This window comes from Nothobranchius furzeri, chromosome 3 (assembly GCF_043380555.1).
Source record: "Nothobranchius furzeri strain GRZ-AD chromosome 3, NfurGRZ-RIMD1, whole genome shotgun sequence".
Lineage (NCBI taxonomy): Eukaryota > Metazoa > Chordata > Actinopteri > Cyprinodontiformes > Nothobranchiidae > Nothobranchius > Nothobranchius furzeri.
The window spans coordinates 48,393,738-48,464,226 of record NC_091743.1 but is presented as its reverse complement, the minus strand read 5'-3'; the positions used below and the strand labels follow the sequence as shown (position 1 = coordinate 48,464,226).

Genomic DNA, 70,489 nt, shown 5'->3' with positions numbered 1-70,489 from the left:
ATATTGTTTAAGCTGTCATGTACAATAACCGATTTGTGTCATTTTAAATTCGGTAGAGATTAGGAATCCTGCGAAGGAGGAAGAGGTTCCTACCATAAACCGTAGGCGAGGAGCCATCAAGCAGGCAAAGATCCACTTCATAAAGAACCACGAGTTCATTGCCACATTCTTCAGACAACCGACTTTCTGCTCTGTGTGCAGAGAGTTTGTCTGGTGAGTTCAGTTTTCACTTTAGTCCTTTAAACACATCTTCAACCAAGCAGAATACCTTCACCACTGCATAAATAGGTACAGTCAGTTTGAAGTCTAATCATTCAGAAGCATGTCAAACTAAATTGTACTCATTGAACTTGTTCAAGACAAAACCATTTTTAAAATGATTATTTCTGATTATAATCATCACTCTTGAGTTTTTCATGCAGGCTGAACATGAAAATAGTCTCCTACACCTATCTCCTGCATTAGCTTCTGACAGAAAATAGATGGTGAAACTTTAGGATTAGAAAAGCCTGACAGATCCACGTCACTCTGTCACTTAATGTTCATGGACTCACCCATCTTCTCTCGTGACAGGGAAGGCTGTTGTTGGTTTAGCGTCCAGGAAAGTTGAGAACATCTCTGCTAGTAGAAGTTGACCATTAGCGTTAGCAACTCCACCACACAGCAGAACTCCTTCAGGCTTGTGTTATTTGTGGAGATAAAACATCAGTGTTGCAGAGCAAACGGAGTCAGTGGTAGAATTGTGTTGCTGTTATCCAATCGGAGGCGAAATATCCAAATATCAGGAAATAAGAGTCCAAATCCTGCTGTCTGATGCGCAGCTCTGATGTAGCTCACTTCTAGTTCCTGAAACAAGTGCATCAGTGCTTTTTTTTACCCAGAGTATGAATTACAGGGTAGTGATGCACCGATGTGAAATTGTTTGGCAGATACCGATATCCAATATTAAGATCAGTGTTATGGGCGATAACCGATATTTGCCGATACCGATATACTGACATTAATGCTTCTAAAATCAGCAGATTTTCTATAAAATGAAAATTATTAAAGCTGAATTTACATTATTATGTACACACACAACACACACATTTACGGTTCTGGGATGATTTCATTCACTGCTCACATGACTAAACAATCACACATCACCCCCCTCACCCTCTGAAACAGGCAAGCAAATGGAGACGAGATGGAGAAAACATTGGTTGTTAATATCAGCCTGGTTTTATTTATCGAACCGATACCGATATGTCAAAAAATGACTAACATCGGCCGATACCGATATTGATGCCGATATATTGTCCATCCCTATTACAGGGCATTCATTCCTACTAGAGACCATCCATCCACTATCTGTATCCGCTTGTCCATGCAGGGTCGTGGAAGCGTGGTGCCTATCTCCAGCAGTCAGCAGGCAAACATCCTCACACCAGATGTTGCTTTTATGTTCGTGTTCCATATTCAACTTGTAAACGAGTGAACTGCATCTTTAAACTGTGAATCTTCTCATACAAATTACCAATTGGAAGATGCAGAAGTGTCTTTTTCAATTAACACATTTGTATTCAGTTTTTAACAATATAAAACAAAAAATTCAGTTTTTACAATGTCCACCTTTGTTTTCATTTCAAACATATGGATATAGCTCTGCTTTTCTTAAATAATTAAAAGTAGAATATTTGTTTTTCAGCTACCATAAATAATCCATCACTTGGTTAGCATGTGAAAAACAACAGCAAACAAATGCCCATTAGCTACAGATGGCTGCACAATTTTGTACTTCAGTGCAGATTTTTAGCTCAATTATAAAAGAACGTTTGCTACGACACACTGACTCACAAATCAGCATGCTGTACATGCTGGTGTGCAAGTGATTAATTCGTATGTTACTCACATGATCCACAAAAATCCCAAACTGACTCGTTTCTGCCTTTTGTCTCCCACAGGGGACTCAACAAGCAAGGCTATAAATGCCGACGTAAGTGTGCTAAAGCAAAAATAGCAGCCAATGTATGAAAGTTAGAGCTTTAATCGTGAATACAAATATTTTTGACATATGCTCAGATAGTTAATTGGTGTAAATAATTCTCTAAGAACTCTGTTTTCTTTCACAGAATGCAACGCAGCCATCCATAAGAAATGCATAGACAAAATCATAGGCAGATGTACTGGTACCGCTGCCAACAGTCGGGATACGATGGTATGTAACACACACACACGCGCTTGTGTGAGCCGTCTCCATATGTCTCACATTTATTGTGTGTTTAGTTGTGTTGGTTCAGAGTTGCTTTTCTCACTCCCCCTCCTTTTCTTTTCTAATATTTTTTTAGCATTTTTTTCAAACACATCATTATTGCATTACAGAGTTTAACACTTAACACCTACGTACTCCACTTATTATAAACCAGCTTTATTTATAGACAGAAATTAGAAGTGTACATTTCTTTTCTTAGACAATAAAAATCTAAATACATAAATGTAGTAAAATTAAAGTTAAACCAATTAGCAGAGTTTAATGCAGCTCAAAGCATTTGTTGTATGTGTTATTCATGCATTATGAATAAAGACAAAATAAATATTTAAATCTGTCAGTTGGTTAACCCTCCCACTGTCCTAACGGGTGTGACCCCATGAGGAAAGTTGACCATTGAGCAGGGTTGATGGTTTATCCCTTGGGTCCATGTGGCAGGAGTGAGGAGTGAGCACCACCTCACCCCTGCCCCGTGGACCTCAAGGGATAAATTATCAATCCTGCTCAATGGTCAACTTTCCTCGCGGGATCACCCATAAAGACAGCGGGAGGGTTAAACATGAAAATTTAAGGATTAGTTTCATAAAACTTAAAAACATGCATTTTTCATTCATTTGTGTTATAAAAAGTAGTTGAAAATCTAGTTAGACTTCAGTTTCCCTGTTTAAGTCAATAATTGTGATCACTGCCCTGGTTTCTATTGTGTTGCTCAAGCCAGTGCCTCACTGGGCTGTGACTGTTGGTGAAAAACTCCAATCGGCAGCAATGGAGGGTCCAAAATAACTCCAGATGTTAGCAGATCTCTCGTGTGAATCACTGGACCTGGTTCTTGTGTTGCTGCGTTTAAAACATGTTGAAAAAATTAGCAAAACAAATTTTCTTTCAAATTACAAAGTAATTGTTGTAGTCTAAAACCCTTATCAGTTTAGTTTCTGTGAGTCCAGCATGTGGGAAATGTTAGGCTAGAGAGGGGTTTGGGACCAAATAGCAAATAAAATATGGATAAAACTACCCGAGACACTTGAGCGGTTGTTCATTTCTATCTAACTGATGCTCTGCAGACTTCTGTCCAGTGTTCCTTTCTATTAAATCAAATCCTTTAGATGTTGTGTTTAATTGCAAACCCTGCAAGTGTTGATCTTCAGTGTTTGTTTAGCTCACAAACAATAATTATGGCCAAACATGCAGCTTCCAGCGGGTTGCCCAGTGGGTTTGTGGGCTAGTATGGAGTTTAAATGATGTGTAGATGCCACTCAACATGCGCTGGTGTTGGGGTTAATCCACTCTGTTGGATCAAAGACGCTGACTTTCAAATGTTTCATCAGTCCACTTACTGGAAAGATTCGTCCCATCAAGGAATCGGCATTCTAACCTTTATCTCCCTAGCGGGGAATACAGAAGTCCAACTGACCCAGATGAAAGCTGCATAGACGTAATTAAACATGACCAGTTTTTTATTATTAAACTAGAAACAGACACGGGAAAAATAACCTTTCTATCACCTCTGAGGACTAAACCTGAGTGAGAACACAAAGCCCCAAACAACAATGGTGGACACGTAGCATGTACAGCTCATGAAGAGAACCGCGGTGATGTTTTTACTCCCAACAGTTCCAAAAAGAGCGGTTTAAAATCGACATGCCCCATCGTTTCAAGACCAACAACTACATGAGTCCCACCTTCTGCGACCACTGTGGGAGTCTGCTGTGGGGTCTCGTCAAGCAAGGCCTGAAGTGTGCAGGTACCTTACAGATCAGACCAAACAGCAGCTAATGTGTGTGTTTCTGTGACCGACAGACATGCTTTTTTCTGTCTGTAGATTGTGCCATGAACGTTCACCACAAATGTCAAGATAAAGTCGCTAACCTTTGTGGCATCAATCAGAAACTACTCGCTGAAGCACTAACACAAGTCAGTCAGGTGAGTTTCTGGACACACCACGGAGCGTCTTGTCTAATCAGATGTCTTCAGCTGTTCAAACTCACAGCAAAGTAAAGTGGAGTACTTCTAAATGAGCTGTCTGAACTCCTGTAGCGCCCAGTTAAATATCCTGAAGACATTCAGAGGTCTGGTTAATTAAATCTGTTGCATTAGTTGGCATGTTTATCTGCCTTATTCAGGTGTTTACACTGTTTTTGTATCTTTCATGCTCATTTACTCTCATGAAATTGCACTGACATTATTTTAGAAGGTATTTGTCTAAAGCAGTGGTTCCCAATCTGGCGTATGCCCAAATTTGTCCGTGCTGAGGTTGTGAGGTTACCAAGATAATTGTTGTAAAAATGACATTTATAAACTCACAATAATACCCCCAGTAGTATAATCACAGCTCTGTATGTCTGTATGAAGTTTTTAGTAATCACTTTGAATGTGTGGAATCCGGCAGAAGTTGTGGTTGGGGGTCCTGGCTTATCTTGGACACCGGCAAGGGGGTCCCCAAGGAAAGAAGGTTGGGGGCCACTGGTCTAAAGAGATGTTTAAAGTATACATTACAATAATTTACTTGGTGTTAGATGTTTAATAAGGAGCTGAAATATTAACATCATTGTGACTTGAGCTGCATATTGCTGAATGTACCCTTGTTTATTAATACCGTAGTGTGAACCTCCTCCCTGGTCCAAGGTGTTTAGGAACTGGTTCGTTTACTTGTTGGTTCTTTAGTCTCAAGGCTGCAGAAAAGAATATTTGGGGATTTTCACATTATTGTTAAAGTCAAAATAATCAGATAAAATATGTTTGCTGCAGTTAAATCTGAAACTGGCGCTCTGAAAGAATTCAAGTTAAACTTATTTAAGTGTTGCTTCCTGTTTTGTCCCCTGGTGTTCAGAAATCCTCCACCCGTCGCTCCGACCCTAGCCTCTCTAACCTCCCTAACTTGTCTGATATTGGAATATACGATGAAGTGAATAAACTGGCTGGACTTGACATCACCGGTTAGTGAACGTTCGTGTGTTTGCTTTACAAGATAGTCATCAGAGCAAATACTCATATGTTTGGGTATTTTGTTTAGATGGTTCTCCCTACGGCCAACTGTGGGAAGGCTCCACCCCTCGACCACAGTCTCGTCTCACCCACCTGACCCGTATCAACGTGGACCACTTCATCTTCCATAAGGTGTTAGGAAAAGGCAGCTTTGGGAAGGTACCAGCCAGCTCGACACTTAAACCAGCTTTTTTAAACTATGAGGTTGATTAGCAACGTTTCTCATGCTTTCTTGTAGGTCCTCCTGGCAGAGCTGAAGGGTCATGGAGAGTATTTTGCCATAAAAGCTCTAAAGAAAGATGTTGTGCTGATGGATGATGATGTAGAGTGCACTATGATAGAGAAGAGAGTCTTGGCTTTGGCCTGGGACAACCCCTTCCTCACCCATCTTTACTCCACTTTCCAGACAAAGGTACGCCGCCTCTGTGCCTTTATTTGAAATGCACTTCACAGCACTGATGAAATGAAGTTCTAGATGCTAAAGATGAAACTTATCCACAGGAGCACCTGTTCTTTGTGATGGAGTATCTGAATGGAGGTGATTTGATGTTTCATATTCAGGAGAAAGGACGCTTTGAGCTTTACAGATCCACGTAAGTCTGAGCTCTCAGCATCAGTTCAACTATTTAGGTGGGATTTTGTTCAAAGGGAGATCATGCTTACTGGTTTTGAGTCGCGGTGTGTTTGGTACATAATGTACTGAATGCCAGATGGACTAAAGGCTGGCTGGTTTCCATTCGCTCCTGTTCAGTAGCAGACAGGCCTTGTAAAGAGTGGAAAACTCAGCGTCTGTGTACTGTTGTGTGTTCACGGGGAGGTATCGGTTACTAACACCCACCTCTCATCACACCATTGGAATCCCTCCAGAAATAACAATAGCAAGCTGCTAAACGAAAGTGTGAAAACGTCCAAAACTCTAGCTCTATAAACAAGTGAAGTCTTTAAGTCACACGTTCTTAAAGCTTTCTCAGTAGCTGCCGCTGGAAAAGTCACAAATCAAGTTTACATAAATCAAATTAAAGAGTCATGGTCCTGGGCTAGGATTCACAGAGAATTATTCTTTTGATGCATTTAAAGCCTTTGTTTAGTGGTTTCTAGATGATTGGAGCAGCTCTCCACTTAGTAAACAGTGAAATCTGATCTCACATTAACAACAGCTAAAGTTAATCACAGTCTGTATTTATCCTGCTTCGTTTAGCCTCCAGGAGAAAGACCAGTAGTTTAATTATCTTATCATGAATGCAACAAGCTCTCCCAAATGTTCATTTTTCCTCAGAATTTTGACTTCAGCTCATAGCTGTCTACACTAGGTGTTTCTCTTTATCTGCATTCCTGGTCCGTTACAGCGATTAGTTAGCCTATATGTGTTGTCAGCGGAAATGAAGTGAGCAGAAAATAAATGCAGGCCAGCAGAAACGCCACAAATCAGCCCTACGTCTGAGATTAGAACAAATAACCGTGTTGATTCTAGACGATACAACAAACAGCCACGCCTCTCTGTCCACACTTTAGCTTCTCTGTTTGCTTCTGGATTGTTGAAAGTACAATTATATGCTATTAGTTGTTTGTACCTTTAAAGTGAAGCAAATAATCACGGTATTTAAAGTAAGGCGTTTTTCTCTTTGTGTATTTTTATCATCCTTTGATAAACTAGATGTATTGATGCATCAGTGGAGTCCTTCAAATGTATAAATTTGGCAACGTCTTGTTTAAGTTGAACCAGACGGGACCGTCTCAGCTTTTTTTGTGTTTGTCTGTTGTCTGTATGTTTTTGTGCATAAAAAAGCTTTTAGGTTCCTTTCCCATCATTATCTTTTTTTTTCACTGACACGTTTTACACTGTTGTGTGAAATACCGTAATTCTGCAACGGTTTGTGCCAAAAGAATATGGTAAACCTCGTTCCGTTGTTGGAGAGTCAGTCTCTCACTCACCCACAAACAGGACGTTCGTGGCAGAGACAGATGGCCAAAGTCATTTTAATATCGGCTGTAGCTAGCCTGGCAAGCCAGACTAAATAAATGTATTATTTAGTCTGGCAACGCTCCGTTGACGGCTCTCGGTTGTGGGGCGGGTTCTACCGTTGTCTTTCAAATGATTTCCTCATTCCACTGGACAATGAATGTGACATACTCTTGTTTCACGCTGTTGCATCATCCCACCCACCAGGCATATAGAGTGCCCTGATTGGCCCACAAAGCGGATAAAGCTCTGTGATTTGTTCACTAAGCAGATAGAGCACTATGATTGGCCCACCATTATGGACCAATCACAGCTCTTTATGTGTTTGAAACCCCTCTAGAGATCTGTGATTGGCCAGCCAGAATGCTGTTGGGGCTGCAGAGGTTCCAGTGGAGCGTTCCTAGACCAAACTTTCCAAAGCAAGAATTTGGTCTAGGTCACTACGCTAGGCTGTAGCAGCACTATGTAAGGAAAAGAAAACGGGGAAATAACCTAAATGTGCAGCTCTGTACTTTGGGCTCGGCTCTGCCACCCCCTCGCTCCTGCCGCTGCAACATAGAAAAACCCCGGAGGTCTAAAATCGTTGATGCATCAAATCCTGTGTCAGTAAGGAGTGCTACAAACAACTGCAGCTTTGACAATCACGTTATGGCGTTGTTTTAACTCACAATATTGGATTAAAAAAACGATAGATCATTCAGCCCTACAACTTATTATCAGACATTTTCTGCATGTTTTTAAGGTAAAACCGTTCAGCTGTTTTTTTTTTTACAACACATCCTTCTTTGTTGGTAACAGTCATATGTTTAATATTCCTGCCTGTAACATCAGGTGCGTATGTTGCCTTTAAAACTTTCCATGCACCTGTTGCTGCACATCCTTCAGACGTTCTGAGTCACGTTTTCAGAAGTTAGGTATCAGTTTATGACAATGCGTGTCTGGTTTTGTTAATTGAAGTGATGTGTGTTGCTGTCCGAGCTGTCACGGTTAAACGGAGAGCTGTCATCTCTGATCATGCAGCGCTTTTCCCTCGGCTGAGACTAAACCCAAGAGCTTCAGACCTCTTAAGATGACTCCTTAAGATAGTAAATACTGCTAACCTCACACAAAATGTTATCCATCCCACATCACTGCTGGCTTAGCTGAAGCCAAGCTACTTCTGCTATATAATATCTATTTTTATGTTGCATTTTATGATTTTTAGGGTGTTTTGTGTACATTTTTATTGTTTTATTCACATGTGAGCACACCTATGTGTTTGAGCAACTGGATGTTTACCATCAATAATAAGTGAGACATACTGAGCAGCTTGATGCAGACAGCTTATTTGGTCATTGTCGGTGATTCTTTTCAGGTGAGCAAACACAAGTTTGGTGGGACTAAGAGTGGCTCTGTTTGCTTCAGGCTACAGTTGTTTCTGCTAATACAAAGCAAGAGAAGCAGGCCAGCGATGGGCTAGTCTCTCAGCATACAGAAGGTTTTGGGTTTCACATTATGAGAGTGTTAGTCACATGTCTTATACTCCATACAAATGTTCTGCTCAATAATTCAGGTGTACACTGAAACAGGTTTGCCGTGACACCAGTGTTCAGCTGTCAGCGGCGTAGTGAGATGGCCTCTGAGATAGTTGCAGCTTCCCATTAGAGCTGAGGGACTGATGTCTCTCCCATCTGTTTCTGCAGGTTCTACTCCGCTGAGATCATTTGTGGTCTTCAGTTCTTGCATTCCAAAGGCATCATCTACAGGTCAGGAAAAATGTTCTCAACCTCACGTCCTACACTTAAAAACACTGCTCTCTTTACTACCCAGATGGTCATTTAGATTGTTATTTTAGCACCACAGCTTTAAGCTGCAGGTTCAGTGTGTAAAAAAACAAAAACTCACTTAGGTAATCCCACACAAATGTTTTTTCAGAAAGTTTAAATACCATTGTGTGGTACAGCAGTCACGGGAAAAGGCTGTTAAGAAAACTGAGACACAGTTCAAGCATCTGAAGATAAAAATGAACCCGTGCATCCACATTTTCACAAATGACATGACAAATACTTGATTTCATAAGCTTTCATTACTAAAAATGCACTTTTATTTTAGACATAAACCTAAATAATCATCGGTAGTTTAATGAGCAGCACCCCCTTGCCTTTTAGTTCATAATGGGGGTGCAGAGTAACAAGCGGTCAGCTGACCGTAGCGAGCGCTCAGGCACATAGGGAGAGGACAGGTCTGACAAATTCTAATTCTAATTCAAAAATATTTTATTAATCCCAGAGGGAAATTGATTGCTGTAGTAGCTCAGAATGATAATAATAATCAAGTCATCAAAGAGTTGTTGTATATTACAATGGCTGTTGACAAGAAGGATCTCCAGTAGCGGTCAGTGTTGCAGCCAAACTGAAGAAGCCTCTGACTGAAGACACTCTTCCGTTGTCGGACAGTCTTGTGAAGAGAATGCTCAGGGTTGTCCATCATTTTCTTGATTCTCTGGAGAATCCTTCTTTGCATTATCTCCTCCAGTGGTTCCACAGTCGTCCCCAGAACAGAACCAGCCTTTGTTATTAGGCTGTAGAGCCTTTTCAGGTCCCTGCTTCTGATGCTGCTACCCCAACAGACGATGGCTGAAGAGATTACACTCTCAGCAACAGACTTGTAGAAGATCTGCAGCATCTTGCTACAGACATTGAAGGACCTAAGCGTCCTCAAGAAGTGCAGTCTGCTGTGTCCCTTCTTGTAAACGGCTTCGCTGTTCTTTCTCCAGTCCAGTCTGTTGTCCAGGTGAACTCCAAGGTATTTGTATTCCTCAACCACCTCCACTTCTTCTCCCATGATGGAAACAGTGTTTGACTCCACCCTGTTTCTTCTGAAGTCTAAAATCATCTCCTTTGTTGTGCTCCTATGATGGTGCCAGACCATTCAATGCTTTATATACAAAAGCAGGATCTTAAATTGTACCCTAAAAGCCACATGTAGCCAATGGCGATGCTCCAAAACCGGGGTCACATGGCTACGTCTGCCTGTGTTGGTCCAAAATCTTTTATATCCTTTTACATTGTTTTGTTTCCAGAGACCTGAAGCTAGACAATGTGATGCTGGATTATGAGGGGCACATAAAGATAGCTGACTTTGGTATGTGCAAGGAGAATGTGTTTGGAGAGAATCGCGCCACAACTTTCTGTGGTACCCCTGACTACATTGCTCCAGAGGTACAGCACTGCTCTCAGACAATTCTGCTGATATATTTATATCGTCCTGACACATCTTTTGAAACCTTGTGTGTGAACTCAGATCCTGCTCGGACAGAAATACTCCTTCTCAGTGGACTGGTGGTCGTTTGGGGTCTTGTTGTATGAGATGCTGGTCGGACAGTCGCCTTTTCACGGCGATGACGAGGATGAGTTGTTTGAGTCCATTCGAATGGACACTCCTCATTATCCCCGCTGGATCAACAAAGATACTAAGGACTTGCTCGAGCGGGTCTGTACCTAATATTTCAGATTTAGTCCTCCAACACGATAAAGCATTGAGTTAATTCAAAAAGTGTCACATGATTTAATATTTAAATAAACATAATACGTTTGCACATTTCTCTAAACAACAACACACTCATTTTGCTCCACACAAAATGTTCAGTTTGCTCTTTATTTCCTGTTTTATTGTTGAAACACGAGTATTTTATGTTGGATTACATTTACCTAAACCATAATAAAAACATTTGATCTTTCAAACTTTTCTGCAGCTGTTTGAGAGAGACCCCACACAGAGGCTAGGAGTAGTGGGTAATATCCAATCACACGACTTCTTTAAGGTCATTAACTGGGAAGCCCTGGAGAGGAGGGAGATTGAACCACCCTTCAAACCCAAAGTGGTACGCTCCATTTCTGTTAAACTATAGATAATGTGTTGTCTTCACTTATGTTTTACCATTTTAGCTGAGTTTTGTGTGACCTTGTTTACAGAAAGCACCAAATGACTGCAGCAACTTTGATCGGGAGTTCCTCAGTGAGAAGCCGCGGCTTTCCCACAGCGACAAGAACTTCATAGATTCCATGGACCAGTCTGCGTTTGCTGGTTTCTCCTTCATAAACCCCAAGATGGAGCAGCTTTTAGAAAAGTGATTATTTAACAACTCAGGAGACTCTCCTGTTGTTCATGGAACGGTTCACTTTACTCACAAACGAGATGCTCTTGAGTCAGTATTTATGTATGTTTGTTTTCTTTTGGAGCATAAGCTTTTCACCTGTGGTACACATAGAAACTGGTCGTCGTACTGTATATATGGATGCTGTACTGGTGGGCATGCTTATTAATGTACCAGGCGTTAAAAGCCTGTGTGAGTAACAATATAATGATAGGAAGCTGAAAATCCTTACAGGTCACATGACATCACCACTTCCATCTGCACGCATTTTTCTTTTTGACATGCAGCTCAATCAAGCTGGGGATGGATCGTTATGAAGGGGAAAGCGTAAACCATACGTATATTTACATCAAATCTAGATGAAGTGTGTAGATGAGGTGACTGCATGTATATGACACGAAACAACTTTAAAATATAGAGGAATTTAGAATCTTGTGCTTAGCTTGATAAATTAACAAAACAGTGTTACAATCAAATCTAAATACCAGCAGCTGCACTCTGCTGTATAGACAGACCCTACAGAGTTCGTGCTAGTTACATGACTGGGTCATCATTAAATGATGTATAGATGTATATTGTTGTACGTGTATATTGGTTCACTAAGATGTACTTTTTAAAAATCATCTCCATATTTTTCATCTGATTAAAGAAACCCATCAACTCTCAAGCCTGCCAGGATTTTTGTGTATGTAATATTTTGAAAATAGAACGCTATTAGAGATTGTGTTACAGCTCCCGAAAAGAGAAAAGCCATGCATCCATCTGACAGACAAGGTTTGCCATGGCAGTGCAACCAGCTGATTGGCTGCTTCGGATGTCCATGCCCACGCCCCTCTGTCACCATTGGTCTGGCTTTGTGCAGCCTGTCATGATCATGAGTGGAAGCAGCATAAAAGGCTGTTTGGTGCAACTCCAAAGAGATGAGACTGATCAGAGAGATCTTCTTGATAGCTCCTGCCTGTGTGGCAGCTGGTGAGGCCTTTTGGAGGCTGGTTTTAAAGTGCAAAATACTCGTATCTCCCACAGTGTGTCCAAACCTCCTCCTTATGTTGCGATCCCACAAACCAGGTCATAACAGATATATACAAAATTATCTTTATAGATTTCTAATTAGCTACTTTTTATTAATTATTTTAGCTTTGTAACATTTTTAAACCACAGTTTTAATTTTTACTTTTCTTCCTAAAAGTCTAACTAATGGAATAGATCTTTTTGCCTTCATGGGTCTTTCAAAGATTGTTTTTTCTTTTTGCGCTGCCTGCTTCGCAAGACACACTGAGGAAAATCAGGACATGAAAATGATCTACAGCAGATGCATAAATGCCTGCAGGTCTTGTGTTGGGGAACAAGAAACCAAACAGGACTTGAGAGATTCATCATATTGTCTGACAAGATTTCCACTAATAGCTATCAGAATTTACCTGCGGGAGCTCAAATTCCATCTTACGTATTAAACCTTGAAACATTTGAATTTTACAAAATGATGAGAATAATGTATTTTTGGCTGTTGGTATTAAAAGGTGTAAAGTTACAGTAGTTCTACAAATCCTAAACAATGCTGGTTCTTGTCTTGATTTTAGGGTATTTTTATGCCTGGATGATTTATAAATCAAAGGATTTAACTCAACAAGCAAGAGCAATCCTTTGCAAAGGGCAAGGCATTGCATAAAAATGAGTGAGAAATCCTCAAAAGTTCAAACTTAATACATTTAAAAAAAACAATGAAAAAAATTACAGTTTAAAAAATTGCAAGAAAGCAACAAACTATTGGATGGTAACCCTAGGAACCCTGGCGGTCTGATCCTCGGCTACAGAAGCTATCTCCCGGTACACGTCACCTTTCTGGTGGGGAAAGAGCCGGAGTTTGTGTGTGAGGTTCCAGCTAAATACAGTCATACCCACCTCGACGCATGGCTCTTACTCCGAAACCAGTTTCCTTGAAAGGAGTTGGACTTTCTACCACTCTGGAGTTGTTTCCAGTGAGAGGCGTCAAGCCAGGGTGGGCATACTTGTTGCCCTCCATCTTGGTGACTGTGCGTTGGAGTTTACCCCAGTGAACAAGAGGGTATCCTCCCTCTGCCTTTGTGTGGGGGGACGGGTCCTGACTGTGGTATGTGTTTATCCACCAAAATGCAGATGCGACTACCCACCCTTTTTGGAGTCCTTGGAGGGGGTGCCGAAAAGCGCTCTTTCTGGTGACTCCCTCGTTCTAGGGGACTGTAACGCTCACATGGGCAATAACAGTGAGAGAGAGAGGTGTGTTTGGGAGGAACCCTGGTCTGAATCTAAGCAGTGTTTTTTTTTTTTTACATTTTTTTATTTGACTTCTGTGCTTGTCATGGATTGTCCATAATGAACATCATGTTCAGGCATAAAGTTGTCCATATTTGCTCTTGGCACCAGGATACCTTAGGCCGCAGCTCAATGATCAACTTTGTTGTTGTTTCATCTGATCTGCAGCCGCATGTCTTGGACACTCGGATGAAGAAAGGGGCAGAGCTGTCAACTGACCACTACCTGGTGGTGAGTTGGCTTCAATGATGGGGGAGGATGCCAGTCAGACCTGGCAGACCTAAACATATAGTGAGGGTCTGCTGGGAACATCTATCAGTCTTCTGTGAGAAGGAGCTACAATTTCCACCTTAGAACAAAGTTTGCAAGCATCCTGGAGAGGCGGGATACATTGAGTCCAAGTGGGCCATGTTCCCTGACTCCATTGTCAAGGTAACTGACCACAGCTGTGACCGCAGGGTCATTGGTGCCTGTCGTGGATCAGTAGGTGACCTCCTCAATCCCACCAACACATCTTCCAGTGAGGAAGCTTAATCTGGGCTCTTTGGGGTGAGCATTCAATCTCTGGGGCTGAAGTCACAAAGGTGGTCAAAAAGCTCCTTAATGGCAAGGACCCATGGGTGAAAGATCTGCCTGGACTTCCTTAAGAATCTGGATGTTGTAGGCCTGTGTTGGTTGACGCTGCTCTGCAATATCGCATGGACATCGGGGGCATAGATTGTCAGACCAGGGCAGTGGTCCCCCTATTTAAAAAGGGGGACCACGGGGTGTGTTCTAACTACAGGAGGATCACACTCCTGAGCCATAGTAAGGCCTATTCAGGGATTCTGGAGAAGAGGGTCCATTGGATTGTAAAACCTCAGAATGGAGGAGGAGTAATGTGGTTTTTGTCCTGGCCATGGAACACTGGACCAGCTCTATACACTTAGGGGGGTCCTGCAGGGTGCTTGGGAGTTCACCCAACTAATCTGCATGTGCTTTGGAGAAGGCGTTTGATTGTGTCCCTTTGGGGGACCTGTGGGGGGTACTCTGAGAGTATGGGGTACCACCAAACCCCTTGTTATGGGCGGTTAGGTCCCTGTACAACAGTGTCAGAGCTTGGTCCGCATTGTCAACAGTAAGTCGGAATCATTCTTGGTGACAGTTGGACTCCGCAAAAGCTGCCCTTTGTCACCGATTCTGTTCATAACTTTTATGGACAGGATTTCTAGGCAGAGCCAAGGTGTTGGGGAGATCCGTTTTGATGGTGTAATAATCAGGTCTTTGCCATTTGCATAGGATGTGGTCCTATTGGCTTCATCAGAGCATGATCTCCAGCTTTCACTGGAGCGGTTTGCAACCGAGTGTGGAGCAGCTGGAATGATAATCACTTCTACATCCGAGACCATGGTCTTGAGTTGGAAAAGGGTAGAATGCCTACACTGGTTCAGGGATGAGGTCCTGCTGCAAGTGGAGGAGTTTAAGTATATCGAGGTCTTGTTCACGAGATCGAGACCAATTGGTGGATTGGTGCTGCATCTTCAGTGATGCAGCCGTTGTACTGGTCTGTGGTGGTGAAGCTGAGCCGGAAGGCAAAGCTCTCAATTTAAAGGTTGATGCATTTCACCCTCTTCAATGGTCACAAGCTTTTGGTAGTGACTGAAAGAATTAGATCGTGGATACAAATTACTTTTCTCTGCAGGGTGTCTAGGCTCTCCGGACTAGGTCATCCAGGAGGGGCTCGGAGCAGATTTGCTGATCCTCCATATCGAGAGGAGCCAGTTGAGGTGGCTCATGCATCTGGTCAGGATGCCTCCTGGACCTTTCCCTGGTGAGGTTTTCCGGACATGTCCAACCAGGAGGTGACCCAAGGGAAGACCAAGGACACGTTGGAAGGGACTATGTTTCTCAACTGGCCAGGGATTGCCGTGGGATCACCCCAGAGGAGCTGGCCCAAGTGGCTGGGGAGAGGGACGTCTGGACCTCTGTGCTCAGGCTACTGCCCCCTGTGGCCCGATCCCAGATAAGTGGATTAAAATAGATGGATGGATGGCGCACACACACACACACACACACACACACACACACACACACACACACACACACACACACACACACACACACACACACACACACACACACACACACACACACACACACACACACACACACACACACACACACATTTATTTATTTAATTATTTTTTTCTAATCATGAATGGAGACTTCTGCCCCATCATTAATTTGAATTTGCAAATTAACCACATTGAATATCCGACTTGGTAACACCCAAAGAAGAGCAATTTAAACTTGCTAGTTTTAAGAAAACAACTCTTTCAGCTTCAAAATGATTACGGTTTAAAATCATCGTCGTCGCCGTCTTCCTCCATTTAACCGGGTCCGGGTCACGGGGGCAGCATCCCAACTAGCTCCAGACCGTCCTCTCCCCAGCCACCTCCAACAGTTCCTCCGGCAGGACCCCAAGGCGTTCCCGGACCAGATTGGAGATGTAACCTCTCCAACATGTCCTGGGTCGACCCGGGGGCCTCCTGTCGGCAGGAGATGCCTGAAACACCTCCCCAGGGAGGCGTCCAGGAGGCATCCTGACCAGATGCCCAAACCACCTCAACTGACTCCTTTCAATCCGGAGGAGCGGCATCACTGCAGACGTTGAACCAATCCGCCTGTCGATCTCCCGATCCCTCCTACCCTCACTCGTGAACAAGACCCCGAGATACTTAAACTCCTCCACTTGAGGTAGGACCTCTCCCCCAACCCGGAGTTGGCAATTCACCCTTTCCCGGCAGTTTAAAATCTGTTTTGTTCATTTTAACTCACACCAGGTAAAATTCTAACAAGTAATATTGCTCATGGTTTCACATACACTTCAGTAACTACAGATGTAACTTCATTTTCAATAACATTTGTAAATTATTAGAGATCAGTTTGATTTTTTGGTTAAATATTATTTTAACATTGTTATTTAGAAATAACTTTTAGTAAATGTACCTGTACTCAGTGATTCTCAGAACAAACAAACACATTTGAGGAGATGTGTGAAAAGAGGATGCTGGGGAGCTCCATCTTGGAAAACCCCTCCCACCCACTCCACAGTGGAGGCCATGGACAGCTTCTTCTGAGGCAGACAGAGACATCCCAGAACGCTACCGTAGGTCATTCATCCCCTCTAAAGTAAGAGTGTGTAACTCCTCAGTTTAACTGGTACTGGCATTATCCTGTTAAGCAATAACATCAATGCAATATTCAGTATGTGTGCAACACTTGTGCAATAGCTTCCTTTTTATTTGTTGTTTTCAGTGGTTGAAGGTTACAATGATAGTTTACTCGCAGGCGTAGGGGACCCTGGTCCTCGAGGGCTGGTATCCTGCATGTCTTTGCTCCAACACTTCTGATTCAGTGGTTAATTCACCTGTTCTGCAGCTCATCAGGCTCTGCAGAAGCCTGCACCTGCTGATTGAAATCAGGTGTGATGATGCAGGGTTGAAACTTTAAAATATGCTGGATAGCGGCCCTCGATGAACCAGGGTTCCCCACTAGTTTACTGCCTTTGCGTGTTTGCCTGTAATCGTATTATTTTCTTCTTCCTTTTTTCTAAGTGTGTGTGCTGCTGTAGCAAGTGAATCACCCCACTGTAGGATCAATGGTCTATTCCAGGGCTATTCAGTTCCGAGCCTCGAAGGCCGGGCGGTATCCAGCATGTTTTTATTTTAACTCTGCTTCAACACACCTGATTTCAATCAGCAGATGATTAACAGGCTTCTGCAGAGCCTGATGAGCTGCTGCACAGGTGACTCGACCACTGAATCTAGTGTGTTGGAGCAAAGAAACCACTAAAACGTGCTGGATACCTGCCCTCGAGGCCCGAACTTGAATAGACCTGGTCTACTCTATTCAACTATTTTACTAGGTGAAGTGCGCCATCTGGCGGTGATCACGTGGACAATGTATTACGTCACCACGCACCGTGCGTCTGTCCAATGTGTACGGAAGTACTCAGACTTCACTGCTAAACTACGTGCCTCTCAGGGCTAAAGGGCTGTTGTTTTCAATAGTTATACCTTCATAATGACTATAGAATGTTTCTATAATGTTTTTACGTTGTAGAAAACAGCTTTTTGTTGGTCAGCCTCGTTCCTGACGAACGTTTTTTTAAACTGAGTCCAACATGAGCTCTCAGGACATACTGAAGAATGCCTCCACTTTAGCTTCGTACAATGTTCTGCTGCAGGTAAATAATGACGTAAGTAGGATGTTGCACTGGTTTGTGAATGTCCTAACAGTTTTATCTGGTTTAATCCCAGGTGATGTTCCGTGTTCTTACCTTCCTTCTGAACGCGTTCACGCTGCGGTTTGTGTCCAAAGAGCTGATCGGGGTGGTCAACGTCAGGTGAAGACTGTCAGAACACCAGGAAGAGCAAACTGCTGCGGGATTTCACAGCTCTGGCTGCTGTAACCAGTGTTTGTGTGTCTTTACACTACAGGCTCACACTACTGTACTCTACATTAGTGTTTTTATCCAGAGAGGCTTTCAGGAGAGCCTGTCTGAGTGGAGATTCAGGGACAAACCGCAGCTGGAGACAAATTATTAACCTCCTGTGGCTGACGTGAGAAAACAGAATGACAGTGGTTTTGTTTATGTTTATCATCAGTTCATCAGTCAGGTATTTGTGTTTGAATCCTCAGGGTGCCTCTTGGTGTGTTATGGGCCATCCTACTTGGCTGCGTGTGGCTGTGGCTCCTGGAGGTCCCAGATGTCCAGACCATCCCTTACTACGGGCCAGCCGTGGTGATGTTTGCTCTGTCAGGAGTGCAGGAGCTCCTGGCCGAGCCCCTCTGGGTCCTGGCTCAAGCACACATGTTTGTGCGGCTGAAAGTGGTGGCGGAGAGTTTGGCCATGGTGGCTAAGTGCAGCGTGACTGTGGTGCTGGTGGTGTTCGCCCGAGAATGGGGTCTTTACATCTTTTCTGCTGCTCATGTAAGAATCTGACATCTGCAAAAACTCCTCTAGATATTTAGCAACTGATGTTAAAATGTGTTCTTATTTCAGTTGGTGTACACAGGACTCCTGGTATTATCCTACGCTGTTTACTTCCTCTGTTTCTTGGGGTCTGAAGAGGCAGCGAAGACGCGTTTCCCGCTTCATGGTGCTGCGGATCTGCTGCCTCACAGAGCTGATGGAGAGGTTATAAATCTAAAAGTGTGACATGTTTTTTTTTTTTGGTGCATTAGTGATTTTATTAATCCTTTTGCTGTGTTTAAAGCCCCTGGTAGACTGGCCTGTCGCCCGGCTCACATGGAGCTTCTTTAAACAGTCCTTCCTGAAGCAGATCCTGACAGAAGGCGAGCGCTACGTCATGACCTTCTTGAACGTCCTCAGCTTCGGAGACCAGGGCGTTTACGACATCGTCAACAACCTGGGCTCCATGGTGGCACGCTTCATCTTTCTACCCATCGAGGAAAGCTTCTACATCTTTTTTGCCAAAGTGCTGGAGAGAGGGCGTGATGTCAGAAATCAAAAACAGGTGTGAACTTCAGGAGTAAACACGTTTTAGAAATAATATGACAATCTTTTTTTTTTTTTTACTTGACCTCTTGTGTATTTGCAGGAAGAAGTAGCCGTTGCAGCAGAGGTTCTGGAGTGTTTACTGAAGCTGGTGCTGGTTATTGGTCTGATTATCACAGTGTTTGGATACGCCTACTCTCACTTGGCTCTGGATATTTATGGTGGCACTCTGCTAAGCAGTGGGGCAGGTACAAGTGCAACACAGACACCAGAAGCATTGTGGCGTATGTCGTGTATGCAATCTATTTTTTTATGGCGATATTATGGCGCGGTATGGGGGCCAAAATTAAGACTACTGCCCAGCAGCAGGAGGCTATATAAATTCCGAAGCAAACTACCGACCTGATTAATGATAAGCTGGCGCCAGTAACTGAGAGGCTGGCGCTGCTTACTGAGAAATAGCACCTTTACCGGCGTTACTAATAGATATGCTAGGGACTAGCAGCCCTCGGCTGGTCATTGACTGGTTCACACACTCCCTCTGCTGTCTATTAGCATGGATAGGCTAGCGTTAGCCTGGACGGGCTGGTGTTAGCATTGGAGAGGCTAGCCATAAGCGTGCCTAGGCTGGCCACTAGCTGACTAGTGACTCTCCGAGACATGCTAATGGCTAGCCTCTTCTATGCTAATGCCAGCCTATCCATGCTTAAGTTCCGTCAAGGGCATAGGAAATCCAGCTAGTGGCATGCCTAGGCAAGCTAATGGCTAGCCTCTCCGATGCTAACGCCAGCCTATCCATGCTAATGGTCCATCGAGGAGGTAGGAAATCCATCTAGAGGCCAGCCTAGGCACGCTAATGGCAAAGCTCTCCAATGCTAACACCAGCCCGTCCAGGCTAACGTTAGCCTATCCATGCTAATAGACAGCAGAGGGAGTGTGTGAACCAGTCAATAACCAGCCGAGGGCTGCTAGTCCCTAGCGTATCTATTAGTAACGCCGGTAAAGGTGCTATTCCTCAGTAAGCAGCGCCAGACTCTCAGTTACCGGCGCCAGCTTATCATTAATCAGATCAGTAGTTTGCTTCGGAATTTATATAGCCTCCTGCTGCTGGGCAGTAGTCTTAATTTTGGCCCCCATACCGCACCATATTTTTTAACCTAGTTTTTTAAAGGGCCCAGCTTGCTGCGATGCTACAGCTGCTACGTCCTCCTGCTGGCTGTAAACGGTGTAACGGAGTGCTTCGTATTTGCTGCCATGAGCCAAGAAGAGGTGGACAAGTAAGAATGTTGAAAAGGCAGATGTGTAATCCTCACTCTGCATGTAACCTGGGATGTAACGCTGTTCTGCCCTCAGGTATAACCTGGTGATGTTGGCTCTGTCTGTGTCCTTTCTCGTCCTGTCCTACTTGCTGACCTGGTGGGCCGGCGGCGTCGGCTTCATCCTGGCAAACTGCCTCAACATGGGCCTTCGTATTTTACACAGCTGTCTTTACATCCACCGTTACTTCGAGCTGAGTCGGTGGAAACCTCTGCGAGGCCTCTTGCCTTCTCCTCTTGTAGTAGTTTCCCTCTGTGTTGCTGCAGCTGTCACAGCTGTGTCCGAGGTACCAGAAAAAATCTTTAAAGATTGAATCATTTTTACAGTTATTCATCTAAATAATTTTTTATTCTCGTTTCAGGCTCTTCTGTGCTGCGACCGTGGCTGGTTGCTCCGCGTCGTCCACGTGGGAGTGGGAGGCGTGTGTCTGCTTCTCGTCATCGCCGCTGTTCTTTTCACAGAAACTCAGCTGATTCAGTTTGTGAAGACTCAGCTGTTGCCGAGATACAGAAAGAAACATGCTTAAAATCAGAAAAACGAACACCTGACACATCTGCGGACAGAACAGCTACCGGTTAAGAGCTACCGACTATGAAAGACAGGAGAAAATTCCTGAGAAAACCTTTATTTTCATAAGGCGTTGTTGCGTGTCTGTGTGTTTGCTCTGCAACATCCCTGTGTGTTAAAATGAAAACATTCCAAACGTTTTCAGATCCTAATCCTGATTTAAAGGTGAACGTAGAAGATTTTTTGTTACAGACACAAATTGCACGAGAAAACCGAGACAAATTGGTGTAAACTGATGGTTTTTTATCAGCATCCATTAAAAATGGAGAGTCAGCTGAGTGAGTTTTTTTGACAGGTGCTTTTACCCAAAGCAGCTTATGGATGCAGTACCTAACACGCATGTGTTTGGTCTGTGGGACGAAAGCGGAGCACCTGGAGAATCCCCACTCATGCTTGGGAAGAAGCTGGGATTTGAACCAGTTTGTATTTGAGTTCTTATTTAGAAAGTTTTAACATGTTTTGCTAAAATGTTTTTCTTGTAATAGGTTTTTGATAAAATCTTAGAAAAACGGGTTTTTCGTCTTTTCGAGGTCTGGGTAAGTATTAACAGAAGTGAAAGACTTTTGTTTTCTAATGCTGGGTGGTTCCAAAAATCAAATTATATCATTTTTACTGACTGACATTAGCTTGGTGCCACAAGTGTTAGCAGTTATCTGTTTACATACTCAAAATAACAGAGTGGAAGAATTTCCTTTAGAGGCCTGCCAGCCTGACGTTAAAAAAGGAAAGCTGTTCAGTGTTTGGAGCAGCTTCAGATCGTTTTTTTTTAAAATAATAAATCAGTCATAATTCTGACCGGCGTGGAGCATCTAGCAGTCTCTGGAGATGTTCCTCAGGTCTGCAGGCTGGTCTCGCTGCAAAACATGTTTTTCTGATAAAAAACCTTAAATTAAACATCTGCGTGTCCAGCTCATTTGCTATATTTTCACTCCAGACGTTTCCTTGAAAAACATTTCCAAATGATCCCAAACCTTTTGAGCAGCAGCAATTCCATGCAGGTGTAAAACATCCCAGGTACACCAAATACACACCAGCTTTGCTTGGATGAGGATTTGAAACATGATTATAGAGAATCAGGAAATCAACTTATCTGTTCATCTTTGTACAGTTAGGACGTTGGAAAGATGCAGAAAATAAAACCACCAAACAACGTTGCAACATAAAAGTAATCTATGAGTTTGAAAGGAATTTCAAAATATTCTAAAAGTATTCATGAACCCAACACTGACGTCTCCCGTTTTCCAGCAGGGATTTAATTTTGATTTGTTGACATGTAGTTTTACAGTCTGTCCACTGAGCTGGTTGCTGCTGTGTTTCTAGGCTCTTAATGGCTTAAATAATGTCATCATGAGTAATAATGAGCAGGAGGAGCATTCCTCTTTTGTTGTTTGTTTAGTTCACTCTTAGCTTGTTTTTAACAGATGTTTATCAGCAAGTTTAGGGCAAAAACTCATTTTGTGTATCTAACTCCCGTGTCAGGGTTGGTTATGATCTCATCGTTTCATAAAGAAACAGCAGAAGAGTCTGAAAAAAAAAAAGACAGAAAATAGGAGGAGTTCGTTCACAGGAACAGATTTATTGTCCACTGGGAAAATCGCTGCCAGATTGTTTATAAACGTGAGCGTCCTGAAGGGAAGCAGCTGGAGAAGACAAAAACAACCCACTGAAAGAGAAGATTACCTTCATCTACTCAGCCGTCATGTCTCAAGTAAGATCAGAGTCAAGTTGTCTTTTATATTTAGTTACAGATGTGTGGAGAATGTCTCACGTTTCTGTCCTTCAGCCGGTTCAGGAGGACGTCCACATGCAGCGTCCTGCTGTTAAAGAAGAAGATCTGACTGAAGCAAAGACCAAACTTGGTTCTTCTGAGGCTGCGAAGAGCAAAACCTTTGAAGTGATGGAGGAGTGTGGTGAGAAGGCTCATGTAGATGTAACCACTGGACACAGACTGTAGGAGATAGAGACACAGATGTTTTCTAAGTGTGGTGCACATTCAGGGTGTGTGTGTGTGTGTGTGTGTGTGTGTGTGTGTGTGTGTGTGTGTGTGTGTGTGTGTGTGTGTGTGTGTGTGTGTGTGTGTGTGAGAGAGAGAGAGTTTCCACACCATATAGAGGAGAGGGTTCCAGTCAGACCAGCAGTCCTTTGATGGTCTGCTGTTTCATCTCCTGATCTTTCATTCTTCTCCTCTGCAGAGAAAATGGGTAAAGCTGCTCCTTCCGTGTTCAGTGGAGCGAGGTCAGGAGCAGAGACGGTTTTCAACACTCGCTCAGCTCGACCCGTCAGGAAGTAGAGGGGAAACACCCAGAACCGGACCGAACTCCACGTTCAGATCAGCTCATGGACGTAATATTTTTGTTGGGGGGAGTCAAGTTTTGACCCCTGCACTTTTTACCATCAAAAAACAATATCACTCTATATTAAATTGACACTGGTTGAGCTCTCGGACCAAGCAGAAAACAACTGTTTGTGTTGAAGCCTGTTTCCCATTAGAGCATACTGTAAAGATCCCCCCCCCCCCCCCCCACACACACACACAATTCTAAAGTGAAAATTACCAGGGGCGTGTCCAGGGGGTGGCCTGGGGTAGCACATGCCACCCTTGGAATCTAACTGGCCACCCCAGGTGCCACCACACTAATTTACCTTTAAATAGGCTTTTCATTGTCCACAAAAGGCTTGGGGGTAAAACAACAAAAAGCATAACCATTGGTGCCACCCATGCACAAAGTTGTGCCTCACCTGGGCCACCCCATTTTAAAAGATCTGGACACGCCACTGAAAATTACGTCCATGGATCAGCTTCTTCCTGGTTTCATTCAGCTTCTGTGAAATTTAGCTTGAAGGATGAAATGTGACTGAATGCGTTAAATTAGTTTTTTCCTTTATGGATTAGTTTTCATGATCTAGTCTAACGGTCTACCACGGTTCAGGTCAGGGTAAAAAGATTCCTCGCTAATCTCTAGGGTTGGGCATCGTTTGATTTTGAACGATTCCGATTCAAATTCCTCGTTTCGATTCCGATTCTTTGAAGACATGACATGCTTTACATGAGCTAGCTAACCACAGGTCCTACTTGATGAAATACTCTTAACTTCAACATGGATTCTAATTCTATGAACAATAACATCACCTTCATTTAGACAGAAACATGTTTTGGGAAAAAAAAGAAAAAGACTTGCAGCACAACCAGTGTGTTTGTTTCTGACCACAACCAAAGTCTGGAAGAAGCCTCTGGGATGAGAGGCCAAATGTCTCCAACACATCCAGAAACGTGCAGCTGTTTTCAGCTACAACTCTCAGGATGATCATGTCCAGGATGACTGAGAACTACACCTCCATGCTGCAGCAGCATTCAGTCAGAACATGAAGTGAAACTTAAATGTAGCTGCTGTCAGTAACAATCTAACAGATTTTAAACATTAAAACTCTCAACAGAAATGGTTCAAAAAGGAAATTAAAATGTTCACAACTTTGTGTGTGATTTATTATTATTTAATGTGGCAAAAGCTGGTGTGGTCCACCACAGAGAAGCTGCTCTAGCATGATGACTTTAATTATTCTACAGGTTATTGTTCAGCCTTCTGACGCTCACGTGTCTGACTGCTGATGTGTGTTTTTATTTCTGCAGTAAGACAAACTCACCTCACACCGTCCACAGTTTGTTCTATGAACAGAGCTTCTATGAAATCCACCGTGTTGACGTATTTAACAAGTTTCCTCTACGCTGCAGGAATTAAAGTTTACATTACGGAGTAAAAGTTCGGCAGACACACACACAGATGGTGTGATCAGCTCTGAAAAGCGTTGATCACAATTTGCAGATCACGTTTATTTTTCACAGAGATCGGCCGCGGATTCCTCTTCCGTCGGCATTCTAGGAATCGAAATAAAAAAACGTTGAGCGATTACACCGGTTCCAATCGATGCCCAACCCTACAACGGTAATCTCACAACTTTTTAGATTTAGTTATAATTGTGAGAATTTAAAAAATCAGGTCACGCAACAAGTGTCAAGTGTTTTATGTGAGACATATTAAAGAAACCAAGACAGTATGTGCTTTTTTGATTTTATTCCAAAAAATTTAAAGAACAAAAAAAAAAAAAGTAAAATTTAGCATTTATTTGAACAGAACTACAACGGTCAGTGACAAGAACTCAACGGAAACACGCCCGATCTGTGGAAGGGTCGGTAAATCTTATTTCATGAACTTGTGATGCTGGTCTTGGAGGATTTTTGCTGAAGACTTGGCGTCGTAGAACAGCTCGTTAATTTCCTCCACCTGCTCCCTCTCCACGGTTTCTTTTCCCTGAACGCGGCCCAGAAGGCTGGCTGGCGTCAGCAGCTGGACGGCGTACCTGGGAGCAAATGAGAAATATTATAAAAGTAGAAACAAACTGGGAGAAGATTCTAAGATTTGAAAAACGTGCATCATGGCGGTTATTTAGACCAGCTCCAGAACAAAGAAGGTACCTGAGGGTAGTCTTGGTTCCGATCTCGGCCAGATGTGTCAGAGCCTCCTCGCTGACGTTGATCCCCTCCGTCTGAGCTCGGATCTTAATAATCTGACAACAGCAGCCTGATTAGAGCCACCGAGCTTATGACAAGCCACCAATCCAACAGCGACTCCCAGACTCACCTGCTTCATTTCCTGCGGCGTGTACATCATGGTACGGATGATCATGACTCTGTCCAGCAGGTCCAGAGGAATTCCGTGTGGAGAGCTGATGTCCTCCGTCCCCCTGGTAAAGAAATAAAAAGATTATAATCTGTAACCGTTGTTCACGTTTACATCCGCTCCTTTGACCCGTCTCACCTGATCAAACAGTTCCCTCTGTTGGAGGCAAACACAACGATGGGGGCGATGCTGCTCTCCAGGGCGCGGTGGAGATACGTGAAGCACTCAATGTCCAGCATGTGCACCTCGTCCACGAACAACACCCCGGGTACCAGCTCAGCCACGCCCTGGTCTATGTAGCGGTTGACTACCTTGTTGATCTCAGTGCGGAGCTTGTCTGGAGACAGAACCGAATGTCAGACGCCGTGATGTTCAGCTCAGGTGAACGGTCCGATTTCGCCATCCTACCTGTGATCTCTGTCTTTTTGGGCTTCATCAGCTGTCCCATCATGGAGAGAATATCCTGACCTCCCTGGGACCAGACAGTGTGATTACTCTAATATTACTTATCATTATTATTAAGGTTATAATATTAGAGCAGCCATGTACCTGCGGCCGAGCGTTCGCAACATCCAGATCGTGCAGCGTGACGTCCTGGACAATCTCCTTCTTCTTGTGGACGTCTCCTTTAGGCAGTGGAACATACTCTTCTGCTTCCAGGTCAAACTCTGTTGCAAACGTGTCACAGCGGCCTTGTCTCTGCAAAAACAACCTCATTAACCAAAAATCTTAACTCGCATCACATCAGTGAAACAAAAGGCAGGAGGCCGAGCGGGCGTGTGCTCCTGCTGCCAGCTCTCTGCAGAAGGATGAAAGGGACTGAGGAGGCAGCTCATCAGATCGCTGTCAACAGTAACAAATGTGTCAGCCAGCCCTCCTCCGCTGCCGTCTGACTACAGCCGCCCTGAGCGCCTCGGCCCACCTGCATCGATTAAAAGATTCGTCGTCACGGCCTGTCAACACGGGCCACAAGCCCTGCTGCATGACGGGAGATGTACAGATAAACGGAGCATGAATCGTTGTGAGAACGAGAGACGTTCATTCCAGAGAACAGAAGAACTGGAGAAGGATGAAAGCAGAATGCCACCATGAAGGACTGAAGAGGTCAAAAACCCTCACGTTTGATCTAATAGGAATAATTAGATTATTTACACTCAGTTTTTATGATGATCTTTTTGTCTGAGATGATCAAAGTATTTCCTGCCATTACTTTACTTTTAGTTCTCATTGTGGACAGAAAAGAAATAGAATAATAATCACAACTTTTTACAGCAAAAACCAGTGGGGTAATAGACTTCTGTTACTGTGCTGTAGTGGGGAGAAGGCATCACGTGATGCTTTTTAATAAATCAAAAAGTGCCTCTTTTATGCAAAGGGTTGATTTTTAAAAAGTGGGCAACTTAAAGTAACACTAACGAGTTTATTAAACTTGAAACTAGAACTTTAACATTGATCTCAGTGATTGTTGAGTTAGAAACTTGTCCAGTTTCATATTAGACACCACTCTGCTGCCCTCGGCTAACCAGAAACCACACTAGATAGTTTTGTGGAGCGGGTAGGTGTCCTAGGGAGCGCTCTTTACCTGCTTTATGGCTGTTAGCTGTAATGCTAGCGATTAGCATTTTCAGTTCGCCGATCATCAATAAAAAGTACAAGAAGAAGAGAAGAAGTTTGTTTTTTTCTGTTGGCATCATGGTGGAGCCTGGAAGTAAAAGTAAGAGAGTAATGTCGTTGAAGGTGAAGCAATGAGCTACAACCAGAGTGAACATCGGCATGGCCTATGCTAGTTTGAGGGAGCTAAAGGAAGCTACAGGATCACGGAATGATGGTGACCTGGCTCTGTTGTTACTGGACTTGTAAGTAATAATATTTTTCTCCAACAGTGTGGATCTTTATACTTTATGGTTTATTTTAGCATTAGTTGGCTCATGCTAGTGTTAGCTCATTGTTAGCGCTAGCTGCAGCAGGGTTGTTTATGACTTTTCAACCAGTAGAGCGAGGGAGCAGGAAACTGCCTGGTGTTACTTTAAGGAGGAAGTCCTCAATGTGAGATTACAGTGTTTTGGTGAAACATTTGCTTAGAATCAGATGAGTAAACTTTACCGACATAAATGTTTCTGTAATAAAGATCTAGATTTATACTCTGAAGCAGAAAACCTTCTAGACACAGGATTTACGTGCCTCAGGGCAGCTGTGGCTACATTATAGCTCATCACCAGCGTGTGAAAGTGTGTGTGAATGGATGAATGGCTGATTGTGTTGTTGTGCACCTCGGGGCGGTTGTAGAACTATAGAAGGTGCTATTTAAATAAAGGCCATTTACAATTTTTACCTAATAATTATAATAAAATGCAGATGATCAAAAAGAAAAATAAATCATTAATGTGTTGATGTGACCCAGTTTGTCACTAGCACGTGTGTATGTGTGTGTGTGTGTGTGTGTGTTTTAGTGCACCGGTTTTCCATGGTTATGCCATTTACCTTAACAGCTCCACTGTTAGCTTCGATGTAGATGACGTCTCCCACCTCCACCCGCTCTTTCTGAAGACTCTCATAAATGCTGGGATCCAGCTGAACAAACACAAAAGCATCATCAACATTTAATGATTTTGTTCAAAACTGATTAAATCGGACTTCTATAAGAATGTAATAACAGAACTCAAGTATGCAGCCTAATGAAAACGGATTTTTCATCTTTAACCCAGAAACCTGGAAACCACTTCTAAGTCATCTTTATCTACATTACTAATCATCATCTCACTGTTTGTACACAAAACTGTCAGCAGCAACAGGTTATTTGACTCTCGGTGATGAAAGAACTACAGATGCAGATTTGAACCCCCAGTCTGACCTTCAGCTGCTTTGTGCCTTTGGCCGTCTTCAACCCGATGATGACGTGACTGATGGTTTTCCCGTAGCCGCCCATGGGATTCTCCGTCTCACAGGGAGTCAGCTCCGTCACCTCGCCTTCATACACCTCCTTTGTTTCTTTGATGCGCAGCCCTAAAGGAGAGCGGCGGTACAGTCGGACCCAGACACGCTTCAAAATGAGAATTCAATCAGGTCTTTATGCTCCTGCATCGGCTAAGCCTTCACATCTTTCAGACGACCAAATAATGGATTTTATTACAGGAAAGAACGTGCGTGCGTGTGTGTGTGTGTGTGATGCCAGTGCATCACTCAGTGTAACATGATCACACTCCCACACAGAGTGGCGTGTAAGCAGCACAGGTGCCTGCTCCTCTGTGCTGAGGGTCAGAGGGCGGTTTTTAAAGCAGACCGTGCAGCAGAGCCGTTAGTGACAAGGTGATGAAAAGCTGCAGATGCTGTTGTACGGGTGGAGCAAGGGTGCTGATGACCACCTCTGCTTCTAGTTAAGCTCCATTTCCTCTCCACTCGACAGGTACTATCAGCAGTCAGACAAATCCCTTCCCTTCATCATGTCTCCCACATAAATCCCTCCCTATGAATTGGACACTACCTGCCACCTTGCAACACAACAGAACAAGTCATTCTCTTTTCATTTTCACTCAGTTCCTTAAAGCTGCAAGGAAACTTTGTTTCTGACCTCAAGCACAGCTAATGTTTAGCTAGTTGCCTTTGCTTCAAATCAAAACAGAAGTTCAACCCAATACTGAAAAAGTCCGAAAAGTCTGATCATTTCCTCCATGAACTGCATAACTAAGTTCATAAATCCGATTCCACTCACCGATTGCTCTCCTGAAATTCTCCATCAGTACTTCTGTCTTTTTAATCTCAGTGGAGTAGACCTCACTGCCCACCATGGGGCAGAAAGGCACTTTGTTTCCCAACTCCTGAGCCACAGCAAGAGCGAGGGCAGTCTGCAGGGGTCAGAAGTCACAATAACCATAATAACAATAACAACAAAAGCCATGCTTGGTGCAGTTTCAGACGGTAACTCTAAACTGTTTAAACTACGGTTAGACCGATTTATCAGGACGATATTTACAATTTTTTTTATAAATGATAAATGACCCGCACTTGCATCAATCATCCATTCACTTCACACACACATTCACACTGATGGCTGTTACACCTCCTTAGTAAAGCCGAGTTAAAGTCAGGCACATCCCCGGGCAGCCTGGTGCTGCTGCACAATTTTATTTAACTGTTTGTTTACATGATTGCTGAATTACATCTCCTAATAAATGCTCAAAAAATATTTTCAACTAGGATTTCTAATCTACCAGTTTTTAATATTTAAGACTTGGTCAGTTTACTAATTTGTTAGATTATTTTAGTAAGATGTCTGATTTGAACACCGAGCAGTGCACAAAATTAAGATTTAACAGCTGGTTAAACTCAGTGTTTTGTGCATCAGCTGTTGTTTTTGTAACATTTAGCAAAAACATGAGGTGGAAAACGTCTAGATATCGGCTATGAAAGTCGGTCCAAAATATCGGCAGCACAAATCAGCCATCGGCTAACTGTGACATTTACCTATTGGCAATAGAAAAGCCAATATCGGTCAACCTCTACTTTAAAACGCTGCACACTAACCTTTCCTGTTCCGGGTGGGCCTGCCAGTAAAACCGCCCTTCCTGCCATCTTTTTGGAGCGAATCATCTCAACAATGATGCCACAAGCCTGGAGAGAGAGAGAGAGAGAGAGAGAGAGAGAGAGAGAGAGAGAGAGAGAGAGAGAGAGAGAGAGAGAGAGAGAGAGAGAGAGAGAGAGAGAGAGAGAGAGAGAGAGAGAGAGAGAGAGAGAGAGAGAGAGAGAGAGAGTGAGAGAGTGTCACTACGATGTTTATCCAGAGCTGTGTAAGGGTGTGTATAAAACAAATACAATCACATTTAAAAAGCAGATATGAAATGGGAAACAAACAAAATTTAAGTAATCTGGTGATCATTAAAGTCAGCTTTGCTGAAAACCCACAAGAATAAGGTGGTAAATGTTAAAACAAGCTAAATATCTTTTGGTGATATTCACAAACTTTTTACCAGGGACAAAAAAAAAGTTGTGTAATTTATTACATGTATTTCTAAAATGACAGTTGTTTGTTTATATTGCTGAACATCAAGAGGAATGATGGAGCGTCCTAAAGCTGCATGTGTTTTCTCTGTAAACGATTGAGAATTTGTCTTTGAAACGAGGAATTATTCAGACATCAGTGTGCAGAATATAAATATAAAACCATTTTTAATTAAAGTCTTTTTCCCCTCAAACCATGTTTTGGAACAAATCACACCAGTAGAAAGTTGACTTGAGTGCATTTGGTGAAATGACCGATCTGTTGTTCAATTTTATAATCATCTACAATTATGTAGTGTACAGTGAAACAACCCAAAACAAATGAATACAACAAAAACAAAAAATGCATACATTTTTTACCAGCTGAAACCTTTCATAAAGAAAAACCGGAAATAAAAATTTGAATAATCCTAAAAACATTTATTTACTTACTGTTGCAAAGGTGGTGCAAACTTATCTAACATAACCTATTTAATGCATCAAATTTCAAAGAAGAAAATGTTGCAAACAATGGTATTTCTTTTTTAAATGTATTATTATTAAATTTGATCTGACATTTTATTAGTTTTTAATTAAGATATAAATGAAATTACAAAATGCTACAACGCTTTTAAAAACTGTGGTATTTGTTATTAAAAACAAGTCGTGGCTGTCGGTGCTAGAATATCCTGATCTTTGCTTTTTACCAACACAAAATTATATTAGAATACTCTGGGACGTAATTTTGGGGGGGGGACGGGTGGGACATGTCCCCCCCACTTTTTCAAAAGGCAGTTTCGGTCCCCTTCACTTTTTTCCGTCCAAAACCAATATTACGCTCCATTAAATGGATTTGATTGAGCACTAGGACCGAAACGGAAACCGGTTTCCTATTAGACCCACCCAAAAGCTAATCTATTGGCTCTGCTGATACTTGCTAACGTATTATTGGCTGTTGCTGCTGTCACTCAAGTTGTAAACAGAACGTGCTCACGTTGTTTTGCTAGTTTGGAGCCGCTAGGGAACACCGGTACTGAGTCACATCGTCAACTAGACGCTGTGTAATATCAGAGCTCAGCTCAGCTTCCATTATATAACATTTGAATAAGTGTTCATTTGTGAGTCTTTGGTAGTTATGCACAGCCAGGCGGCAGCATGTCAAGAAACGAAAGTGGATATAAGAGACTTCTTTCAAAGTCAAAACGTAAGTTGGAACATGTGACACCCCTGCATTAAGCTCAGACTCACCTCCTCCTTCACAAACATACTCAAAACTAACTTTTACAAACTAATCTCCTCCACATAACTGACTCCTCAGACACAATTTATTCGTATTATTATAATTATTATTATTTATTATTATTATTACTATTATCATGATTATTATTACTAGTAGTAGTAGTAGTAGTAGAAGTGTAACTTCAAAACTTTTATCATTTAACTTTGTTGTAAACTTATCTATTGCAATGTATATGTTCACATTAAAAAGCTCTGAAAAATGAACAGTATCATCATCGTCAACAGATTTTTTAAGCTTAATGTCAAAGATGTACTCTTTTCATTAGATTTATCTTATTTTTTCCATTTATTTTTTGTGTGTTGAAATGCAACAACTGTTTAAACACTTTTAAGGGAAAAAACATATTTAATATGTTTTTATACACTCAAATTGGTAATGAATAATTTACACATTATATTAATAATAATTGTGAATCATACTAGAACCATCCTGTAAATATTTCTGTTTGTTCCATTCCAAAATCTCCCACTGTTTATAGTTCATGCATCTTTTTTTCAGGTGAGTGACAGAGATGCAGGAGGAGAGACCGGTGAAGGTACAGCAGGAGAGGCTGTAGGAGATGGAGGACGAGAGCCTGGAGGAGATGGAGCAGAGGCTGGAGGCTCACAGGTGAGGTTGAAATAATGAAGATACGATAGACATAAAATTGATCATTGTGACAAATGTTAGGGTGATGATCATGTGTAAAACATTAGTTCAGCATGTCCTCTAACACAGCAAATGAAATAATGGCCAGATCTCAGGAGGGACCGTTTATGTATAAATACTTTTTATACTTTTGACTAGGCCTGGGAAAGTAACAAATTTTGCTGGACGATATTTTGTCCAACAAATTGTTGATGATAAACGATATCATTGTCAACATTATCTAGACCAAAATAACCACTAATATAATGTTAATATATCATAATAATGCAAGTACACCCTTTAAAATGCAACAAATAAACCTTCATTTAACATTGAAATGTCCAGAACCAGAACTTCTAAATGAATAAAAATAACAAACAAAAATTAAATAAAAAAAAGAATCTCACTCCCTGTTAGAAAATGTTGCACCAAAAACAATAAAAAAAGACCCAAAACAATAAATACAATGGCCTATCCATTGTCAACAGCCAAAACTGCACTTCAATAATGATAATAAATATTAATGATAATAGAGTTGTACATTTTTTAACTTTGATATATATATATATATATATATATATATATATATATATTGAGGATGGAAAAATTATTGAGATGGGCATGTGACGTGTCAAAGGGTCTTTACATAACACCCCCACCCCAAATCCGCACAAGCCTGCTGTGTCCCCCCCACTTCTGAAATCAAAATTTCGTCCCTGAGAATACTACATGATGTATATAAACATGCTGGAACATTCATGTGGGATATGATGCACTAATCATAAGCCTTTCTCTGCAAAAAGATCTATGTAACTTCTACCTGTTCAGCTGAGGAAATAAGTCATGCATTTATGAAAAAAAATCTATAAGGATCGAAAATAAGGAAATTACAGAATTCAAATTTGATCAATGAAATTAATGAATGGATGAAAAAGTGTGATCGCTGCTAACAGCTTTAGCTTACGGCGTATTAAACTGTCAACAGTGAGCTAAATAATCTATCACAAATAACTATAAGATAATTAATTTCAAACATAGACTACTAACGGCGACGCAGTGCACTTGACAGTACCTCTCTAGCAGCCTCCTGGCCCACCAGTCCACATGCTGTAGATTTAGCATTCCCGGCCTCGTCGAGCCCGAGTCCTTTGACGTGACTATGCGAGGCGATCCTTTGAGTTTTTGTGGTACTTTTTACCTCCTCGATTTTCATAGCTGTGTTATTTATATCAATGAGTAATGTAAATACCACGACCTACTCTAAAGACGCTTTAAAACTCGCTTTTACTTAAGCTAATTCCTCACTACTGTAATCGGCGCCGAAACTCAAAACACAGAGAAATCTGTTTCCATGCGGGTTACTAAGGAAAGTAAGCGGAAATGATACCCTGAGGTTCCGCCTATTTTACAGTGGTCTAGAAAATAATTGGATGTTGTGAAATTATGTAAAGATTCAATTGGCTTACTTAGGTGTCAATCATTTTTGCACACTTCCGGTTGTGTTTTGTTTAATTTGTCGTACAAGAAACAACAAGAAATTGACAAAATCCAAATAAATGTGTTTCATTTATCTTACGCGAAACAGTAAATAACACGTTATTCACACATTCAGTTATTCTATAATTATAGAAACAGTAACTGAAAAAACTTCAAAATTTCTCTTTGTTCTTGCTTGCTACTGAAAGGGTTCCGCTTTAGTTTGTAGTCCTGACGATCAATAACACTGATACCAGGGACCACGATTCTTGTTAAGTCCTTTTTGTAGCTAAAACATTTAGTAAACTACTAACTTGTAAAACAAACTTTTAGTTTTAACAAAAACAACGAACCGCGTATAAACAACAAGTGACGCTGCGTGTTGAGTTCAAATTCAAGCTCAAAATTCAGGAAAATACGCATGCTATCGACAAAACTTCAGCAGATTATTGAGAAATGTCTGAGTCGCCACCTGACAGCCGGGCCAAGACGCTAAACTTTAATGTCGGGGTGCTTGGACATGTCGACAGCGGCAAGACGTCGCTCGCCAGAGCACTGAGCAGCACAGCCTCCACGGCGGCCTTTGACAAGAACCCGCAGTCCCGAGAGAGGGGCATCACTCTGGACCTCGGCTTCTCATCGTTCACGGTGGATTTTCCTGAACATCTGCGGGAAAGCGGAGGGCAGCAGCCGTATGACAGCCTTCAGTTCACCCTGGTGGATTGTCCGGGTCACGCTTCTCTCATTCGGACTATCATAGGAGGTGGGCTCTTAAAAAGTGGTGGACAAAAATACAATGAAATACATTAACAATAAATGTGTGAATGCTCCCAGACTTAATCTAGAGTGCCAGAAATTTTCTGTAAATACATTTATATTGCTTAAATAACTTAAACTGGCCATAAAAGAATACAAAACCAGCACAAAACTGTGCTAAATGAACAAAGTCACCAAATTGTAAAATTTGACTATTTTTATACAGCCACAATCAGACAAAAATAATTAAATAAAGTTTTATTGCAACGTTAAAATTAGTTTATTTTGCTGCAATCGTCCAGCAGAGGGCGCAATCTTTCTGCAAAACAACCATGAAAACAATTGATGGGGAAGAGATGCTGCAGTTTGGAGACCCCTTATAGTGGTTCCCAAATTTGGGGTCGGGACCCCACTGCAGGTCACCAAGAAGTACACAAGGGGTCATGAGATGATTTGCAATTGGTAAAGCGCATTTTCTAGGATATAAGTGAACACGGGTGGAAGCGTTTAGCTGAATCGTTTAGCTTTTTAAGCATGTTTGTGCCACCAAATCAAAGAAACCCGGGGTCACGTCTTGTTAATTCTAGAAATGTAATTTTTTTCATGCAAATTACCTGTGAAGCTCACAGTTTTATGATGGTTAGCACAAACACAGAGATTGTTATGGCTATGCAGGGTATTAAACACTACACAGTGTAGCCAACATTGTAAACAAACCCAGTAGCCAGTGGACTTGCACATGCTGTAGATTAGGGAGGAAGAAAAGAGAGTAGATTGGGGTATGTATTAAACTTCCCCTTCAGTCCCAAGTGGGAAGTGCACAGGAAAGAGAGACTGCCAAATTCAGGAAAAGAAAAGAGTAAAAAGCAAGACAACCAAGTGAACTGCAGCTCCAGTTTCAACCCTCTAGCTCTTTACACTCCCTTTGCCTCGCTGCGCCTCTTCTTACCTAATTTCTCCTCTTGTTCTTGTTATGTTTTGGGCCTCTGTGTCCATTTTTGTTAGTTTTCAGTTTTATGCATAACATCTTTGAACCGAACGTACAACATTGTCCTGCTTCAGCTCAAGTACTTTTATTATTGTCCTTTTTTTAGGTGCTCAGATTATTGATCTGATGATCCTGGTGGTGGACGTGGTCAAAGGCATCCAGACTCAGACTGCAGAGTGTCTACTGATAGGAGAGTTGACCTGTCCTCGCATGGTCGTCGTCTTGAATAAGACTGATCTGCTGCCATCTAACAAGAGACAAAGTGCCATAGAGAAAATGACCAAGAGACTGCACAAAACACTGGAGAACACCAGGTTTGCATCAGTGATTAAAGTCATTCATTAGGATTTGTAGAAGTTTCAGAAGGATAATGACGTTTATTATTTTTTTTACCTGCTTTGGATTTTGCTACTAAAATGTTCTCAGCATGAAATCAGAGTATTTTCAGCGTTATTGTTGTTCTAATGGCAGATTTAAGGATTGTCCAGTGATTGCTGTGGCAGCGAAGCCCGGGGGTCCAGACGCCGCTGACACAGAGGAGCCACAGGGAGTGCCAGACTTAATGGAGGTAATGTGTAGAAACACCCCGTCACCTGGTAACGGTTACTGATGAAGCTCAGTCGTGTGTGAGGTTTCATTCATTCAGTGTAACAAGTAGTCTGCTGGTTTTGTGAGTGTAGCCCAAAAAAATTAGTCTAATGTTTGATTTGCTGTTTCTTCTTCTGGCTTCAATGATCCACATGAAGCAGTTTGCCAAAGTAATTTATTCTTATTTCTTTTTTAAATTATACATTTCCTCAGAAATTATGGTAAAAATCGTTGTTATTATTGCATTTGGTGGTGCCTTTTGACAAATGTGAACAATTTACTTAAATTTCACTTTATTAGGGATGCACAATATATCTGCATCAATATCGTTATCGGCCGATGTTAGTCATTTTTTAACATCGGTATCGGTCTGATAAAAAAACGGGTCCGATATTAACAACTGATACTTTTTCCATCTAGTTTCCATTTGTTTATCAGTTTCAGAGGGTGAGGGGGGTGCTGTGTATTTGTTTAGTCATGTGACAGTGATTGTAATCATCTCAGACGCGTAAATGTGTGGTGTGTGTACATAATAACATACATTTAGCTTTAATAAGTTTCATTCTATACAAAATCTGCTGAATTTAGAAGTGTTAATGTCAGAATATCGGTATCGGTGAATATCGGTTATCGGCCATAATGGTGATATCTGTATCAGTCCAAAAATTAGATGTCGTTGCATCGCTAGACTTTATGGTTTTCCACCTCATCTCCCTGTTGATTGCTGGCTGACTTATTGTCATTTTTGTTCAGTGAAAAGTAAAAACGATCTTTTAAACCTAACATTTATAGAATATGATTAGGGGTAGCCCATATTTGTCCTTAAGCCGATTTAAGATCAGGCACATCCTCGGGCAGCCCTGAGCTGTTTCAAAATTTAATTTAAATGTTTTTTACGCTCACTAATAACATCTGCATAATAAATCCTCTAAATTAACTTTATTTAGGTGTCTGACTCTAACACTGAGCAGTGCACAAAGTTAAGATTTAACTGCCGGTGTCGGTACAAGATCTGCTCGGGTGCAAGATCGGCTCGGGGTCCGTCGACTGCCGGTGACGTCAAAGTAGTTGATTGGCTGAACATGAACCTTACGGTATTACGTAATCACGTTACGTTGTTGTCACGTTACGTTGTTGTCACGTTACGTTGGTCCAGGCAAATCTTTGTGTTGGAAGGATGGACAACTTTTACAAAGAAATCCATCATTACCTCTTTGAAAATACACTTTTAGCATAGAGCTGCATGTATATTAGGGCTGAACGATTAACTGCATGTGCAATTAAATTGCGATGTGACAAAAGGAGATTTTCTAATGGCAAAGGCTGCAATTTGGCAACAATTGGTTAGCGCAATGCTAATATACGTGGAAAAACCCATAGGAATGCTAATGCTAATATCACCGATTACATTATTACAAATTATGAATTAGAAACGTGCCAAATGATTACATTTGGAGTCTAATAGAAAGTAAACCTACCATCAATCAAATAAGTACAGACAGGTATTTTAGTAAAGCCAGAAAACTTTAAACTCCAGAGTTTTGACTAGCAGCTATGAGCGTACCTGAACTACTCATGGACAAGACGTCAAAAACTAAACACAAAATACTTCAATAAACGGGACACACTTCTTTCCTGCAAATACAATTTCACAGGTGTTGCTAATACCTATGATCCTTCAAGGGATGTGCTCAAAGAGGAGTTCAACATTATGAATACAACACAGTGTTTTATTTTACAAATACCATTATAAACACAAACGTACGTCTTAAGAAACATTATTTTAATAATGAAACTGCTAAATTCTTTCCAACAGTATAGATGTGTAGTGTATTTTGTCCGAGTGGGTTTGCCGTACTTTGACGTCATCGGCAGTCGAAGGACCCCGAGCCGATCTTGCACCCGAGCAGATCCTGTACCGACACCGGTTAAATTCAGAGTTTAAACATCAGCTTCAGAAATATTGTGCATCACTAGATGTTATTAGTGACATTTTAGCATGAAAATAAGGAGGAAAGTGTCTAGATATCAGCTGACTGTGTCTCCAACATATCGGCGTCGGTATCGGCAATAGAAAACCCAATATCAGTCGACCTCTAGATCTGATGGCTTTTTGAAGAAAAAGTTGATGCAAATCAATCCAACGTTAGTCTGAGGGTCCACATGGTCCATCCATGGTGGATGAAACATCTGATTTTGGTCTTCAAGAACACAAAGAGTGAAATGTGGTTGAAACCAGTTGGAGATGAATGGGAGTCTCTGCTGAGGAACACCCTAACGTCCCAACAGAACGTTTTGTTTTGAGTTGTGTGGATCTGCTGATTTAAATCATCTGCATTAAGGTTCTTTTTTGATTGATTTAACAAAAACGGGACATTGAAGGTAAAGATGGAATTTTTGCCTGAATAAATGAAACCTTCATGCTACTATTGTGTTGTTTGCAATCATATTTGTCTCATTTCCCCTCCCAGCTTTTAAAGAAACAGACCTACCTCCCCAAGAGAGACCCTAAAGGTGACCTGCTCATGGCCGTGGACCACTGCTTCTCCATCCGCGGCCAGGGAACAGTCCTGACCGGCACCATCTTACAGGGATCACTGGCCGTTAATGACACAGTGGAAATTCCAGTGTTAAAGGTTTGGTCCAAACTCTAGATGGGAATTTGCAGTTTCCTATATTTTTTGCAAGCAGGTGACATTCCTGAGCCATGGAAATGAATTTGTAGATGCCACCGGGTTTCAGAAGTGGAGCTGTTTGTGGTCAGAGGGTGGAGCGGATGGCCGACTGGGTCCAGAGGATGTTTCAGTTTAGTGTGAGGGAGGGATGAGCGAGCGAGCAAAGGAGAATGAATAATCAAGACCACATGCACACTTAAGGCATCGTCTGCAGATCTGTCTGCAGTTATCAGTATTACCTCTTGGTGGCAGCAGAGAGCTTAATTAACACAACCTGAGTGACAGCTTTGATTATGTTTTAGATGTATGATTAAATCTAAATGATGCAGGCCACGCTTTGATGTTACATAAAAGTATTTTTGTTATTTCATTTACAGATTTTTGAGATGTGGAAAAATACATAATCTTTTCTTAGTGAAAGTGACTTTTGTTTGTTTTTGTAGTGTGCGTGTGTGTGTGTGTGTGTGTGTGTGTGTGTGTGCATGTTAGTCACACAGGTTTTGCTTAGTTTCCAGTTTGTTGACCTGTTTCCAGGATTTGAGTGGAAATAGAACAGACTTAAGTCGGGGGCCAGTACCCTGCATGCAGCGCCTTTAAAAACTGATACGAAGGTTTTAGGTCATTAGTCTGTGCCATGTATTTGCAGCATTTGACAACTTTAAAATAATCAAAACCAGTTGTAAGAAAATTCCAGTTCCAACCAGAAGTTTAGTCTTTCAGATAACCCGTTTTCTTACACGTGTATTTTTTCCCATTTTGACAAACACTTTATCTTCTAAGAAGACAAATTTGTTGGTTATGAACTTGTTTGTTTCTGATTCTTCTTCCTGTTATCTGTTTTTTCATCTGAGATCTGAGATTTGTGTATGAAACTGTGTTATTTGTTGTTTCTCTTTGCTCTCTGACATCAGGTGACCAAGAAAATAAAGTCTGTGCAGATGTTTCGGAAGCCGGTGTCGGGGGCCATGCAGGGGGACCGTGTGGGGGTCTGCGTCACACAGTTTGACCCCAAACTGTTGGAGCGGGGTTTGGTGTGCACTCCAGGCTCTCTGCACACCCTCTATTCGGCCGTCATCTCTGTGAGGAAGATCGGCTACTTTAAAGGCTCTCTCTCCACCCGTGCTAAGTTCCACATCACGGTGGGCCACGAGACAGTCATGGGGAAGGTGACCTTCTTCGGCCTGCCCCCCTCGGACTCGAAACCGGCTCCGTCAGAGCTGTGTTCGCTGGAAACACCCTTCTCTTTTGATAGGGAGTATTATTTCCAGGATGAGTATGTTTGTGGTCGGAGAGAAGGGAGCTCAGGACCTGACCCGGAGCAGTGGGCCTTATTAGAGTTTGAGCGGCCGGTCACATGTCCTGCCCTCTGTCTGGTAATCGGCTCCAAACTTGACACAGATATCCACGCCAACATGTGTCGGCTGGCCTTCCAAGGCCGCCTGCTGCACGGGTTTGAAGACAAAAGCTACGTGGAGACGTCTCTGCCTCTTCTGCGCATCTACAAGATCAAACACAAGGAGGGACAGGTGGAAAGGGTGAGTTCTGATCTGATCCCCGTCATCCCCGCGTCTCTGCCCTCACCGCTACCTTGTCCTCCTCCTCCTCCTCGCTCCAGTTCTTTGGATGTTTCTCATTGCTGGTGGCACTGGAGCATGCCTCCAGACAGAGCCCCTATTGTAAACTCACAAACAGTCACATCCTCACAAACAACCATGCGTATGCCGCCGTGAGCCTTGTTTGAGGAGAGGGTGGCTCGCATGCCTTGACGAGTGCTATGACAGGCGTGCATGGGTGGCCGACTGACGCCAGTCGCCTGTCCCGTCTCGCTGTCGGAGTCTGGCGCTGTTTGGACACACCTGAGTGCCACAGGAATATCCACAATTTCCAGTTTGAGCGTCTTTCTCTGGTTTTTGTGGTCGTTCCTTCCTGATACGGTTGCTTTTACGTTTAACGCTGAGCTTCAGTTTATTACATCGCTCTAAACCTCTAATATCTTCTAAGTTATTGAGGTGCAAAATCAGCTCTGGTAGGTAGTTTCTTAGTCAACTTCTGACCCTCGTGTTTTCATTCGTGTGGCGGCGACTCTCATCAGGCTGCGGTCCATTTCCATTTCTGTGTGCGGGCCCTCATTTGGGGTCAGGTGGAGTTCAGGGGTCAAGTGTGTGAACTAGTTTCCTGCTTTAGCACCTCGGGCTGTCGACAGCTCTGCTCATAGACACTCAGGAGCGGAACAGCATGTGCGTAAGGTCAGACGGTGGTCATGTGACGTTGCATTCGCCGCTCACATTCCCGTCTCCTAGAATGAGGCAGTTATGCTGAAGAATTGGCTTTCTAAAAGAGAGCACATAACTGTCATTGTTGAGACGTGACGCCCTCGTCCAGCCGCGACGCGTACGGTCTGTCAAACATGTGCAGCGACTGTATGTTTTTTTTTTTTTCTTTTCACCAGCAGATCAGTCGTGCTATAGAAGGACACGGGGGTCAAATGTTCAGGAATGAATATGAGTTAGGCGGAGTGCAGAGAGGAAGAGACGGTGGCGGGGGTAGGTCTGAGACAGCGTGGTGCCCTTCACTTATCAGATTAGTTCTGGGTCAGATCTACTTAAAGAAGCAAAAAAATACAAACATACAATAAAATACGCAGAACTGTGACAGAGAAGGTATGAGACAGGCTGACGACAAACCTCCAAGAATGTGGCTGCAGTCCATAATGGTACAGAGCTTCATGCTGACAGTCGAAACATGGCAGCACGCCGCAGATACCATTAACTCATGTGGGATTATTCATGAAGCGCCTGGTCAATTATTCCGTTTGTTTACTCTTTCTTTGTCTTCAGGTGACGGACGATTACTCTCTGATCGGCCGCAGCCTGTTCAAAAAGGAGACCAACCTCCAGCTCTTTGTGGGGTTAAAGGTCATGCTGTCCACAGGCGAGAGTGGTGTCATCGAAGGCGGCTTTGGGCAGAGCGGCAAGTTCAAGATCCGCATACAAGGTAAGGGTTTAATGTCACATCTGTCTCCGTGACGACAAAACTCATGTTAAACATGCAAGAACCAGGGATCCCTGGAATGTTGTTTAATATCACACACACACACACACACACACACACACACACACACACACACACACACACACACACACACACACACACACACACAGCTCTCTCTGGGTTTTGGGTCTCGGCAGACGGTTTTCAGGATGTGGTCGGGGCAGCAGGCCTGACATCCCGAGCCACATTCCCAGGATTCCTCTGGGGATTGCCTTGTGTTCCGGGGGAAGTCGGATCAGTGTTTATTTTACCTTCTGTTGCTCCAAACCCACGACTCCACACCGGGAGGGAAGGGAAAACAAAAACATGTTCGAAAGAGAACCTCACCTACATCCTCCCTGCTGCCTTGTTCCTACACACTCAGAAGTCTCAGAAACACACCGACACACACATTAGGAGCCAAGAACATAATGCAGACATTCAGTCAGCCTGTCATGTTGGATTAGTGTGTGTCGACTCTGTGTTATGCTCCTGCTTTACTCCTCGTGATAAGTAGATCTAGATGTGACCAGCTAGTATTTCAGGTGTTCAGATTCATTCACAGCTTCCATAAAGTACAACAAAGTAGTTATTTTTTTATAAAATCTTCTCATCTGTGTGGGAATGTGTGAGTTTGCATTATTGCTGTCTGTTATAAAGCATCTCCACCACACAGAGCTATAAATCAGCCCTAAAGAAGCGTGAAAAGCTTCACTCACTGACCTTCTGTGGTTGTATTGATTCACTCACATGATTGTGTTACACTTTTCCTGGGAACTTAGGAGAAAGCAGTTTGATATATCCTAAGCACTTTATCTAGGTTAGTGTGAAAATGAGTCTCTCGTCCTCCAAAGACAGTTTTTCCCCACATTTAGTGGTCATGCGGTTTCTCTTTAACTATACATCAGTACAGATGTGCACACAGACGTCTGCAGGCGTCCTTGTTGCTGCTCTTATTGGGCTGTTTGCAGCAGAGTGATGGCACACGGCTGCATGATGCATCAGCGCAGGGATCATAAAGAGCCAATAAAAATGGCCTTCTTGCCTCTGTGGAAACTTACTAACTCTGAAGGAATAAAATGTGTTTATAATGCCCCTCATGAACTAAAATAGACTCCAGTTGGTGTGGTCTCAGATCATCTGTGGCTCAAAATGAGAAGTTTCATGTTTGATTTCCATTCCATTTATTTGACAAAGCACATTCAAAAACAGCATGTGAGCTGACCAAAGTGCTGTACAGGGGTAAAAACGTATAAGGTTAAACGAATAATTTAAAAGAATAAAACAGCTAGAGCATAGCACAAAGAGCCAAACACGAGAAGTCAATAACATCAGTAAAAGAACAGTGTAGATAAACCATCGATAAAACAGCTAGGCAGTAAAAGCAAGGGAATAAAAGTAAGTATTTAAGTGAGACTTAAAACCCCCGATGGAGGAGGAGAGTCTGATATTCAGCGGGAGATCATTCCAGAGTGTCGGAGCGCAGACAGAAAAAGCTCGTTCACCACGGGGGTTTGCAGCGTAGACGGGGAATCTGTAGTAGGTGTAGGTCACCTGAATGGAGAGTCCTGCCTGGCACATAAGGAGTGAGTAACCCGGATATGTAAGGTGGTGCTAAGCCATTCAGCGCCTTAAAAACAAACAATAACGTTTTAAAACGTATACGGTAGTGCACAGGAAGCCAGTGAAGTCTTGCTAAAATTGGAGTGATGTGCCGCCGACGGCCAGTATTGGTCAGAAATCTTGCTGTCGCGTTTTGTATCAGCTGAAGGCGAGATAATGATCTCTACTTACTCTTATTAATAATTGCTCTAATTTCTGATCTGTTTCTGGAATGTTTAGTAGGGAACCAGAACTACAAATCTAGTTAGAATTTTGGTGAAAGTGGCTTAAAAAAACACATTTACCTATAATGATCTGTTAGGAGCACTTGAGCATTTTTCTTTCATTATTGTTGTTGAAAACCAACATTTTTAGCTGATCATAGATAAGAAGAGGTGTTTTCTGGCGACGCTGCAACCATAACAACCCTCACCTTGGCACTGTGATAGCAAGAAGAATGCTGGCGCCTCTGAGCAGGAGGTCGGACAGCCAGCATGAACAGCGCTGAACCCAGAACATTTCTTACCTTCCGTGTGCAGAAAGGAGAGCACGTTTCTAAACAGAGATGAAGGCAGATATCAGCAAGAGGAGTTTTTAAAAGACGAAAGCGATTACTTTTTGTTGATCATGAATGTGAAGATGAGGAAACGGTGACTGTAAAACTGTACAAGAGGCTTCTTCTGATTGCTGATCTGGAGGCTGCACGCACGCACGCATGCACGCACGCACTCACACACACACAAGGAACAAGAGATAAATGTTATATCAGATGTTGCTGCAGTGAGGTGATTAAACTGACCCAAATGCTGCACAGGACACAATGCTTTAGATTGTGGGGGATATTCAGGATCTGACTATACTTTATGAAACCTATAAATGGGGCTGCTCAAATAAAAACACATCATAATCAGAATTATTTTGACTGAAATTGAGATCTCAAACATATAAGACGGTCTTTAGTTAATGCTGATAAAACAAATACTGACAACAAAAGAAAGATGTACAGTGCAAACATTTGTGATCTAAAAATAAATAGAAACATATAAACTCAACCCAGTCTTTAATGTTAAAGCTCCTTAGCTAAGACACCAAGGCACTTCGCAGTCATAATAAAACTGATAAAAACTGATAAACATATAACAATAAAACAGTGACACTTGTATGGTAATAACGAATAAAAGCTGACAAAATAAACACATAAAAGTAAGTCTTCAGCCTTGTTTAAAAAACCACCACAGAGGTAGAAGTTCTTATTGACAAAGGAAGCTTGATTTTAAGCTTGGTTTATGCTTGACGCATTCACTTTCCGCGCGGTGATGCGGCTCGCGGCTGGAACGCGCTTCACAACTCGCAGCGTTTATGGTTTGTGCGGCTCGTCTCTGCGGTGAGCCAATATTCTCCCAAACTGTAGGGGGCAGCATGGAGCTCTACAGCATGCATCCAACACTACACCATAGTAGAAGTAGAAATCACTGTTTACAACATGATATTTCAGCATTTTTGACAGCGTTCTCGTCTTTTCCGACAGTGCGAGCTATTTCTCTCCAAGAATTATTAACAACATGTTGATCATGGTGATCTCTGAGAGCTGAATCATACAAATGTCTGTATTTACGAACCTCTGCCGTGCCGGTCCGCCATGTTTTCCCGCGTCCGACCGTCCGCGTGGTTAATTTCCGAGGTGCGCGTTGCGGAAATCTTGGGCCGTGCGGAGACGCGGTGGAGGGGCGTGGTTGTTAAAATGACGCAAAATGACGCAACTTTTCCGCGCGGAGCCGTGCGGACCTCGCGGACGCGTCAAGCATGAACCAACCTTTAGACCAAGCGACTAAAAGTAGCGGAAGAGCCTCCGAGTGGAACGTCTGAGCAGGGCCACGTGGCCGTAATAAGGCCACCAAGTAAGGTAGCGCCAACTCATTCAAGGTTTTCAAGACCAACAGAAGAATTTTAAAACCAACTCTTCGAAGCAGCGGGCAGCCAATGTAATGCAGCCAAAATAGGGGTGACATGGTAAAACTTCCACTTGTCTTCTAAATATTTGGCTACTGCGTTTTGAATGAGTTGCAACCTAGCTAGAAGGGGAGAACAAATAATCGACTTATTTCCTTTTAAAGTAATTCAAAACCCAGATCATAATTGCGATTAGAATTTAATTAATGAAGCAGCACTGCCTATCAACTTCTTAAGCGTGGTTTATGCTTGACGCATTCACTTTCCGCGCGGTGATGCGGCTCGTGGATGGAACGCGCTTCACAACTCGCAGCGTTTATGGTTCGTGCGGCTCGTCTCTGCGGTGAGCCAATATTCTCCCAAACTGTAGGGGGCAGCATGGAGCTCTACAGCATGCATCCAACACTACACCATAGTAGAAGTAGAAACTACTGTTTACAACATGGCATTCCAGCATTTTTAACAGCGTCCTCGTCTTTTCCGACAGTGCGAGCTATTTCTCTCCAAGAATTATTAACAACATGTTGATCACGGTGATCTCTGAGAGCTGAATCATACAAATGTCTGTGTTTATGAACCTCTGCCATACTAGTTCTTGCCGGTCCGCCATGTTTTTCCGCGTCCGTCCGTCCGCGTGGTTAGAAATTTTCCGAGGTGCGCATTGCGGAAATCTTGAGCCGTGCGGAGACGCGGTGGAGGGGCGTGGTTGTTAAAATGACGCAAAATGACGCTACTTTTCCGCGCGGAGCCGTGCGGACCTCGCGGACGCGTCAAGCATAAACCAACCTTTACCTGTTGATTTTTTCCTCAGAGGGTCTTCTCCCAGAGACCAAGCAGCTGTTATCGTCCACATCCAAGAAGAAAGGCAAGAGTGGGAGCAAAGAAGCAGCGGCAGCCGAAGAGAAGCCCAGAACAGACTCCCAACCCATTAGCATTCACCTGCATTTCAAACGCTACGTGTTTGATCCTCATAAAAAGATGGTTCAGTCTTGACCTCTGTTCACCTCTCTGACTGGTGCTACAGTGGCAGTTAGCTGCACTAATGGCAGCATCAGAGGTCTCTGATGAAGTATCGAGATGGCGACCGCCTGCTTGAATGAAATAATTGTTTTATTAAGCTTTAAGAAGCTGGATTTAACCCGGTTCGCTCCATCCAAATGGATTTAATTCTTTAAATCTGAAAGTCTGTGATTTTTTTTCTGATGAGCCTAAATTAGTTCTTCTGCCCAGCAACAAACTTTCTTTTAACTCCTGAGATTATTATCATCTCAGAAACGGAGCTCAGGTCTTCTCAAATGTTTGGGCACTCTTCATGATTGGTTTATATTCTTTTTGTTCCTACCTGGCTAATTTTTCTGTTTCACAATTTTTTTTTATTTCTACATAATTAGTTTAAATGTCAGATAAAGATTAAATATTGAAATATTTGCCCAGTTTGAACTGGTACTAATGTCTGAAAGACAAATAAAGTCCATATTCAGCTCTGATGTTCTTGAACTAATGTTTGATTCAGTGTCTGCAGTTTTAAATCATTTGTTTATTTACCCAAAGCAATTACAATTTTTGATTCACATTAAAAGTGAAACTCTTGGCTTGAATCATTTTATCTTATTAGTTAAATAATATTCATATATTTTCTAATTCTTTAACCTTTTTTACAACTTCGTGATGATTAATTTTATAGATGCAAAAGGGTATCAGCATGATACTTTAACAAATATATCATATTATGCATCCCTGTCAACTGTTTGTAATGTGACATTTTTTATAAAAAGAAAAATATTGACATAAATAATCATGATTAAGTTATATTTAATTGTAATTATGTTTTATTGTTTCTTAATTGTCTTGTTTTGCTGTTTTCTTTAAAGGGATAGTTAGCAGTTTTGGTTTGCTTTTAGCACCCCCTAGTGTTTGTTTAGTAAAACCACAAATGAAGCTTGCCGATTGCCTGTGGAGATCTAATATGGACTGAGACTGTTAAATTACAAGCGGAGCGTCAGACCGCTGCGACCGTAACTGGGCACCGTGGCCTTTTACGTCAGTTCTTGCTCGGCGGTCGGAGATAAGCGGGATACTAGCTACATGCTAACCCAAAGCTATAGAGTTTTCCGGCCGTTTTCAGCAAGAAAAAAAAAACACGGTAGAGCTACTCCAAAGTAAAGGCGCCTCCGGCTTGCTTAGTAACGAAATCATAACTAGGTAAGGTGACCGAGGATATCGGGCTTCGTTGGTCCACTGCGGTGGAAGATCCGTGTGTCCGCCGTTGTTGATGGTCCCCTCTCCGGGAGCCGGGGATCAGCGGGACACTAGCTACATACTAACACGAAGCTACCAGAATTTTTCTGGGTGTTTTCAGCGAGAAAAATGCAGTTGAATGTCTCAAAAGTGAAGCAGCATTAACAAAAGGAGCTGCGGTGTCATGACTACAGCCTCGCTTCGGAGTCAGCCCGGCTGCCCCGGGAGATGGGAACAGTCAGCCTCCTGCTCCAACTGTTCCCGGGCAGGAGACAGGAGAAGCTGGGCACCCGCTCAAGTTTCTTATGCAGCCCCACTAACATGGTTGACTAAGCAGTTAAATGACACAGCATCCTCCCATTCAACCAGCAAAATAAAGTACAGAAATATAATTTTACTTACTAATAAAAAGGAGAAGAAACTGATTGGATGGTTTGTTAAAAACCATAGCTTGTCCTTTTGCCCAACTAATTCCATGATTAATTTTTCCAGATAAAATTAAAATGGCCAAAGTGATCCCATGATATACAAATGGAGATAAACAGGTTGTGTCAAATTATAGACCAGTATCTTTGCTGCCTACATTTTCAAAGAATCTTGAAAAATTATTTGAAAACAGACTAAATTCTTTCCTTGAAAAATATGATTTATTGAATGACCATCAGTATGGGTTCAGAAGAAATCGCTCAACATCTCTAGCAGTGATGGAATTTGTTGAAAATATTGCAACAGTTGTGGATAAAAAACAGATTGGAATAGGTGTGTTCATTGATTTACGCAAAGCCTTCAATACGATAGATCATTCTTTACTGTTACAGAAATGTGAAAGATTTGGTTTAAGAGGTGTTGTACAACTTTTGTTAAATAGTTACTTGGAAAAAAGGTTCCAATATGTGAGTATTAATAATATGAAATCTAAACTTAGAAAAGTAACTTGTGGAGTTCCGCAAGGATCGGTGTTGGGACCAAAGCTATTTTTACTTCATATAAATGATATTTTAAAATATTTGATGTTTGCTGATGATACAAACTTATTTTGTTCTGGAGATAACAAAGGAATTACTGAAAACAGTGGAAACAGAATTGATGAAGTTAGATAGTTTGTATTTAATAAACTATGAAAGTAAAACAACATTTATGTTGTTTGGAGGTATTAAGAGTAATATTGAAGTAAAATTGAATCTAAATAATGTTGAAATTGAAAGAATACATGGGACTAAATTTTTAGGAGTAATAATTGATGATAAACTTTGTTGGAAGTCTCACATAGATCATGTGAAACGGAAATTATCTAAGTCTGTTTCTATTCTTTACAAACCAAGAGATTTATTGCACAAGAGCTGCCTTTATTTACTGTACACTTCCCTTTGCTTGCCTTATATGAGTTATTGTGTGGAAATTTGGGGGAAAATATACAAAACATATCTGGATTCAATTTTTAAATAGCAAAAAAGAGCTATTAGAATAATAAATAAAATGGATATAGGGAGTCCACAAACCAGTTTTTTGTAGGATCAGCTATGTCAAAATTTAAGGACATTATATATCTTAAAACATTAGAAATGGTGTATAGAATGGTGAAAAAGAATGTTCCAATTTGTATTTTAAGTATGTTTAAATTAAGAGATGGAAAATATGATTTGAGGGGGTCTTATATGTTTGAAATACCTAAAGTGAGAACTAATGCTAAGTATAGATGTGTGTCGGTTTTGGGAGTGAAGTTATGGAATGGACTTAATGATGAACTGAAGATGTGTTATTCTTTATAATTTTTCAAGAAAAATTAAAAATTTTGCATCTTCCAAAGTTATAGAAACTTAGTTTGATGTCTAACCTTGTGTTGATTTGATTTCTTGATTTATCATTGCTTTTTCTTTAAATGTTATGCATCTTATCTATCAGCCCTACTTTTTTTCTCTTGTTTAAGGATTTGATTATCTCTGTGGGAGTTAATTATAGGCTAATTATAAGCCACTAGGCTTCAACCTATTTCTTTTTTCAGTTGCTTGATTACTTTTATGTAAAATTGATAAATTGTTGTTGTTGACTGTTACGTCCCCGACATGAGATGTTAAAAGTGTGAAGGATGGGGAGAACATAAGAACTGGTGGAGGAGTTTAAAATGGGTTTATTCTTACAAAAGGTATTAAAACACAAGCAAACAGATCTCTAAAAGGTTAACATCTCAACTAATCATCAACTATAAAACACCTGGTTAAAACTTAAATTAAAAGTTTTACCGCAACGAAGGTGTTTTAAAATTCCTAAGTTGATAAAAGGCTACAAACATTGTACTGACTAAAAACACCTGGTAAAAACTTATTTTAAAAGCTTTACCACAACGGAAGGTGTTTAAAACCGAGGTCAGTAAAATAGCCACAGACAAAGTTAACCTTAAAAACAACCTGCACACGAAAGATCCTTATGGATCATCCAAGAGTTTAAACTTTTAAGTAAAACTCATCCAAACAAACGAAGGAACGAACGAAGGAACGAACAAACGAACAAACGAAAAGGGGTTAAACCAAACGAAACGTGGAGGACAGCAGAACCCCTGCACTGCTGCCTCTTAGACTGCTGAAGGCACAGCCCTTTTATGCAGGTGTGTGCTTCATCAGGTAGATTTAGTTCAGCTGTGCTCCTCAGCAGCCTGGGAGAGAGGAGGAGGAGGGGCGGTGTCAGGCTGATTCACTGGAGCTTGGTGATCTTGGCTCCTGCTCCTCACTCAAGGCTGGCAGCCGTGACATTGACCGAATAAAAATATCTATCTATCTATCTATCTGTCTATCTATCTATCTATCTATCTATCTATCTATCTATCTATCTATCTATCTATCTATCTATCTATCTATCTATCTATCTATCTATCTATCTATCTATCTATCTATCTTTCTTTCTTTCTTTCTTTCTTTCTTTCTTTCTTTCTTTCTTTCAACATCCAGACACAAACGCACAGAGAGTCAAAATGGCCGAACATCTATAAACGTGAGGCTGAGGCCTTTCTTCATAGCTAGCTCTGAAGTCACGTGGGTCCGATGGTCATTAATTATTCAGATTTTTAAGCATTTAATACACTTAAACAGAAGAGTAACAAAAAAATCACCCCCTCAGAGTTATCATGAGTGTAAACTAGATATATTAAACATAAAACATGTTTTTGAACCAGGCTGTAAACATGTTTATTTCTGCTGTGAAGTTTGCATTTTTAACATGGGAGTCAATCGGATTTGCTCACTTCTGACACCAGCCCCTACTGGATGAGGGTGGAACTGCAATTGTAGCCACTTCCTTGTTTGCTTCATATTCAGAACCAAATGATGTCGTCTTGGGTTGAACTGAAACGTGACTTTGGTGTATTTTAGCCAGAATCCTGAAGTGATGTGGGCAGCACTGGTTTTGATGTTATTTTTGCTTAACAAAGAACAAACTGAGGGGGGAAATGAGAAGTTATTGTTATTTATTACAAAGAGAAGAAACAAGTGGAAAGTTCAAAATTTAATAGTTTTTATACATGAAGACAATGCTGACGCCATTTGAACCCAGACCCTGATTTTAACAGTGAAAATTATTAATGCTGAAAATGCTACTTGCAAAAGGAAGTTAGGCTGGGGCTGTGAGTTAAAAAGCAGCTAAACCTGTGATTTACCCACGGCGCTGACTTCCTGATAAAGAAGAAGTTTCTGTCTGCAGAGAGGAAGTTTGAAAGATAAAATATGGCACAAACTCTCACATGCATCCGTAAATGAAATAAATCACATCTTCTACAGTAAATGACTTTTTAAATAAATCTAAATGTGTCACCCTGCTTACATTTGTCCACATTTTATCATAAAAGAACAAACCAGTCCTCTCAGGTGGATGCATCCTGTTGGTGACAGGAGTTTTTGTGGGGACAAAATATTTCTGAGTGTTTATGTGTCCATGTTGTCCATCAGCTGTTGATGGAGCAGGGAGGGACTCCGTATGTGAAGGATGATGTCAGCTCGCTGCTCCTGTGAACAGCAGCTCTATCTCAGCAGGAATCAGTGGAAATTGGAGAGAAGAAGGAGGTAGGAGTCCCAGGAGCAAACGGGGACACTGGAAGGATTGTTCCTCTGAGTGACAGTCCTTTTAGTCTTATCTCTCCTCGTCCCTCCTATAGCACACCAGACAGGGGGGTGGGGGTGGGGCGTAGCTTTTTACTCCTTGTCTTTTCAATTTCTCTTTCTTCCTACAGCTCTTCTTTCATTCTTCATCCATTATGAATTTATAGAAGCCCCAGTTTCTCTCCCTCAACTGGTGGAAATTAGAGGTATTTCTCATGTGATTTAAGGTTTTGCTGCAGTATAAAAAACGTGTAAAAATGACCATGACCAAGTGACGTGTGATTATAACTAAATAATCTGATTTGAGTCATTTATCATAGCAAGAGGAAACAGCTGCGCTCACCTCGAAACGCCGGGCAGAAGTTACACAACATCCAAACCTGCTCGGCTCCCATTCACAACTCTAATTTCCCATTACACCGCTCCATCTTCATCTCCCCTCGTCCCCACGCTAAGATAAGACACAGACATGATGGTTTCCCCTTCAATAACGCGGCCCGCTCTTTGCCGGTGACCTCCAGGTCAGCTGGGAGTCGAAGGTCACACCGTCTGAGCTCCTGGATGTTTATAAATGGGAAATGGTCTCTGATGAGCAGATAAAGGAACAGGGAAGAGGAGCACGGCGGCTGGGTTATTGACAAGGTGGAGTGAGTGCAGAAGAAAAATGCTTTGAGGCCAGGGAGTTCGAAAAGACTAATTAGCGGCTGTTTAACTGATAAATGGAGGCAACATTAATTAACAGTTTGACCAGTAGGGAGACGGCTAACATGACATGTTTTTTTCTCTAGATATTTGTAACATTTTTGTATTTATTTGTTATTTCAATGGTTTTCATGTGTGCATTTAAAAATAACCACAGATGGGGTATTTGTTGCACGTTTTTTGACAGCCTTCCTTTGCCATCAGACAAGCTGGACGGCACTAATGAGCACAGATAGAATCACCCCCCACGCTCCTCTTAACCCTCCCATCCAAATATAATTAGATGTGATTAAAATGGCTGTTGTTTAATTAATACCCCCACAGCCTATTCAGCTGACTTTTCCATTTCCGGTGCAGCTTAACTCCCATCTTCCAATCAGCTGCGCGATTGTCGGTTGTCTGTCAAGGTGTTTCATTCTTGGGATAATAAATCATGGACACACGTGTGAGCCTACATCACACCCACAATAAAGGGAATCCAAACCGCTTTTTACTTCTGTTGAAACTGTGTTTTCACTGCAGTTCTAGGATTAAGTTGCAGCTTTTTACACAACACAAGCCGAACAGTTTGACAGAGCTCGGCTTGTGTTGGTAAATTTGAGCTCCTTTCTTGTTTGCGGTGAGGATGGACAGGCTGACAGAGGAGGTCAGGCAGGAGTCCCAGAGGACTATGATGTTCACAGAGACGTTGTGATCTGTGGTTTTAGTATGGAGCGGGTGGAGGAGAAGGGGACAGGTGGAGGAATGAAAGATGAGTGGAAGTCAGTTACTGAAGATGAATGAGCTGAAATACCTGACCAACCATCTAATGGCACAGAGAGAGTTGAAGAAAGGGTGGAAGCTTTTTGATTTGTGACAGGACAGCTGTTTGGAGAAAGTCAGAGATCATGACAAGGTTGGAGGCAGAAGGACTAAAGATTTTCATTTGATGGTTGAATTCAGCATGTCCTGAAGTTCTGCAGAGGTCCTTAATCACATATTCATTTAAATCAGGTGTGTTGAAGAAGACAAGGACCAGAGTTGGAGGATGGATGCAGTGTGGTGACCCCCTGCAGGTAGCAGCAAGAACGTTTGCACCAATAAATGTGATTTTTATGTCTTATTTTATTGACTCACCGTAGAAAAGTGTGATCAGTAGTTTTCAGACTTCCTTGCACTCTACTCACTTTTCACTCATTTGTTCCATCCTTAGTCAAACTGTCCTGTTTACAGCAACACAGCTCCTCATATACAACAAGATTTTGATTAGATTTTTTTGTTGTAGAAACTCATGAGATGACACTCTGTTCTCAAACACAGCATCACTGCCAACCCCTAACCCAACAATGTCAAGCCCGTCGTAGAGCAGAGTTTAGTTCCAATGTCTTAATAAACACAACAGGAAAATATGTTCCTATCAACTTTTATAAAATTATCATTTTTATTAGACCGTACTTTATCCTTGCTGTCTGAAATGAACAAATCAATGCAGAAAAGAGCATTTTAATTGCTTCTTCTTGTTGAAGTTACAGGAGCCATACCACTATAACATCACTATACTGGGACTGGGCTCCAAAACATCTCTATCATCTTTATTGGACTCTTGGTCATAACAGTTTCAGTTTATATAAAGTTAAAATCCCAGTAGCGTCACAGACTGGTGAAATTTGTTCTCCGCAGTTGATCCATCCCATGGGGCAGCGTTTGGAACTATTTGGTGGTTCAACCCGTCCAATCAAACCCCTTAAAGCTGAGTGTGAAGCGGTAAGGCATTGGGTCCCATTTTTTAAGCCTTTGGTAAGAACCGACCGTGGATTTGAACCCTGATCTCAGGCTCAGGCTCAGGCTGGGCACTCATACCAGTAGGCTACTGAGCTGGTGATATATTACTGAACTGTTAAAGTCTTATGCTCCAACCCGAGCCCTCAGGTCCACACACCAGAACCTTCTAGAAGTTCCAAAGAGCAGATATAAAAGTTGAGGTGATCACTCCTTCCAGACTGTTGCACCCCGACTCTGGAATGATCTTCCTTCATCTTTATGCAGCGTTGACAGTCTGGACACTTTTAAAAAACAGCTAAAGACCCTTTTATTTAAAGCTGCTTTTACCTAAACCTTTTATTTTCTTATTTTTAACTCAAATTTTTAATCTTTCATCTGTTTATGAAATTTTATAATTTTATGACTTTATTTTCTCTGATGTTAATCTAATTCTGGTTTGAGATCATTATGATTTTATGACTTTATTTTATTTTGTTTTGATCTATGTAAAGCACTTTGTGATTCTATGTCTGTGATAAGTGCTATATAAACAAAATTTACTTACTTACAATGTATATGTGTATATATAACACTTTTAGATTAGTGTTTTATTGGAGTGTTTATGTGTGGTGGATTAAAATGAGTGTAGTCACGTTCATATTAATCAGTATTTTAAAGATCGCCTGCATAAAAAAACATGTGAGCAGCGCACCATAATGGAAAAATGGCTTTTAAAACCTACATTGTCCTCCCTTCATCGTTCCGTTGTTTGCATATCTCTTCCTGTCGCTCTTACACAGACAGGAAAAAAAAAATCATGCAAATTGGTCTCGGCACCTCAATAATCAAATAAGTCTCCTTACCATGTTACATGGACCCAACACAACCAGCGGTTTGTTTTCTGCAGCGCTCCTTCCTCTTTTCTTCAGAGTGATGGCTCCATCTGTGAAAGAGCTGGCTCAAGAGTTACAGTCGACTCAATTCATAGCCGAGCTCAGCGGTATTTCGCCATCAGGGTCAAAGGTCACCTGCAACATCACCTTTAAAAATGCCAGCTTGTTTTCATTGACGCCAATGTAAGTTTGCATGGTCAAACACACAGAGGCAGGAAGATGACTGTGAATATTTGGAGGTCAGAGGGTTCACTTTAAGGGTTTAAAATCACAGTTTCTCACCTGTAAGTCAGACCGATTCATCATAACACCTGCAGGGATTCAGACACAAAAGGAACAGAAATTAAGGACTGAATTTATTGTAGCTATAAATTAATTCAACACATTTAAACATGTGGCTTTCTAAAATTTGACAAAGTTCAGCTTTATTTGTACAAACGTTTTTTGCCCGTCAGTTTAAGGTCAGTTTGACAATGACATCATACTGCTGCACAAAAACACTTTTCTAACTATTGTTCCAAACCATAAATGGGAAAAAACAGAGATTGTGATCTTATTTTACTTTTAGTTTATCTCAGGCTCCCACGTATTGTTACATTCATATATATGGTTGCCTGCGTGCCTCAGACACAACAAGGCTGCAGAGAAAAGCAGACAGAACACCATATTAGTGCTTTAGAACATACCCCTTTGTAAACAAATCTCACAGAGGTTTATAAAATACCACAAAAGTTTGAGTATCAAAAATTTAAAAGTTAAATTCTCTTAGAACATTTCACAAATGTTACTTATTATTTTGCATGATTTCATCAGCATTGTTCACAAGGCTTCCATGGAAATAAAAACCAAATAAAAACCTTTAACACAGAAAACCAGGTTTCTGTGTTCAACAGTTTAAATGCATGGGGCCTGTTCAAACATTTGCAATGCACTTTAAAGTTGTGAATAATATAATTCTTCCTGAATGGCCTCTATTAAGGGAAACAGTGTTTATATCCTAGTGGGAAGCTAACAGCTTGTCTGAGTGCGGTCAACTACCAAACTGTACTGCTGAAGCCTCGGATCAACTACGATCCCCTAACATTCACAGCTGTTTATAAAACATTAAAGAATGAACAGCAGTAAATTAGTCATTAAATTGTCATTAAAGAAATCCCTGTTGTACGTGACCCCTGGATGCAGACTTTGCAAAAGAACAACTGATGTGTTGGCTATGTTATATCACAGAAAAGGGTCAGTCTCTTCTACGGATGTATAAAAAAAATCACAAATAATGCCTAAAAGGGGGAAAATCCAGGATTTCTGCTTTAACTGCTTTGAAATTTTGGAGATTGGAACATTTTTGGGACAGCAGTAGCTCAGCAGGTTGAGCGGGTTGTCCTGTAATCGAAAGGTTGTAGGTTTGATCCCGGCTCCGACCAGAGAATTCTGCTGTTGTGTCCTTGGGCAAAACACTTAACCCGCCTTTTCTGCTGATGGTGGTCAGAGGGACCGGTGGCGCCAGTGCTCGGCAGCCTCGCCTCCGTCAGTGCGCCCCAGGGCAGCTGTGGCTACATCGTAGCTCATCCCCACCAGCGTGTGAATGTGTGTGTGAATGGATGAATGACTGATTGTGTTGTGAAGTACCTTGGGGGGTGGGGGGGGTGGGGGGGGGTGTAGAACCTAAAAAAGGCACTATACAAATACAGACCGTTTACCATTTTTAGAACATTAAGAAAACTTACTCTCTTGAACTGGACCACCGATGTCTTCAGTTATTGTAAAACAACATGATTTCAGCTCTAAGACTCTGGCCACACACACACACACACACACACACACACACACACACACACACACACACACACACACACACACACACACACACACACACACACACACACACACACACAACAATAATAATAATGTTAACCCAGTTAAGTAATGCATCAGAAGGAAAGGCCTGCAGCTGTTCCCTTTCCAGCATTCTGTTACTGCTCTTCAGCCCGTTCGAGTCAGGGTTTAAGGCTGCTGCTGCTGACGGGGTCACATGATGTCGAGGTCCATCACTTCTACTCTGGGTAACCATGGAAAAGATGTCAAAGACATGTCATCTATTCTTGGATCTTTATGGTTGTTTTACAGTCTAATTAATTGTCTCCAGGGCGCCTCTGGGAATCCATCTGGCCCGCTGCAGCCCAGAGGTAGATGTTAAACTTAGATTAGTCACCAAACATGATAGTCAGACTCCTAAACAGAATAACACACTCCTAACTCACTCCTCATGTGATCTTTAGTCTTTCTTTCATCATTTCAGGTGAACAGGCATTGAAGTGATAGTCAGAGTAGTGCTCAGATCCTTCTGCCCATGATCCTTGGTGAAATTATGTCATGAATGAAGATGAATGAATTTACACCTAAAGCAATGCAATCCTTTAATTACATTTATTAGTATTTATTGTATGAAAGCTGAGATTCGGTATAAACACAGATCTTCATTTAGCTTCATCCTCGGTCTTTTTCTAGCTGGCTTTGAGTTTAAAAACCACTCTGTTAGTAGTCAGACTCATTAGTAACTTTGATGTGTTGTTTATCATTATAAATTCTGCATTTTGATCCTCAAAACAGTAATTTTTATCAGAAAATGAAAGCAACAGGCTGCAAAAGACCTGTGGTTCACACATTCCCCCATCACCTATGCAGAGTAAAGACCTCTCTCCGATGAGAACCGTCTCTGCGGGGTCTTTGTGACGTCTTCAGGTGCATTCTAAAAAAACAGCAGGATCCTTATTCTGTGTCACTGAGTGTGATTAGAGGGCTGCACGGTGGCACTGCTGCTATCACTGCTTCATGTTTTCCCAAGATTGGATCAAAAACTTGCCGTAAGATAAACCCAAGATTGTCAACAAAACATGCGGAAACATTCCAAAAGAGCAAGGCTCAAATACAAAAATTCAACAGCTGGAAGAACTGTTGTCTTACAACAAGAAGGTCATAGGTTCAAATCCCAGCTACTGCCTGTTTGTGTGGAGTTTACATGTTTTCCACATGCATGCATGGGTTTTGTCCTTGCCAAGGTGTGAGTGTTTTGTCTTTGTGTGCCCCTGTGATAGACTGGAGACGTGTCCAGGGTGTCCCTTGTCTCTCACTCAGTGCACAAATACTTAACTTTTGTGGTAAAAGCACATGAGAATCCTGAGTGGAACTTGAGGATGGGGAATCTCGTTTTTGAATCAGGCTGGCCTCTCTGGTCTCCTACAGGCTAACTTCATCAAGTGTCTGAAAGCATCCCAGTGTGGTCTTGTGCCAAGATGAGGTTGAATGCATGGTGCAGTCATGTCATTAATGTGGTAGGATTCTCATGGGAACATCTTGTTGGTGTTCAACATGGAGGATTTTTAGATTTTTTTTTTTGTGATCCAGCCATGTTGTAACAGGAGAGTGAAGCAGGTTCTTAATTCATGGTGAAGGTGATGTTGGGATGTTTACAATGATCTGTTTTGTAGAGAAGCTAATAGCTATAGCTTGAACTCTTAATACAAATGGCCAATGTGTGTGTGTGTGTGTGTGTGTGTGTGTGTGTGTGTGTGTGTGTGTGTGTGTGTGTTGTGTGCGTGTGCAACGCTTCCTCCCCCTATATGCTGAACATGCACTGTGCATAAGGCCCCATGAACCATAGGGGGCCTCATCTTGTGCAAGAGGATGCATTCTCTTCCATGAGGCGCTCTGCGAGCTGAGCACCGACAGGCACAGCTAGCCTACGGAGAAAAGAGAAAAAAAATTGAGTCATTCAACACAGCATGTGCAGCAGCACCTCACACTCTCCGTCACGGAACCCAGCCGCCAGCAACCCCACCCCCAATCCAATAATGTTATGATGGTTTATTATGGAGGGGCCTCAAAATAAGTTCCTGCTTATGGCCCCAAAATGACAAGGAGTTAGTCTGTGTGTGTGCGTGCGCGCAAGTGTGTGTATGTGTGTGTATGTGCATGTAAGCGGTGCTCCATCATTCTTATTTTTTGTTTTCCTCTCATCCAACATAGACGTTAGCAGCCCAGGCTCATCAATAGCCCAGGTTAGCGTTAGCAGTAGCTTGTCCTAGCATTGTTCTGTGGTTAGCGTTACCATGACTAGTGTTTAAACGATGGAGATGCTGAAGTGGGTTGGAAAATGCAGATGTAAGCAGGTGTGCCTTCTTATTAAGTATCAAACCAGCATTTCTCAGAACCCCCGTCTCTCCCTTACCTTTTCAAAACGACTAAAAGCAGCTTGTGTGCTACATTAGACTCCTCAAGCTGCATTCATTTCAATTCAAATTCAATTCAAAAATACTTTATTAATCCCAGAGGGAAATTTATTGCTGTAGTGGCTCATAATAATAATAATAATCAAGTCGTCAAACAGTTATTGTATATTACAATGGCTGTTGGCAGGAAGGATCTCCAGTAGCGGTCAGTGTTGCAGCAAAACTGAAGAAGCCTTTGACTGAAGACACTCTTCCGTTATCGGACAGTCTTGTGAAGATAATGCTCAGGGATGTCCATCATTTTCTTGATTTTCTGGAGAGTTCTTCTTTGCATTATCTCCTCCAGCGGTTCCGAAACTGCCAAAACTCTGGCTGAGTCCTTGAAAGGGCTTGGAGTTCCTCCATCTTGTTGGCCAGTGATCTCTTATGATCGATGGAAGAAATGGTTTGAGTTTCCTCTTTCTCTGTCTCCGTTTTGCTCCCGCTCTACATCCACGCTTCTTACGTTTTAGCTCAAGGTAAATGCGGTTTAAAACTTTACTGTCCCAAATACATTAACCTATCTTTCTCTTTAGCTCTTACGTTATTAGTTATGTGACGCATCACTGTCAACTGGGTTCTCCTTCCTAATGCTCAGTGACCCAAAACTGGGTTCTGCGATCCATCTGGAAGACCAGAATTGTCACGAAAGGCTGGTAAAGGTTTAGAAGAGACGTGACCCTGTGCTGTTATGCATTTGTGTGTGTTTCCTCACGTTCTACATTCAGTTTACGAAAACAGCGGCTCACTGCCCATCAGATATGAGCTCTGCAGCTGGAACAGGGACAGCTCTTCAGAAAAGACCTCACAACAACCGGTGAGGACTCAAGTGGAACATATAAAACAGGCCACTGAATCAGGTTTATGTGCTGTAACTGTGATCTGAATACATTTTTTTGACAAGCTTTAAATAGAAAAGACTTGTCTCCTAAATCCTTTTTAATTTCAGCTTCCTGTTTTGCCCCCTTGGTTGCCTTCCTTCTTTCTGCCTCAGAATGAGGCTGTGCCTCAAACATCATAAACTTCTGCCTCCTTATAGGAGCCCAGATTTGAGTCAGTGGCAATTGTTTTATATATCTGAATCACAGATTAGGACTATGACAGATGCTGGAAAGTAAGTACACATTAATTTGGTTTGAAGTTATTTGAAAATTTTTATCCGATCTGCGGATTCTGCTTGTGCGTCGCAGCACTGGGGCATTTGCACACATGCTCCAAGTTTACTTCAGTTGTCCTTGATCCTTTTGGTCCTATCAAAGCCAAGCAGAAGGGAGGAACAGCTTCTCAAAGTTCACATTTCAAATATATTAATTGTCTTATGCAGCTTTCATTTATTTTTCTAATAATCCCCCGAGGTGGCTGGAAGACTGTTTACTGCCTTTGATTTGAAGTCCTTGTAGGTTTCACTCCAAGCGTTAATTAACCTTCAAATGGAAAAATAAAAATTATTAAAGGGGTAAAAAGTATGTGTGCAAAAACACACATGCACACGTGTGCGTACGCACACACACACACACACGCACGCACGCACACACGTACGCACACACACACACACACACACACACACACACACACACACACACACACACACACACACACACACACACACACGCACACGTTTTCCTCCCAGATCACCAGGCATCATGCATGTCAACATTTATTCTCTCTTCTTGCTTCTTTTGTGCACAAAAGTCTGACTCAGTCTCTGCTTCCAAGTCCTTTGAACTTCAGCCAGAGCTAAAACAACGTTACAGGTTCAAAGACAACAGCTATCTGTTTCTTATACTCAGAAGCAGCTAATCTCCCCGCCTTTCTCTCCATTCGTCTCTCTCTTCAGCTTATTTTTTTGTCTTCTATGTTGTCCCTGTGGGGCTTTCTGTTCACTTCTTACAGAGCTGGTAAAACATTCTATTATTTTGATATATGCTCTCATTAGCTGTTCAGTTTAATTAAATGAGCTCATTCATATGAAAATGGCGACGCAGATAGTGATTTCCTTCCTTGGCAACTATCGCCAGCGCTGCACGTCAGCTCTTAATTAGAAACCAACTTGATTGACGTTCAGTGAACGCCACACACACACACACACACACACACACACACACACACACACACACACACACACACACACACACACACACACACACACACACACACACACACACACACACACACACACACACACACACACACACACACATGTAGTGAAACAATATGAAAGAGGTACTGGAGCAATATATAAAGCTTCCTCACACTCTGTTTTGTCAAAACCAGTAGGATTTATTAAAGGTTTCCTGTCCTGAAAAGATTCCCATCAGGCTTTTCTATCTTCCTTGGTTTTTTGTCTCCCATCTGTCTTTTTACTGCTTCTGTGCTGCATTTTAATCATCAGGTGTGTGTACACAACAGGGTTTCATATACGCACACCGTGGTGCGGAGGCAACAGACCATTCGAAAGCAACAGAGAGAGGAAGATACAGACTCTGATAAAACTAAACACATCATCCCATTCTCCTCTTTGTTCATCTGACTCCACATCAGTGTCCCATTACTGAACTAAAGACGTTTGTGTAGCAGTCTGGATGCTGCATGTTAATTTAGAAAAGATCTAATTTAAGATATCAGGTTAGTTTTTGTTTGTTATCATCAATTATTACTTTTCCCCAACAGCTATCATATGGATTTTGTGCTTCAGGTAGCAACTTTTTAAGTGGAGAGGCCAAACAAGACCATACTAAATAGTAAATAGAAACAAATACAATGGGACAGAAAGGCATTTGGCAGCCACTGATTGTGCAGGTTGTCCCACTTAAAAAGATGAGAGGTCTGTAATTTTCATCATAGATACACTGCAACTGTGAGAGGCAGAATGTAGAAAGAAATCTAGGAAATCACACTGTAATAAAATGTTTTTTAAATTATTTATTTGTATAATGATGTAGAAATTTAGAGTCTAGCACCTAAGTCTGGCCTTCACAGACCTGTTCGTTTTTCTATAGAGCTCCGGGAGTTGACGTCACTTCTCCCGGCATGCAACAGTTCAAATCGAAACGGCGCCATATTGGCAGGCAGAAGCCGGCAGCTGGACTATTTGTTATTGTCAGAAAACTCAATCAAACGGTAAATATGGTAGATTCCTGTTGTGCCCCAGGATGCAGAACAGACACGGACGACATAAGTAATGAGCCATCTACAGGATTCCCCAAGATCCGGAGCGCCGCAAACGTTGGATCATTGTAATAAAACGCGCTAGTGACCGGGCTAAAATGAAACTGTGGGATCCCGAGAGTAAAGGTTTTCACTTGTGCAGCGACCACTTCATATCAGGTACTTAAACCAACGTTTCCTCAACTGTATATGGTGTTTATTTTAAATGCTTTTATTACGATTCTTATTTTGGCGTGGCTTTTTCCATCTTACTACTCATAGCAACAAGTAAACATCACGTAAAACGTTGCCTCGTGAGTTCTGCGTGCTGCCGTTTATGTGTTTTAGGATCACAGCAATTAACCGGCTAAGCTGTATTTAATTTTTAAGCAATGGTTGATCAATTGTCAGATCACACATAAAAAAACTGTTTGGATTGCTATTATCTGTCTCACCGAGACAGATCTCAGACAGATCCTGAGACGCTCCTGCCTGACATATTTATTTTATTCACGGGGAAAAAAATCAAACTAGTGATTTCTCTTGGCGTTCAGTTCATACATTCAAACAGCACAGCACTTTATTTAAACTACTTACATGTAAATCTGTTATTTGTCCATCCATTTTCATCCGCTTATCCGGAGTCGGGTTGCGGGGGCAGTAGCGTCGAGAGGCCCAGACTTCCCTCTCCCCAGCCACTTGGGCAAGCATCCTCCAGGGAAATCCCAAGGGGTTCCCCGGCCAGGTCTGGTAAGAAGTCCACTCCGACAGCTTCTGGCGTTTTTAAAAAGTATCCCAGGGGCACGGTAAGGGTCGGAGATGTTTAGTCTATTTAATTTCTGACTATATAAAACGATTTCTTCGGTTTTAAAGTGTGAAATAAACTCAGACGAAGTAAAATCCAAGCCGATCCCGTTCATGTTTACGATCCGTGTTTGTTTACCTTTTTTTCCTGCCAATATGGCGTCTACTAACTGAGAGTCACGTGGGGTCCGGAGCTCTATAACCCTCCCACTGTCCTGATGGGTGTGACCCCGTGAGGAAAGTTGACCATTGAGCAGGGTTGATGGTTTTTCCCTTGGGTCCAAGTGGCAGGAGTAAGGAGTGAGCACCACCTCACCCCTGCCACGTGGACCTCAAGGGATAAACCATCAACCCTGCTCAATGGTCACCTTTTCTCATGGGGTCACCCATAAAGACAGTGGGAGGGTTAAGAAGCTCTTCTGTCCTCCTCTTGTTACCTGTATTAATGACACCTGTTTGAACTCGTTATCTGTATGAAAGACACATGTCCACACCATCAAACAGTCAGAGTCAACCTCCACCACGACCAAGACCAGTGAGCTGTGTAAGGACATCACAATGTTGTACACACTCATAGACTGGGATGAGCGGATCTACATTAGGCAAGCAGGTTGGTGGGAAGAGATCAACTGCTGAAGCTATTATTAGAAAATGGAATAAATGCAAGATCTCTGACAATCTCCCTCCACCTGGGGCTTCCTGCAAGATCTCACCTTGTGAGGTACGTATGATTGTGAGAGTAGTGAGGAAACAGCCCAGAACTACATTGGGGGGGGGGGGGGGGGGGGGGAACACCGGCCAATGACCTGAAGAGCGCTGGGACCACAGTAACAAGGTTATGGGCCATTCCCATCTGTACCGGGTCGGCCCGGGCCGGGTAGCCCCAGTCGGCCCCAGCCTGGCCCGGTTGATTCCACACATCCTTGCCTTAAGTCCATGTGGGCTGATTCTACCCACCAATCAGAGGCTTGCTCTAATGGAAGGTGTTAATTGGCTGTCAGCAGTGGGTGTGTTGGCCCTGGTCGGCCTGAAGTAGACCCCCTCGAGAAGAGGGCTGAGAGTGAGCCTTGGTTGGCCCGGAAAAATACCAGGCCTCCCAGATATGTAAACAACCTACGCTACCCGGCCCGGGCCGGCCCGGTACAGATGGGAATGGCCCATTAGTGACACATTATGCTGGCACAGATAGAAATCCTGCACCTCTTGAAAGGTCTCCCTGCTTAAGCCATTACAAGTCTATGCCGGTCTAAAGTTTGCCAGAGACCATCTGGATGATTCAGAAAAGGATTGGGAATACGTCATGTGGTCAGATGAGACCAAAATAGAACTCTTTGGTATCAATGTCACTTGGTGTGTTTGGATGGGGGAGTATGCTGAGTCATATCCCAAGAGAACACCATACCCACTGTGAAGCACGGAGGTGAAAACATTATGCTTTGGGGTTGTTTTTTTTTTGCAAAGGAGACAGGACCACTGATCTATATTAAGGTACAGATGAATAGGATCATGTATCTTGAGATTTTGGGCAAAATTATCCTTTCACCAGTGAGAGCACTGAAGAAGATGGCTGGATCTTTCGGCATGACACAAACAGCACAGAGTAGCTACGTGAAAAGCATATCAAGATTCTGGGGGATGCAAATAACAGACCTCTCATCATTTTAAGTGGGACAACTTGCACCTAACATTTGCCACCTAAAGGTGGCTGCCGCACGCATTTCTGCCCCCCCCCCCCCCCCGTATTTGTTTCCATTCACTGCCTAATATGGTCTTGTTTAGACTGTCTACTTAACATGTGGTCACCTGAAGCAGGTGACCTGTATGAGATCCATTCAGAAAGAAATATATTTTAGAGAAAAGCAATAATTGAACATTAAAAATTAATCTTAACTCACCTTTTGCATCCTTTTGTGCAGCCTTGTTGGTCTCTACCACCTGTAAACACTTCAAATGTAAAACAACAACAACAAAAAACAGTCCCATCTGTTTTCTGTCATAAACTTAGGATTTGATTTTAAGAATTATGTGCGTAAAAGAAGCATTTTGTCAACAAGTCCCCGACATCACATACGGGGAAATTAGAATAAAACCACCTCCAAACAGCAGCCAGCAAGCCCCTCCCAGAAATCAGAGCTTCTCAGCTTACAGCAGCCTGAGCGAGGGATTGGTGGGCGTGGCCAGCTCCAACTTGTTTTCTCAAAGGGACAGAGCCCTGAAACGGCTCATTCTGGAAAGTACTGAGACTTTCAACAATAAAACTGCTGAAATTACTTTTTGTGAGAGATTTAGGTCACTGAACCTGTTTTGTATCTACCATAGAACTATTATTATAAGTTAAGAAAAGTATTTCACCTTCATGTTAAAACGTGTGTTGAGCTAACAGTCAGCAGTAGAGTTTAGGACACTATTTAAACATTTTCCCTTGCTTTTTCTTTTAGAAGTTTTTTTTACTTCTCACATCTTATATTTCAAACCAACTTTTCAATCATCTCCACGAGGATCAAACCTAAAATATCCACTTAAACACACCGCGTACTTCAGCTCAGACTGCGATGGTCAGATTTAATGGAGGATGGGGGTTGAGAAGTTGTTTCTACTCTGAAGTTAGGCCCAAGGCTTTAAGGGTAGTTTCCCATGGAAATGAGTCATTATAACCCAGGATTTATTTATTTTTCTCCATCCTCTTTTCCTCGTCTGCCTTTTGCACGTGGTATCGGAGTCAGGCGGGCCGTTTGGGAATGATTTGGGGGGACAGCTCAGACAGGCCTGATGGAAGTCCAGCCCATTAGCTCAATTTCATAAATGGAAATGCTGCATCAGTTAGCTTGATTGTGTTATTTCATCAGCAATATCTGGGGTGGGGGTGGGTTTGGGTGTCACATGCATTCGATTTACTTACACAGTTAAAACGAGTAACTGGATCCCGACTCGCCGGACAGCACGGCAAAGTTAATTCTGCTGCAGTTTTCCTCTCTAATATCTCAACATGCTGTTTTTGTTTGTAACTAAAGGTCTCCGTTGTGCATGCTTTACAGAGGAGAGAGGTAGGGGATGCTGTTGGGTTGATGCAGGACCAGAACTGGGGTGTAGATCTTTGACGTGGGCTGCAACTTGAAACGGTGATGAGGGACAGTGGAGAGGAGAGCTGGTGAAAACAGATCAAATAGCAGAAACACTTAAAGCAACCCTGCTGAAGATGACCAATCAGATCTCATCTCTGAACACAGTTTTGTTTTCTTTGGTGTTTTTATTCCCCTTTTCACATTTTTATTCCCTAAAGCAGCAAAGATGGTGCTGTCCCCTTTTAAAACAAACTCCTCTGTGTGTATTCATCTGCATAATCTCTGTGTTTTATAAAAATCCTGGAGTATTTGAAACTTGGGTGAACTCATGAGGCAGAGAGGTATCATATGGAACGGGTTAGCTGACTACTTCACTCATCTGGATGTAGTTGTGACTTATGGAAGACACAGCTTGAGTTACTCATTCAGTTTCGTAGCTTAGCTGTTTTTTTTTCATTTCTCCTATTAGTAATACACCAAAAACTGCTTGTTTCTCCATTTTTGTTTGTTTGCACCTCACCAGCTAAATATTTCCATTTTGACACTCCAATGGGAAAGTTTAATGTCTCAAAAAGCTGTTTAAAAACTTTAGAAAAATAGACTTTGATAGTAAATGTCAGCCCTGAGGCACAAACGTCTTTTTGTAATGAGGTTTTGTTCAAAATAAAAATGCATAAAAATGAACACTTCCTGAAAACAGGCACATGATGATTAAAATGAGCAACAGACAAACATATGAGGTGTCCACGTGTAACGTAAAAGTGAAATGAAGACAGTTGTAACTGATCATCCCACCAGAACGTGAACGTTTTCATGCAGACTCAGATAAAGTAGCCTGGAACGACCTATGTTCTGACTCATCCGGTAAAAATAGATTATTGGGAATATTTATGGCACATCCATGAATAAGTTTGCCTTCGCAGATGCACAATTAAGTTTTCCACCACTTTGATCCATTAGACCAGACCTGAAAACCTTCCTCGCTCTCATCTGAAACCGTGTGCTGATTGTGGTTAGCTTAACGAGTTATAGCGAGGTTTAATGACATAGCTCCCACCTGGAGAAACAATCTCTGAGAAGCCTGATGCAGCGATAAGGCCACCATTAGCCAGGCCTGATGGTTTAATGGCTGCTGCAACAAAGAGAGTGACGAAGCCTTTGCTGCGCCCACAGAGAAGCTAAGCTTCCTCCTTAAAGGCATGTCTACAGAGATGTGGTGAAGGATATTATATGTGGGTCAGAGGCCGTTTTCAATAAGCAATAAATGTTAAATCTGCCTGACATCTTCGGTATCCATTACTGCAAAAAGCACAGCGGCGAGGAGGCAAAAGAGCGGGAGTGAAACTGGTAGACAGAGGAGATGAGATCAATAGAGGCAGAATAGGGGATTGATTCAGGCTCTTAGATGTTTCAGATTAGCTGCTCGATTAGAGACAAACATGGAGGCTTATTCATGTGACCTTAGCAGTGACAGCCTGAACTAAGGCGCCATAGACTAATTACATTCAAACTCCAATATCCCTCTGAATCTGGAGATTTGGAGATGACTGCTGCAGGACAAAAAAGATGTTTGGATGGCCCAGTTTTAGATCAAGCGGGTCCATTCTAGTTTATTTCTGTTTTCTTCCTCTTCTTCACTCTCAGCGTCTGAATTACTTGGTCAGTCTGCCTCCAGGATCTTGGTTCTAACCTCTTACTTTGCATTTAGAGTTTGATCTCATGGAGAATAGTTTCTGTGTTTAGACAACCCGAGGTGTTGGAGAACAATTGGAGCTTCATGCTGTCTGGATGTTCCCTTATGAAAACATGCCACCATGCAAATATAAGCAAAACACGCCAAAGTCTGTTATCTGTCGGTGCTCGTCTATGAGAACTGGTCTGATCAGTGAAAATGAAACATGATCTGAAAGGAAGCGATGTCCTCATCTCAGCCAATAACAGGAGATCAGATGAGGCAAACGATGGCTCAGAAAAGATATTAACAGGTGAATCCTCTCGATGTTTTAATTCAGGAACGAGGAAAGAAAATCAGGTCGGATGAAAGAAGGTTTTCACTAAAAGAAAATTTTAGAGGACATCTGAAAAGAACTCAACAGAAAACTTATTAGGCATTTCATTATCTTGGATGAATATAGCAGCATAAAGAAATAAAAGAAAAAACAAAAACAAAAAAACAAACAAAACATATAATTCCCATCTCTCCCTCCGTGGGTGGTCTCATCCTTCCAAGCTCAGGTCTTCTGCAGAGGCCTGGGAGCTTGAAGGTTCTGTGCAGCATCTCAGCTGTTCCTAGAACTGCATTTTTCTAGACTGAGTTGGCTGACGGTTTTCCTGGGATCTGCTTTAGCCACTCCTCCTGTTTGTGGGTTTCTGCCCCGAGTGCTCCGATGACCACGGGCACCACTGATGTCTTCACTCTACAGACTTTCTCAAGTTCTTTGAGGCCCTGGTACTAGTTTCTCGTGTTCCTTTTTCCTGATGTTGCCATCACTTGGTATCGCCACATCAACCACAACAGTTGACCTCTGGTAGAGGACCCGAGCTTGGAAGGATGAGGGAGAGATGGGAATATATAGATTATATATGAATATATATATATATATATATATATATATATATATATATATATATATATATATATATATATATATATATATATATATATATACACACACACACACATATGTGTGTGTGTGTGTGTGTGTGTGTGTGTGTGTGTGTAGAATTCTGGGACAAATCTGAATTTTCTTGTTGATTGTGAACAAAAGCTGGAATCTTTTAGTACCTTTTTCACTTTGTGGACAAATATCATGACAAAAGCCATTATTCCAAAAAGGAACTAGAGACTTTTATTGATGGGATCACATCGGCCACAATTCAGGGAATTTGGAGTGTAAACTATCCTCAAACCATTCAGATTTGTTATCAAATAAAACAGTTTTAAAAGTGGAAGAATGATTTGAAGAAGGTAGAATAAAGACAGCACACAAAATTAGCCTCATTTGTCACACTAATATAATAATTGAAGCCACTCTCCTGAGTGGTGACTTTTCTGAACAGAATTTACAAAATGGTGATGAAATAACAAAAAAGCAACACACCAGCTGTCTAGAATTAAAAAGATGTATCCTGCTAATTTAACTGAACATTGAGTTTTCTGTCACCCCAAACACTTATTTTGGTGGCGTTTGATTTATTTCTGGTGCTAACTGGTATCCAGAGTGCTTAAACCCAAACTGGCACAAGAAAACTCTCCAAAGGTTTTTGGTGTTCCTGGGGATCGTACGAGTTGTGCTGCACAAACGTGACACCCGTCACATCCTATCAGCAGCTCTGTCAGTCTGCATCCAAAACTCATAACCTGTCGAAACAACAGTCATGGCTCCATGCCGTCACCGTAGGAAAGTAGAATACCGTAAAGCTTTTTAGAATTCCAAGCAAAGAAATAATTTACGTTCCAAATCTGTTGCCTTTGCACTGACACCGCCACGGCTGATGTGTGTAACTCAGAGCTTCGGGCTGATTTATGATTGGCAGGTAAAGTTTGTGCGTCGTGCCTGCTCCGAAACAACTATAAGAGATACGCCAGTAAACACTCACAGCTAGAATTAGTGCGGGAAAATGAGCCTTTTCTACCAACGCTCCTGCAAAAGAGGTATTTTAAATGAAATGAATAAATTTGGAAGCGTAATTATTCCTGGTGCTTTGAGCTATTATTCTCCTCTATGAAAAAGAGAGGGATGAGATGAGAGCAACGGGAGGATACACGATCCCTTCAAAACAGATTCATTTGCTAACAATCTGTTCTTCCTCTCTTTTTGTCGCCAAAAGGCAGAAGTTTATTTTCCCTCACCGGTTTATTAGTTTGGCTCCGAACAAAAACAAACTCAATTAACCCCATTCCCCC

The 70,489-nt window shown here is 42.0% G+C and overlaps 5 protein-coding genes across 6 annotated transcripts in view; 4 read left to right on the top strand and 1 right to left on the bottom strand.

The window, feature by feature from the left end:
- prkcda (protein kinase C, delta a) overlaps positions 1-11,383 on the top strand; it is a 14,676-nt gene extending 3,293 nt beyond the window's left edge. For both annotated transcript variants that reach the window (XM_054749302.2, XM_015959776.3), the window contains exons 5-18: positions 57-213; positions 1,944-1,975; positions 2,112-2,197; positions 3,860-3,989; positions 4,068-4,168; positions 5,076-5,181; positions 5,259-5,389; positions 5,469-5,642; positions 5,732-5,823; positions 8,873-8,935; positions 10,252-10,390; positions 10,473-10,661; positions 10,924-11,052; positions 11,144-11,383. In XM_054749302.2, the coding sequence (XP_054605277.1) occupies positions 57-213; positions 1,944-1,975; positions 2,112-2,197; positions 3,860-3,989; positions 4,068-4,168; positions 5,076-5,181; positions 5,259-5,389; positions 5,469-5,642; positions 5,732-5,823; positions 8,873-8,935; positions 10,252-10,390; positions 10,473-10,661; positions 10,924-11,052; positions 11,144-11,302 (1,688 nt within the window). In that variant the 3' untranslated portion in view covers positions 11,303-11,383. The remainder of the gene's footprint in view (positions 1-56; positions 214-1,943; positions 1,976-2,111; positions 2,198-3,859; positions 3,990-4,067; positions 4,169-5,075; positions 5,182-5,258; positions 5,390-5,468; positions 5,643-5,731; positions 5,824-8,872; positions 8,936-10,251; positions 10,391-10,472; positions 10,662-10,923; positions 11,053-11,143) is intronic.
- A 6,239-nt stretch (positions 11,384-17,622) lies between these two features.
- Positions 17,623-21,277, top strand: rft1 (RFT1 homolog). The gene is made up of 10 exons (XM_015959777.3): positions 17,623-17,845; positions 17,919-18,004; positions 18,099-18,221; positions 18,301-18,592; positions 18,665-18,799; positions 18,879-19,139; positions 19,224-19,368; positions 20,292-20,397; positions 20,474-20,723; positions 20,799-21,277. Exons 1-10 carry the CDS (start codon positions 17,783-17,785, stop codon positions 20,961-20,963), a joined length of 1,626 nt encoding a protein of 541 aa, XP_015815263.1. The 5' UTR covers positions 17,623-17,782; the 3' UTR covers positions 20,964-21,277.
- Positions 21,278-22,574: 1,297 nt separating this feature from the next.
- Positions 22,575-23,538, top strand: mustn1a (musculoskeletal, embryonic nuclear protein 1a). The gene is made up of 3 exons (XM_015959779.3): positions 22,575-22,712; positions 22,788-22,914; positions 23,197-23,538. The coding sequence occupies exons 1-3, from the start codon at positions 22,704-22,706 to the stop codon at positions 23,292-23,294; spliced, it is 234 nt and encodes a 77-aa protein (XP_015815265.1). The 5' UTR covers positions 22,575-22,703; the 3' UTR covers positions 23,295-23,538.
- A 1,519-nt stretch (positions 23,539-25,057) lies between these two features.
- ruvbl1 (RuvB-like AAA ATPase 1) lies at positions 25,058-33,928 on the bottom strand. Its single transcript, XM_015959781.3, has 11 exons — positions 33,654-33,928; positions 30,202-30,288; positions 29,390-29,522; positions 28,532-28,683; positions 28,162-28,251; positions 26,230-26,379; positions 26,089-26,152; positions 25,819-26,017; positions 25,642-25,744; positions 25,476-25,567; positions 25,058-25,360 (listed from the first exon to the last, which is right to left on the bottom strand). Exons 1-11 carry the CDS (start codon positions 33,792-33,794, stop codon positions 25,201-25,203), a joined length of 1,371 nt encoding a protein of 456 aa, XP_015815267.3. The 5' UTR covers positions 33,795-33,928; the 3' UTR covers positions 25,058-25,200.
- A 356-nt stretch (positions 33,929-34,284) lies between these two features.
- eefsec (eukaryotic elongation factor, selenocysteine-tRNA-specific) lies at positions 34,285-46,863 on the top strand. Its single transcript, XM_015959780.3, has 7 exons — positions 34,285-34,820; positions 35,908-36,115; positions 36,273-36,369; positions 38,861-39,025; positions 39,976-40,599; positions 41,902-42,058; positions 46,458-46,863. The coding sequence occupies exons 1-7, from the start codon at positions 34,514-34,516 to the stop codon at positions 46,637-46,639; spliced, it is 1,740 nt and encodes a 579-aa protein (XP_015815266.1). The 5' UTR covers positions 34,285-34,513; the 3' UTR covers positions 46,640-46,863.
- The last annotated feature ends 23,626 nt before the right edge of the window (positions 46,864-70,489 follow it).

Bases quoted from the DNA above. Each gene is read 5' to 3' on its own strand.
- ruvbl1 (XM_015959781.3), bottom strand. From the start codon at position 33,794: ATGAAAATCGAGGAGGTAAAAAGTACCACAAAAACTCAAAGGATCGCC. The intron at 29,523-30,201 runs GTTAGTGTGCAG...TGACCCCTGCAG, and splicing joins GCCCACCCGGAACAGGAAAG to ACTGCCCTCGCTCTTGCTGT. The intron at 28,684-29,389 runs GTGAGTGGAATC...GCTCTCCTTTAG, and splicing joins GAATTTCAGGAGAGCAATCG to GGCTGCGCATCAAAGAAACA.
- rft1 (XM_015959777.3), top strand. From the start codon at position 17,783: ATGAGCTCTCAGGACATACTGAAGAATGCCTCCACTTTAGCTTCGTAC. The intron at 18,800-18,878 runs GTTATAAATCTA...CTGTGTTTAAAG, and splicing joins CTCACAGAGCTGATGGAGAG to CCCCTGGTAGACTGGCCTGT. The intron at 20,724-20,798 runs GTACCAGAAAAA...TTCTCGTTTCAG, and splicing joins CTGTCACAGCTGTGTCCGAG to GCTCTTCTGTGCTGCGACCG.
- mustn1a (XM_015959779.3), top strand. The intron at 22,915-23,196 runs GTGAGAAGGCTC...TCTCCTCTGCAG, and splicing joins TGAAGTGATGGAGGAGTGTG to AGAAAATGGGTAAAGCTGCT.
- eefsec (XM_015959780.3), top strand. From the start codon at position 34,514: ATGTCTGAGTCGCCACCTGACAGCCGGGCCAAGACGCTAAACTTTAAT. The intron at 36,370-38,860 runs GTAATGTGTAGA...TTCCCCTCCCAG, and splicing joins GAGTGCCAGACTTAATGGAG to CTTTTAAAGAAACAGACCTA. The intron at 40,600-41,901 runs GTGAGTTCTGAT...CTTTGTCTTCAG, and splicing joins AGGAGGGACAGGTGGAAAGG to GTGACGGACGATTACTCTCT.